Here is a 70950-nt window from a genome sequence, read left to right as displayed (position 1 = left end):
ACCAGAACAGAGAATCCCCAAGACGGCTCGCAATTATGGCTGGTCGTAAGTGTGAGCCGTCGTAAAACAGGTAGGTTTCTAAATGAGGACCACCTGTAAATGTATAATATATTTATTTTATTAATTTGTTTTTACTTTTTAGGCCCTGAAGGGCCCGGGATGCCGGAGCTGCTGCAGGGGGACTGCTGGGGTCTCCGGCAGTCCCCCGACCGTGATCGCCGGTCCAGGTAAGTCCAGGGCTCCTATTTGACTCGGTCGTACCAGGTACATCCGCGGCCCATAACAACCATTTTTTGGCGGACGTACCTAGTACATCCACGGTCAACAAGGGGATATACATAGATATTTATATAATTTTCAATTTAAAGTTGTGAATACTAACTTAACCATCTGCACTATCCCTGTTGCTTTCTTGTGTCTCCTATGTGTATATACCACACTAGAGCTTGTGAAGGGGATTAACAAGAAGGTTACTGTTGCTACTTTAAAGGCACAGCAAGCGCATACGTTCAGAGCCATAGCGTTGAAAAGGCTCTCGACTTGTGAGCATTGATTTTCTTACTTTTCACTGTATATACGAGTTCCTAACAACGATGTTGTACCATTATGTATTTCTTTGCATTTTGTCTTTTTGGTCACATATGAGAAACGCCCCATTTTTTTATTGTATGGGTAAGCCTGTTTAGCGCTGCACTATACAGGGAGTGCAGAATTATTAGGCAAATGAGTATTTTGACCACATCATCCTCTTTATGCATGTTGTCTTACTCCAAGCTGTATAGGCTCGAAAGCCTACTACCAATTAAGCATATTAGGTGATGTGCATCTCTGTAATGAGAAGGGGTGTGGTCTAATGACATCAACACCCTATATCAGGTGTGCATAATTATTAGGCAACTTCCTTTCCTTTGGCAAAATGGGTCAAAAGAAGGACTTGACAGGCTCAGAAAAGTCAAAAATAGTGAGATATCTTGCAGAGGGATGCAGCACTCTTAAAATTGCAAAGCTTCTGAAGCGTGATCATCGAACAATCAAGCGTTTCATTCCAAATAGTCAACAGGGTCGCAAGAAGCGTGTGGAGAAACCAAGGCGCAAAATAACTGCCCATGAACTGAGAAAAGTCAAGCGTGCAGCTGCCAAGATGCCACTTGCCACCAGTTTGGCCATATTTCAGAGCTGCAACATCACTGGAGTGCCCATAAGCACAAGGTGTGCAATACTCAGAGACATGGCCAAGGTAAGAAAGGCTGAAAGACGACCACCACTGAACAAGACACACAAGCTGAAACGTCAAGACTGGGCCAAGAAATATCTCAAGACTGATTTTTCTAAGGTTTTATGGACTGATGAAATGAGAGTGAGTCTTGATGGGCCAGATGGATGGGCCCGTGGCTGGATTGGTAAAGGGCAGAGAGCTCCAGTCCGACTCAGACGCCAGCAAGGTGGAGGTGGAATACTGGTTTTGGCTGGTATCATCAAAGATGAGCTTGTGGGGCCTTTTCGGGTTGAGGATGGAGTCAAGCTCAACTCCCAGTCCTACTGCCAGTTTCTGGAAGACACCTTCTTCAAGCAGTGGTACAGGAAGAAGTCTGCATCCTTCAAGAAAAACATGATTTTCATGCAGGACAATGCTCCATCACATGCATCCATGTACTCCACAGCGTGGCTGGCAAGAAAGGGTATAAAAGAAGAAAATCTAATGACATGGCCTCCTTGTTCACCTGATCTGAACCCCATTGAGAACCTGTGGTCCATCATCAAATGTGAGATTTACAAGGAGGGAAAACAGTACACCTCTCTGAACAGTGTCTGGGAGGCTGTGGTTGCTGCTGCACGCAATGTTGATGGTGAACAGATCAAAACACGGACAGAATCCATGGATGGCAGGCTTTTAATTTTCATTGCAAAGAAAGGTGGCTATATTGGTCACTGATTTGTTTTTGTTATGTTTTTGAATGTCAGAAATGTATATTTGTGAATGTTGAGATGTTATATTGGTTTCACTGGTAAAAATAAATAATTGAAATGGGTATATATTTGTTTTTTGTTAAGTTGCCTAATAATTATGCACAGTAATAGTCACCTGCACACACAGATATCCCCCTAAAATAGCTATAACTAAAAACAAACTAAAAACTAAAAAACAAAATTATTAGGCAAGTTGTATTTTTGAGGATTAATTTTATTATTGAACAACAACCATGTTCTCAATGAACCCAAAAAACTCATTAATATCAAAGCTGAATATTTTTGGAAGTAGTTTTTAGTTTGTTTTTAGTTATAGCTATTTTAGGGGGATATCTGTGTGTGCAGGTGACTATTACTGTGCATAATTATTAGGCAACTTAACAAAAAACAAATATATACCCATTTCAATTATTTATTTTTACCAGTGAAACCAATATAACATCTCAACATTCACAAATATACATTTCTGACATTCAAAAACATAACAAAAACAAATCAGTGACCAATATAGCCACCTTTCTTTGCAAAGACACTCAAAAGCCTGCCATCCATGGATTCTGTCAGTGTTTTGATCTGTTCACCATCAACATTGCGTGCAGCAGCAACCACAGCCTCCCAGACACTGTTCAGAGAGGTGTACTGTTTTCCCTTCTTGTAAATCTCACATTTGATGATGGACCACAGGTTCTTAATGGGGTTCAGATCAGGTGAACAAGGAGGCCATGTCATTAGATTTTCTTCTTTTATACCCTTTCTTGCCAGCCACGCTGTGGAGTACTTGGACGCGTGTGATGGAGCATTGTCCTGCATGAAAATCATGTTTTTCTTGAAGGATGCAGACTTCTTCCTGTACCACTGCTTGAAGAAGGTGTCTTCCAGAAACTGGCAGTAGGACTGGGAGTTGAGCTTGACTCCATCCTCAACCCGAAAAGGCCCCACAAGCTCATCTTTGATGATACCAGCCCAAACCAGTACTCCACCTCCACCTTGCTGGCGTCTGAGTCGGACTGGAGCTCTCTGCCCTTTACCAATCCAGCCACGGGCCCATCCATCTGGCCCATCAAGACTCACTCTCATTTCATCAGTCCATAAAACCTTAGAAAAATCAGTCTTGAGATATTTCTTGGCCCAGTCTTGACGTTTCAGCTTGTGTGTCTTGTTCAGTGGTGGTCGTCTTTCAGCCTTTCTTACCTTGGCCATGTCTCTGAGTATTGCACACCTTGTGCTTTTGGGCACTCCAGTGATGTTGCAGCTCTGAAATATGGCCAAACTGGTGGCAAGTGGCATCTTGGCAGCTGCACGCTTGACTTTTCTCAGTTCATGGGCAGTTATTTTGCGCCTTGGTTTCTCCACACACTTCTTGCGACCCTGTTGACTATTTTGAATGAAACGCTTGATTGATCGATGATCACGCTTCAGAAGCTTTGCAATTTTAAGAGTGCTGCATCCCTCTGCAAGATATCTCACTATTTTTGACTTTTCTGAGCCTGTCTAGTCCTTCTTTTGACCCATTTTGCCAAAGGAAAGGAAGTTGCCTAATAATTATGCACACCTGATATAGGGTGTTGATGTCATTAGACCACACCCCTTCTCATTACAGAGATGCACATCACCTAATATGCTTAATTGGTAGTAGGCTTTCGAGCCTATACAGCTTGGAGTAAGACAACATGCATAAAGAGGATGATGTGGTCAAAATACTCATTTGCCTAATAATTCTGCACTCCCTGTATATACATATTATATATAATATAAGTATATACATATATATCATATATATATATATATATATATATATATTAATTTATAAACTTTATTTAATATTTACTGGCAGCACTGTGGACACCTACTGCGGCCATGTGACCGCTCTTTTAGAGCGGTCACATGGCCCCTGGTGGTCCTAAATCGGAGAGGGGGGTCTGTCTAGGCTGAGCCCAGACAGTGCCCCTCAGAAAAAGACCGATCGTCGGCGGGGGAACGGCGGTGATCGGTAAGTACATGGTAGGGATTCATTTTTCAAAATTTATTTATTTTTATTTTAATTGAGTGCCTCGGGGAGAGCAATCACTCGGGTGCCCGGCAGTGAGAGGGGTATTCCACGATGCCTCGACATCAAGGCATCGTGTAATACCCATAGAGAAGCTGGAAGCGATCATGATCGTTTCCAGCTTTAAATTTACAGCGGACGTATTAGGTACCCTTTTTTGTCGGACGTACCTCATACGTCCCCGGTCCTTAAGGGGTGGTGGCTAGTTACACCTCTAATGGCAGTCCCTCAAATGGTCACTAGAGATGCTTCCTTGCTCAGTACTGCACAGTGTGCACCACCTTTGTTCAGCGTCTCCACGCTCTGAATGTTCCCCATTGAGATGCATTGATTTGCAACGTGGCGTTTTGTTCTGAATGCACATTAGTCTCCAATAGCTTTCCTATGGGAGGTCATTAAAATGGTTGATCTCAGGCACGGAGACGGGGCTAATCGAGGCAAAACCAGCGTGGTGTGGGAGAGGGGGGCCAGGGACCTAATATTGCATTCTAGCACTATAGTGTCAGCAATACAAGTTTGTGTTCCTGACACTATAGTATTCCTTTAATGCTACCCTCTATTTCCTATTGCTCTCTCCTAATTTCGTCCACGCTGCCTCCTTCACTATTGCTCTCCCTGATTCTCTCTTGTGCTTTCTTTTCAACTTTTCTATTGCATTCATATTCTTTAATTCCTTCTCACATTGCCATATTTTCATTTCCTCCACTGTCCTCTTACTTCTCTTGCTTCATCTGACCTCTGGCTTGATCCTCATTGGCCGGATGCATCACATGACTCTATTGAGGACAGATGAGACATTCCTGTGACTTTTATGCTCACAAACTCCAAAAGCTTAGCCAGCTGTTCATGTATTTGTGCACACTTCCTTTCAGTCCCGCCGGAAACCGGAACCTGAAATTGAAGTTCCAGTACCGCGGTGCGCACTGTGAAGCCGGCCCACGCTACAAGACAGGTAAGTAATTATGGGACGAGGGGAGAGGGGGTGGACAAGGGGAGGGGAGAGGGGAACACTATAGGAGGAGGGGGGAACACTGTGGGAGGAGGGGAGGGGGGGAACACTGTAGAAGGGGTGGAGGGGGCAACACTAGGGGAGGAGGGGAGGGGGAACACTATGGGATGAGGGGGGGAGAACACTGTGGGAGGAGGGGAGGGGGAGAACACTATGGGAGGAGAGGAGGGGGGAACACTATGGGATGAGGGGAGAGAACACTATGGGAGGGGGAGAACACTATTAGAGGGGGAGAACTATGGGAGTGGGGAGAACACTATTTGAGGAGGGGAGGGGGGAACACTATGGGATGAGGGGGAGAACACTATGGGAGGAGGGGAGGGGGGGACACTATGGGATGAGGGGGAGAACACTATGGGAGGAGGGGAGGGGGGAACACTATGGGATGAGGGGGAGAACACTATGGGATGAGGGGAGGGGGGAACACTATGGGATGAGGGGGAGAACTATGGGATGAGGGGGAGAACTATGGGATGAGGGGGAGAACACTATAGGAGATGGGGAGGGGGGAACACTATGGGATGAGGGGGAGAAGGGGCACACTATGGGAGGAGGGGAGGGGGAGCACTATGGGATGAGAACACTATTGGACAAGGGGAGGAGGGGGTTAAAGAACACTTGTACAAGGGGATGGGGGTTAAAGAACACTATGGGACAGGGGAGGAGGGGTGAAAAATCACTATGGGACAGAGGAAGGGGGGGTTAAAAATCACTATGGGATAGGGGAGGGGGGTTAAATATCATTATGGGACAGGAGAGGGGAGTGGGTGGTAAGGAACACTATTGGACAGGGGAGAAAATAAAATATTCTGAAAAAACTTTCCCATAGTAAAAAACACTATGGGATAGTTTGTTCAAAATATTTTTTTTCTGGGTTTCCTCATCTAAAAACTAGGTGCGTCTTATGGAGCGAAAAATACGGTAACTCTATAAAAAATGGCATATTTCAAAGTCATCATTCAGTCCATAAGGTTGCATCGTGCTCAAATTAAAAATCCATTTCATCTCTGTTTGTCCTATGTTCTTAGTTAAATCACCAGATATTTCTCTCACCACTATACCGATCATATTGCACCATATTTTATATATTTCATTTTTAGGATTTTCCAACCTATTGCCTATATCTCCTGAGAATTCCAGGAGTAAGTGTTTGTTTATTTGTTAAAGCGCTACACACTTTTCACTATTTGGCATTTATTTGTACAATAGCGTTTTTTTTAACACATTGGATTTCTAGTAGGTTGGAGAGTTCCTGTGGAAGCTGCTATCACTTTTTCTTGTACTGTATTGTATTTTATTTTACCATAAGCGCCTTTTATCACAGAATATTCACCCTATTTTACCTGTGATAATTAGATTGCCAGGTGAGCCCAATTTATGGAAAAACTACTAAAGGAGGGTGTTCCACATTATTAAGCAGAGCACCATTTTCATGCAATATGGGGAAGAAAAAGGATCTCTCTGCCGAAAAGAGTGAAATAGTTCAATGCCTTGGACGAGGTATGAAAAGAGATATTTCTCGAAAACTTAAGCGTGGTCACTGCACTATTAAGAGATTTGTGGCTGATTCAGAGCACAGACGGGTTCATGCAGATAAAGGCACATTGAGGAAGATTTCTGCCAGATCCATGCATCGGCTCAAGAGAGCAGCTGCTAAAATACCATTACATAGCAGCAAAAATATATTTGAAGCTGCTGGTGCCTCTGGAGTCCCACGGACATCAAGGTGTAGAGTCCTCCAGAGTCTTGCAACTGTGCATAAACCTTCTATTCGGCCACCACTAACCAATGCTCACAAGCAGAAACAGCTGCATTGGGCAGAAAAATACATGAAGACTAATTTTCAAACAGTCCTGTTCACTGATGAGTGCCATGCAACCCTGGGTGGTCCAGATGGATAGAGTAGTGGCTGGTTGGTGGGCGGCCACCCTGTTCCAACAAGGCTGCGACATCAGCAAGGCAGTGGTGGAGTCATGCTTTGGGCTGGAATCATGGGAAGAGAGCTGGTCGGCCCCTTTAGGGTCCCCGAAGGTGTAAAGATGACCTCTGCAAAGTATGTGGAGTTTCTGACTGACCACTTTCTTCCCTGGTACAGAAGGAAGAACTATGCTTTCCGTAATAAAATCATCTTCATGCATGACAATGCACCATCTCCTGCTGCAAAGAATACTTCTGCATCAATGGCTGCTATGGGGATAAAAGGAATGAAAGTAATGGTCATCCTCCCCTGACCTCAGTCCTATTGAGAACCTTTGGAGCATCCTCAAGCAAAAGATCTATGAGGGTGGGAGGCAGTTTACATCCAAACAGCCGCTCTGGGAGGCTATACTGACATCTTGCAAACAAATTCAAGCAGAAACTGTCCAAAAACTCACAAGTTCAATGGATGCAAGACTTGTGAAGCTGCTATCAAATCAGGGGTCCTATGTTAAAATGTAACGTGACCTGTTAAAATGTTTAAAAAGTTAAAATGTTGTTAAAATTTTGATTGAAATAGCTTTTGATTACAGTAAATATGCTGCAAACACAACAAATGACAATTTTCAGTTCTTTACAACCTATAAAGTGTATTAAAACTTACTGTGCGTAATAATTTGGAACAGTGCATTGTAAGTTTTTTATGTTTTAAAAAAATACTGTTATCATTAGGAGGTTTGTTCAATAAAATTTGAATTGTACTCTTAATAGTTGATAACATGAGAATTATGCTGACTGTTATTTACATCAATTATTTAGGTAAATGAGAAAAATATAATTTGCATAATAATTTGGAACAGCGTGTATATATTTAAAATATATTATTATTATTTGTTTCACAGTAAATTAAGTAGGTTTAGCAGGTCTATGCACAATCTCTTCTTGTTGATCTTTTTCTATTTCTATATAATTTTAGGAGGTTGCACCCTACCATATGTACCGTAAGTTGTTGTTTTCAACCGATAGCTTGCAACTATAACGTATCATAAAATACAAAACTAGAGATGATGCCAAATTCTTCTCCAAATAGACAGACAGACAGAGAATGAGACTAAATCTGATATGCTGCCACACTCTTCCTCCTAACCCCATAATACTTTCAAGAGACAATTTATATGAAATCTGAAGGTAACCTAAGGTTTCTGCTGTTTTACATTATGTCAAAATATGTTGTGCAGCAAAAGAGAGAAAAATGTAGATGAGTAACTGCCTTTTTGTGGGGAAAAAATGAGACTATGTAGGAGTTGGCAATATGCTGTTTTCCTGATAACATGAACATTACAATAGAAAAGTGAGCTCTGGATGTATTGCATGTAGCGTTATCAGAGAAGCCCACAATTAATTCCTATTTATTTACTAAAATGTGGTCTGGACTGGCATTGCAGGTTTTCAAATTTTTCTACCTTGCCAACATTGATGGCTTGAAGCAATACTTTTGAGGTCCCTGCCTCCGCTAATCCCACGCCTCTTTTGTAGTTAAGGAGAATTGCAGACTGTATGTGTCCTTGTCGTTCAGCATCCTAACTGGTTGTTGCTATGGAAACAAAGCAGGACTGAGTACTAGAGGGATGAATGCAATGATGTATATGTCAAGATAAAGTAGCACTGTGATGGGTGGGTAAACTTTAAAGGGCTTTACATTCCTGTTTTTTGGTTTTTTTGTTAACTTCAGTGCAGAAACCCTAATGATTGAATTAATAAGCATGTATGCAGCTACAAATGTTAAAACCCTGTATAATAGTTTTTTTTTGTAAAAACATACATTTACACCTTTCAATTACAAAGGGACAATAAAGTGTTTGCTATGTTTTTCTTTGAAACCCATTTTACAGTGTGTTCATTCTTTGAGTTATAATACAGGTCAGCATGGAAATAAGGGGGCCACCTTCTCGAACCTGACCGGGTACACTCCTTTGGCCACCCACCAAGTAGAAACCCCAGGACAGCTCCCGTTACGCCAGCCTCCTTACCGAATCCCTGAGTCAATTATAGAATACTTGAGGAAGGAGATGTAGGATGCTCCAACTGGGGGTCACTGAGCCGTCTGATAGTCCCTGGGCATCCCCAGTAGTGCTTGTACGAAGCAGGACGGCACAACCCGCTTCTGTGTAGACTGCCGGAGGTTGAATGACAAAACCGTGTCAGACGCCTACCCCATGCCCAGGATAGACGAGCTCCTAGAAAAGATGGCCAGGGGCCACTCTCACTACAATTGACCTTTGTAAGGAGTACTGGCAGATTCCTCTAGCCGAAGATGCCATACCTAAGTCAACGTTTGTCACCCCGTTTGGCTTGTACCAGTTTCAGGTCATGCCTTTCGGGATGAAAAACGCTCTGGCTACATTTCAGAGGATGGTAAATCGGCTATTGGGGTTCCAAGATTATGCTTGTGCATACTTGGATGATATTGCCATATAGAGTAACACCTGGCAAGTAACACTTGACAAGTACACATAGGGGTGGCATTAGACCGAGGGTACAGTACCTTGGTTACAGAGTAGGTAGTGGACAGCAGAAGCCAGAACCTGCGAAAATAGAAGCTGTAGTACAGCGGCCTACCCTCCTACTAAGACCCATGGGGGTTCTGGCTTTCTTAGGGACAGCTACTACTGAAAATTTACTGAAAATTTGTACCCAACTACAGTGCCCTAGCCAAACCTCTCACTGATCTGACCCGTAAGAACCTTCCTAGGCAGGTAGTTTGGGCCCCAGAGTGTGAGCAGGCATTTCAGTGACTGAAAGGGGCATTAGTAAATGCACCTATACAAGCTGCTCCCAATCCAACTAAATGTTTTCTTGTACACACAGACGCTTCTATGTTTGGATTGGGAGCAGTACTGAGCCAAGTCGGAGCTGATTTACTTAAGCAGAAAACTGGCAGCTAAGAGGTCCTTCAAAATGGTGGTGGCCACAAATTTGCCAGGGCTCTGCAAATGTTAGAGGTTGCCCTAAGAATTACTATGGAAACCAAAGAAATTTTCTTGCTGAACCATTAATTTTTGTTTTAGTTTTTTACCCCTTCAGAAATGCTTTTTATACAAAGTGTAATATATTTATTGAAAATATCTGTGGCAACGGGGTAAGCAAAATCCTTTTCAGCTGCAATGAACAAATCAAATGATTGTTAATCTATGCCAAAAACCATCGATCTGTCCAGGACTTATGTGACAGACTGATTCGTTTGGGTGTAGGCTAACAGGAATTAGATTCGTTTTCACAACTGAAAAGGATATGTGTGCAAGTCTAGTTAGCAAAGTTCAGGACTGTAACAAGGTATAAAAGAAATATACAGAAGTAGAGATCGGGGCAAATGTCAGGACCATAGTTACATTAGTCAGAGGACAATTAGAAAATACAGAAGGTTTGGTATTACTGGGGACTCCTATTGGCAGTAGGAGGTGTCTGTTGGCTTGTGAGTGCCTTCCACTGAGCGTACGTGATATAAAATCATTATGCTTAATTAACATCTTAAGGCTCATGCTCCATAATGTGTTTTGTTACTCCTTGTGTGTTTTATGGTTCACCCTGCCTTTCCTGTTTAATCCTACTACAAAGATTTCCCATTAATTCAAATCCATTGCGGGTAGTACGTAATAAATTATGATCCAATAGTGCCATCCAGTGACAACACAGTATACTGCAGTTTAATATATTCATAACTTCTACACTGTGTGGTGCAGGAGAACAAACTGCATGCAGCATTTCTGTGACAGCATTGCTAGGCCTTTGTAGATCTGTTTTGGCACCAAAATTGTACTGGTTAAGGTGATGAAGATTAGACATTTTAGCTTACAATTCATGCTAAAATACTAGTGCTGTTATTTGTATTACATTGCAGTCCTGGCACTGGGAGAGGGAGGTAGTACTAGTGACTAGGGAAAAGGAAAGCAGAGGGGTGTGTCTGCCAGGGTGCGTGCAATGCAGGTGGTGTAAAGGGGAGCAGGATGGTTCCCACAGATGGTTCTCCTGCTCTTTCCTGTCACTCAGTTGTCAGCAAAACCCCACCACATCAGTGCTTCACAACCAATTTTTGACCAAGGCACAATTCAATGAGAGAAACATTTCTGATGCATACCTTTTTTTTTACATTCTTTATATTTAGTGCAAAGAAGAAAGTAAGGAGATATTTGCAGTGCGACAATACACAAAATTCAACAACGGAGTGATTTCAAGGCATGATGCAAGTTAACTATAGAATGGGCAAGGTAGTCATAGCGAAATGTGAGGGATATGACACAAATAACTGCCAAATAATAGGCTAAGAATTAAGGTGCAAGTTAATGCTAGGGTTAGTGAGGCGAACTATATAGGTCAGGGGTTCTCAACCCAGTCCTCAAGGACCCCCTACCAGTCCAGGATTTAGTGATTACCTGGGTGTGTCTAAGGTGTTTTTTCTTTCTTTTTCTAAAGACCTTAGACACACCCAAGTAATCCCTAAATCCTGGACTGGTAGGGGGTCCTTGAGCACTGGGGTGAGAACCCCTGATTAGATGGTACGTTAGGGAGTAGTGACTAGAGTAGGAAAATAATAAACAAACATGGACTAGGCAGGATCGCTAGGCATAGTAGCCATGGAAAGTACTGCTTGGTGGACACTAGGGAAGTTGGAGCAAGGCCGAACTTAATCTGTTAGTGCATACCTTTATTACGTGTTTATTAAGAATGTCAAGTAACATTGCATTCGGCTGCAAATCATATAGCAAGGTACAAGACAGAGAAGGCCATCAGTTGATATAAATAAGTGACATTCTTATGTTGTTTTCCACAATAAAAACATAAAATATAATACCAACAAAAGCATAGCGTAGTCTCCTGGCTGTCTCTTAAAGTGTATAATTAGAGATCAGTGAGGTAGTCATCGTGGATGTCCGCAGGAATTTTTCCAAGGGGGTGGTGGGGGGGCATAATTGTAATGACATCCATGCTTGGCCCCTTTTTAACAGTGTCATGAAGGGGAGGGGCATAGTCATTATCACATAAAGCCAGGGTGACCAGATTTTGGAGGAAAAAAACCAGGACACCCATTGGGGTGGGGGAGGATACATAAATAGCGTTTTCACAACTATGGTCTCAGGAACACATGTTTGGCAAATTAAAGGAACATTCTGGTTACCATAACAACTTCATCTAAATTAAAATGCTATGATGCCAGGAGGCTCCTGGGCGCTCTCTTTCCTTTAAGGGATTAAGCCGCTCTCACATGGTTTAAACCCAAAAGCTCCAGATTTCCAGGTTGCTCAGTGGTATTCGGCTTCTGAAACGGAGTGTCAGGAAGTGCAGATTAACGTCAGGCATGGGTGCTGCTGATTGGCTAGAGTGGTCAGCTGAAGCTCTAAGCCAATCGCTGGTTCCCAGTTCATAAAATGTTTTAACTTTTTTATGAATGGGGATCTAGTGATTGGCTTAGAGTGCCAGCTGACAAATCTGCGGCATCCCTACCAGCGGCACTCTCTGCTTCCTGACACTCAGTGAATAAAAGTGAACACATTAACACTAAGATTTCTTTTACCTGGGGAGATGAGAGGGCCCAAAGTTTCCCTGCCAGGCCCAGGGACAAAAGTCTTATGATGTGGTGTCCAGAATGAAGTCGAGGGATCACTTCACTTGTCCTTCCTGCTCCAATCTTCTTTTCTTCTCCCTCATTTGGCACAGTCTTATTTTTATTCTGACACTATCTTCGCGTCTCCTTGGCTCCTTTATCTTTCAGCTTATTTTGCGCCCTTCTGCTTCTTTCTCTTTCTGATCCCTTTCTGCTACTTTTGCTCCCTTCTGACCCTTCCTGCTACATTCTGATCCTTTCTGCTCCTTCTCCTACATTACCTTTGTGCTCTTTCTGTCCCTTTACGCTCCTTACTTCCCCTTCCTGCTCCTTGCTGACCCTTCCTGCTCCCTGCTGACCCTTCCTGCTCCTTGATGTCCCTTCTTGCTCATTTCTGTTCCTATCTGCTCCTTCTCCTACTTTACCATTGTGCAACTTCTGATTCTTTCTGCTTCTTCTGTCCTTTCCTGCTTCTTGCTTCCCCTTGCTGCTCCTTCCCCTACGTTACCTTTGTGCAGCTTCTGATTCTTTCTGCTCCTTTACCTTTGTTCTTCTTCTCTCCCTTCCTGCTCCTTGCTGACCCTTTCCGCTCCTTCTCCTACGTTACCTTTGCACTTCTTCTGATTATTTCTGCTCTTTTTTCTTTGTGCTCCTTCTGTCCCTTCCTGCTCCTTGCTGACCCTTCCTGCTCCTTGCTGACCCTTCCTGTTCATTTATGCTCCTTTCTTCTCCTTCTCCTACTTTACCTCTGTGCTCCTTCTGTCTCTTCCAGCTCATTGCTGACCCTTTCTGCGCCTTGGTGTTCCTTCTTGCTAATTTCTGTTCCTTCTCCTTTCTGCTCCTTCTCCTACTTTACCTTTGTGCTCCTTGCTGCCCCTTATCCTACTTTACCATTGTGCTTCTACTGATTATGTCTGCTCCTTTACCTTTGTGCTCCTTGCTGCCCCTTTCTGCTCCTTGCAGACCATTCCTTCTCATTTCTGTTACTTTCTGCTCTTTCTCCTACTTTACCTTTGTGCTTTTTGCAGACCCTTTCTGCTCCTTAAAGGGACACCAGAACAACGTACAGTTTAATGTAGTTGTTCTGGTGAGTATAATAGCTGGCATTATACTCAGAGAAAAGAGAAAAGGCAGTGTTTACATTGCCCCTAGGGAAACCTCCAAGTGGCCACTCCTCAGATGGCCACTGGAGGTGCCTCCTGGCTCAGTGCTGCACAGTAGACAGCAGTGTTGTTCAGCATCTCCACGCTCTGCATGGGGATGCTGAATTTTCCTCATAGAGATGCATTGATTAAAATGCGGGGCAGGGCCAGATTGGGCCAGTGCCGGCAGACCTGCGCTGGAAATAAGGTGAGTTTTATTAACTTTTAAGGGGGCTGAGAGGAAGGGGTGTGGGCAAGCCACCTAAATAATGGGTTTTGCACTAAAGGGTCCAAATTACATTTTTGTTTTCCTTACCCTATAGTGTTCTTTTAGTGTCCATTCCTGCTCCTTCTCCTTTCTGCTCCTTCTTCTACTTACCTTCCTGCTCCTTTCTGACCCTTCCTGTAAGATACCCCCCATGCCTAACTTACCTGATCTGTAAGCTGCCCTCCCATGCCTCATTTACCTAATCTGTAGGCTGCCCCTCCATCCTTCACTTACCTGATCTGTAGTCTGCCCCCCCAATCCCTCACTTACCTGATCTGTAGGCTGCCCCTCCCCCCTATGCCTCACTTACCTGATCTGTAAGCTGCCCCCCCTACATGCCTCACTTACCTGATCTGTAAGCTGCCCCCCCTACGTGCCTCACTTACCTGATCTGTAGGCTGCCTCCCATAGCTCACTTACCTGATCTGTACGCTACCCCCATCCCTCACTTACCTGATCTGTAGGCTGCCTCTGCAGTCTGGGAGTTGCTGGCTGCACTCTGTGCGGCTCCCCTGCGGATTCAGTTAGGAGAGAGAAGCAGGGATGTAGCTTCATATCCTGCCTTTCTCCATACACAGCCGGTATTGCAGTGCATTCTGAATCTCAAAAGAAAAATATTGGCACAAGCTAAAAAGTCCAGGGGATGCCCATGGTAGTAATACCACATTCTCACAGCTGGGTCAGTGTGGATTCACCGAGGAGAAGGCCATAAGGAATGGCATACCTACTTTTTAAAACATTTTTAAACTTGCATTAGCGACTAATAACTGTTAAGACGGTTAACGGTAGATATATGCATACTTCTAGCCATACTGATATGTTAGTTTTTACTTGTTGCCTGATGGTAATCTTAATGTTAATGCCAATACTTATTTAAAATCATATATATATATATATATATATATATATATTTACAAAAACTTACCTTTAGTATATAACAGGTTACTTCAGCCAAATATATATATAGATATAATTATTATATTAAAATATTATATTAGTTATAAGGTGACAGTACCGAAAATAATAGGTCCCTGCGTTTATAGTGACTTATGTTTCAGATTTTCCATACATAAATATAATGCTGATAACCCTTTACTTACCTTTTTTCCAGTGCCGTGCCAAAGTCGTTGCAGAAGCCCAATCCTTTTTTGTCGTCATCAAACATGATGATATCTTGCTGACTTTTCATCCACTCAAATGCTTTACATAGTAAAGCATGGTGGGTGAAAGGTGCATGAGTGGCAAGTGCTGTGCTCAGTAAATCATGTTTCTCATAGAGAAGCACTGAATCTAATGCTCCTCAATGAGAAGCATTGGAGCTGCAGGCATAGTGCAGACAGGACATTTGACACCCTCTTGCTGTGCATGAGAATAATGTACGCCAAGTACCAAGTCTGACTAGGCTGTAAGTGCTGAAGCACCATCTAGTTACTGTCAGGGAGACAGCCCCTGGGGGTATATTTAGCCCTGCAATGTAAATGGTGCCAATGCTGCCATGGGTGCTCTTTTTTTTTTTATTATTTTGAATAGGTTACTGATGTTTTCAAAGGGTTAATTGCCATTGGGCCACTGATTTTCACATGGATTTACACAGACTAAAATACCCACTGTTTTTGATTCCCAATTGATCATTGCACCAGGCTAAAGACAAGTGTGTTTAATAGAGAGTGTCCTGTGTAAATCCATGTGAAAATCAGTGGCCCAACGGCAATTAACCCATTAAAACATCAGTTAATTATTGCAAATTTATTTTGGTTTATTAAGATCATGTTTTAATGGCCAAAATGTTAAAATCACAATTATTATAATAAATACTTGTATGCCTGGATGCCCCCTGCATGCTGTTATTATTTAACCCCTTAAGGACACATAACATGTTTTACATGTCATGATTCCCTTTTATGCCAGAAGTTTGGTCCTTAAGGGGTTAAATGTGGGTTGTATTGCAATGCAACATATAATTTTAATTTAAATTAGAGGTAGGAGAGCTGTTTATTCTGGTGATATATATTTTAACGATTCAGTGATTTGGGGGAACATTATGTGAAAGCTGATAACTCTACATATTAAAATAATCAAATGAATAAACACAAAGTCCAATCACAGCCATGAGAATTAGAAAGAACCAATGTTACTCTGCTCCGGCCAATCAGCCCGTGCGCCGCCCTCTCTCCTGCTCTGTCCCGTGTGGCAGAATAACTCCCGCGATAGCAAGTTCAGCGTTCGGGTGTTTGTGGGCGGGCTTCGATCTCCATGGTTACTCGAATACTGTGTAGCAGCTGTGCAGCTTGTCCGGTGTACGGTTCATCATGGAGTTCGATCTGCGAGAGTATTTCCGGGCGGCCTTTGAGGACAAGTTGCTGGTGTGAGGGCATTATCACTACGATCGTTTAACCATTTGTAGTTCGGATCATGTGTTTACTGCTGATATTGGTGTTATACACAGATATCGCGTGTTGTCTATTTATTGATCGCTATGCAGCTCATCGTCTATCTTCCTTCTCCATAACCTACAATGAGTCGCCGTGGTTTGGGTTTAGTTTTTTTTTAACTTTTGAAGTGCCGAGAGACCGTGCATTCAGATGGGTCACACTGCTCTGTGCATTCAAGAGTTAACCATCACTCATTCAGCGGATACTAATAACAGATTTCACCTCACAAATTTCTACATTCTCTTTGCATTCTTACTTTTGTGAATAACTCTACAAGTAAAGGAACTCTATAACCATGCAGCCAGAAATATTGCTGAAATGGTGGAGTGAATCTTCACTATTTCAGTCAGATGGTCTCATCTGACTGCCACAGCATTGCATTTTGCCATGCATGCTCACTAGCCTCCTAATGCTTTCTTAGGGCATTTAACCCTGACAGCAGAGGCCTGGTCACCTTAATGGTGAATAGGGCACAATAGCGTTAGGAATTCACATTTGTATTGCTAGTGCTATAGTGTTTCTTTAACCCCTTAAGGACCAAACTTCTGGAATAAAAGGGAATCATGACATGTCACACATGTCATGTGTCCTTAAGGGGTTAAAAGAACAGTCAACACCTAATGTACATAAGGTTACTGGACTGTTTGTAGTGTTCCTCTTTCTTCAAAAGTGCATATTTCAATGGAAATTGGCACTTTTATATATTCTAACCTTGTCATGTTACTTCCTGGTTAGTTAGCTCACTGGAACTAAACTCAAGAAGAGGGAATTGCTCAGAGCACCTGCTTTGCAAAGGCTCATTAGGAAGACTGTGATTGGACAGCACCAGGGAATCTGGACTGGGTTAGAAGAGTAGGGCTTGCAAAGGTAGGAGATTAAATCTGCGAGTCTTGTAGATACCCCCAATTGATGCATAGAGTTAAATTATGCGTTTTCACATTCTAATCTGGCTATTTTGGTCTGTACTTTGCCATTCACACGACAATTCTCCACAATTGGTTAGGGCATAAACCCCTTACGACTGAAAGATGTGATGATTCTATTATTTGTTGACAACATCACAGGGATATCCAGAATATTTTAGTATATTTGGCATATTAGAGGTCTGATCACTGAGTAAGAATGCATGCTATTTGAGTATCTCTTCTGGCAATTTAACGTGTGGACTATTTACAGGCCAAGTTGTTATTTTTATGATGAAATAAACCATCATTGTGCCCAGATCTGTCAATCCGCCCTCCCATAGGTATGTCCCACCAAAACCCCCACTGCTGCCAGTTTTTCTCTTTCTCTTTGAAAATATGCATTGTTAAAAAAAAACCTAACAAAAACCACAAAGATTTGCAGAGTGATGAAGGATGGAGCTTTAGTCGTGCTCCACAGCCTTTGTCATTTGTGTTCACCTTCTTCCATCTTCACGTCTCTTCTGGGAGTGGTGTGTCATGGATCCTCTGAATTGATTCTGTTATGATTGAAAGAACAAACACAGGTCATTGGAAGCCTAGGGCATCAGTGTCATTTGACGCACATGCCTTAGGAAGGGCAGAACATGAGGTTTCTGTCCCCTGCTATCTGAGAAACACAAAGATGGTGGTGCCCTGAAAGAAGACTTAGAGGGGCCTGAACAACGTTGGAAAAGGTGATTGTACTGGTCCTGGAGCCAGAAAAGGTTGTGGAGGCTATGCGTGGGTGGATTTAGGGAGGTATCCTTGGACTAGGGGTCAGGCACTAAATCTGTTCAATTATTAAGATAATAAATATCTCCCACTAAGATGAAGCCCCTGTTTATTGCAGGGTTCTACTGAAATCTTACACAAGCACGCACCAGATGGTAGTCTGCCACTCTGCTCTTCTCTGTTCTGTTAATTCTTAGGTTTGCAAATGGAGGCTAATCACAGATTTCTACAGGAGGCAAAGAAGATAAAAGGGGCTTTTTTAAAATAAAGAGAGAACTAAGAGCTTTATGAATATTTGCTTGAGCAGGATGCCAAAGTTGTTGTTTAAGTTGTTTTTCTTTAATAAGAGTTGCTTGGTTGACAATGTTTTCTTAAATTGTTTTAAGATAAAGAGCAGAAAGATATTGCTGACTAGACTTATTGTGTACTAACCCCATCCTGTCTAATGCAGGAAGATGCCAGAACGGGAGGATGATTTCCTGACCCCAGCCACTCGGCTCCTGGAGAAAAGGCGAGAAATGGTGGAAGTAGAGCAAGCTCTTAATAGCCAAAAAGAGGTGAAATTTCACACATGTTCGTTTATTTGAATATATTATATATATATATATATATATATATATAATTTTTTATTTATTTTTAACAGTACAGGGTTATTCACTATCCTTCAAATTGCAGTGAACTAAAAGCTGAATGGCAAAATTGAGGCCAAAATATAAGATCTCAATTTTTTATTTTTATTTTTTAAATCTCTGTTGAAGTTCCTAAAACGCAAGCTCTCCAAGACAAACTAACTCATTGTCTTTTCTGCCTCTAAAGCTGCATCTGTTTATTAAAGTTAACAGAGCTATCATAACCTCTGCCCCAGAATCCGGGTGATTTTGTGTGATCCTGACTCTGACTTTTCCTTCACCACTTACATAAAATCTATTGCCAAATCCTGTCTCTTTCACCTTTAAAAATTTTTTTTGCATTTGGCCCCCCTTTCACTCAGGATGTAACTAAGATGCTTGTCCATCTTTTTGTTTCCTGCCTTCAAGGGACACTGTAGTCTCCAGAAATACTACAGCCTAATGTATTGGTGCTGGAGTCTATAGCCTGAAAACTGCCCAGACTGCTCTTCTACAGTCCATAATGAACACCTCTGCCAGACTCCTACCTTATGTCCAGCAACACTCACACTGCACTTCTCTGTCAGTCTCTACTCTTGTTTCTGGTTTCATTTAGGATTTCGTTCACAATTCTCGACCTGTTCCTATACCATACTGCAGGACCTCTGCAGTGTTGTGCCCTCCTTACGGAATGCCCTCCACCGGCACATTTGACTCTGCCAGTCTCTGCAGTCCTTCAAAAAATTCCTCAAATGCATTTCTTTAGAGAAGCCTATCAGCTCACACCTTAACTTCTCATCCCTTAATACCATTGCTATGCTCCCTCTACCCAAATACTGCCACACCAATACTTCAGGATGATTCCCTCACTTTCCTTGTATTTGTCCCTCATCCATTTAAATTGAGCTCGTTTATGAAGGGCCCTCATTGCTTACTGTTCCCATATGTCAAACATGTTTTGTGAGAATTAAATGTTTGTATTGTTTACCTGTTGTACTGCAGAATATGTTGACGATATAAAAGTAATTGTAATTATAATTATATTTGCAGTTTGGCTAGATTTAACTTAAATTTTGCATTCTGAATTGTCTTTTTTATTGCAATTTGAACTTTCATGAATAACCACATGAGTCTTATTAATGGTTTTTAATTTAACCCACCCAAAATAAATGCTTTTATTATTGTTGCTGTATGGTGCCTGTTTAATATTAAGTGAAAGTTCTTTTTGGTGCAAGGAGTGTGTTGTAAACTAAGATATCTCTATTAAAGGAGTTCCAGATGAAGACAGAGAGTCTACAGCAGCGTAGTACTGAGTTGGAGCACAAAGAAGAGAAGCTCAAAGATTCGTTGTTCAAATTTGATAAGTTCCTAAAGGTATAATATGCAGCAGAATATCGGGGTTCTTCACTGTAATCTGAATGAAGCAGAAACCATCCACTTCTATACAGTCATTTTGCGATTAAAGCCAGCCAGCCTCCTGCCCACAGTCTATAGGCTTGGTCCCAAGAGCGTCTAAAAGGGGCTATAGTTCCAGTGGAGAGGGGTATGGGGATGCTTACTGTGCTTTTCAGCAGGAACTGAGGACCTCTGAGGATCATTTGGATTTGTTTTACACATCAAGCGCCTGACTGGAGATACCTTGAAAAACTCTGTGATTGTGCCACAGTCCAGCCAATCTTTAAGTGGGTATTGCTTAGTCCGCCAACCTCGAAATAGAGCGCTTAGAGGCAAGCAGGGCATTGGAGGATACCTGGGGTTTGAGAGCACTCCCCTCCCAGAGGTCCGGTAGCACCTTTTCGGAGACCAGGACAAAGCCATCCCAGGATTGGAACTCCTCACCATATCTGAGAATAGCCGCAACATAATAAAACTTTAACATGCTGTAACTTGGGTATGGATTCTTCGATCAGTGTGATATTTAGACAACAAGGGCATTTCGTGATGAGCTTTCCAGGGATATATATTGTGTGGTGCCACGGTCCACAGAAAGGTTTTTCTGGCAGACATTTTGTGTGGTGTGCCTCTAGGACTGTGAGGGCAAAGCAGGCATCTAATTGTGTTAGCAGGGAATAATATAATCAATTCCCCAGACAGTGCCAACAATGCTATGTAGTAATAGCTGTGTTCTGTACAATAAAGGTCATTCTACCCCTACATTTAGACTCTGTCTAACGTGTGGGGTAAAAGCTATAACAAGACTATTGCCTCTACTTTACAGGAGAAAAGGTCTTCTGAAGTATAATCACTGCAGCATGGAAGAGGTTCTCAGAGACTCCAGTCAAACACTGCGACTGGGTCTAAAGTGCTCCAAAGTCCCTGGTGACAGCTAGGAAGCTCACCTGGTGGAGGTACTCAGTCGGAGTACAGGAGCTCCATCAAAAGCTTGAAATGTGTCAAGATTTCAGCCTGTTTTAATGCTGTCAAACAGCTGAAATCCGGGTCTGGTTGCTTAAATACACTACATACAGCAAATAGTATAAAAAGAAAATAGCCTTCACACCGTGGAGGCTTTTTAAGTATGTGGCAGCTGGCTTTCAGTGGCTACATTCAATTTTTTTTTTTTTTTTTGATAGGAGGGCCTGACATTGGTTTTCCCCATACTGCCACCCTTGGGCACTGAGTGGAGGCTAAGCTTAAACAATGGTGGGTGGACTCGCATTGCCAACCCTGTTCCCACTGGCATTTAGGCTAAAAATGGGTGCCATACCTTCATTTTCCTTTCTGCCACTGGCTTTGCTATTATTATATACCCTTACTGACCATACAATCAACCAATTAATTCCATAATATTTGGTGTTTTCTCACAAAGGACTTGTTTGACACTGACGTTTGAAATAATTGTGTCTGCAGGCAGCAGCACTGCTTTTGTGAGGACATGTATATCCTGAGATTTATTGTTTTACTGTTGCCCCAAATTATATATATTTCCATACAACACGTATTGATTGAAATTCTGAAGACTGACTTTGCTTTACTTATGTTGTGTCTGTTCTCCTGCTCTAATGTAGGAGAATGATTCAAAGCGAAAGCGTGCAATGCGCAAGGCAGCTGAGGAACGGCAACTGGCAATACAAAAAGAGAGAGAATTCCTGCGATTGCAGACTGAGAATGCGCAGCTGAAATGCAGAAAGGAGGCTTTACTGCACCGTCAGGAAAAGAACAGCATTTACCAACGCTACTTGCAAAGAGTACTGGAGGGGACTGATGAGGTATGGAAGTTTAGAACCTAGCTGGGAGCCAACAGGTGTTGGGCGCTATAGCGCCCTCCAATTATTCCCCTTTGACTTTTACCCTTCAGCTGATACACATATAGTAAGAGCAGCTCAGTATAATAGCAGCATACTCAGAATCAAGAGACCAGAGAAAAAATAGTCCACGGTCAGGTTACAGAGATATATAGACAGATATAGAGGATGACAAGAGGAATAAAACAGGAACAAGGCAATGCAATGCAATACAAAGAAGCTCAGACCAAGGGATCAGCAAGTTTAAAGGGACCCATGCGAAATGCAGACACACACAAATGCGCCGCATTGGAAACTCATGATACTATCTCGTCTTTGTCGGTTTAATGCATGTTCTAATTTTGCTTCCGAAAATGTGAGCGATCAGAAATGTCTGGTTTTGTCTTAATCACCATGAAGCCGTAGGAATAAAATTAAAAAAAATCACCGTATATAAATGTCTGTTACTATCTGACTGACATGTGATTTAGGTGTTCTTTAGATTATGTGCTACTATGACATAAGATTTTATCCTTTGTCTCCAGTTCCAAGAAGTGCAGGAAATGATAGACCGGTTCAACACGCTGATGGTGACCCAAGAAAAGCTCTTGCAACGAGAGGTGAAGAACCAGGAGAAGATTGAGAAGGAGAAAGCTCAGCTGCTACACTACCAGGAGGAGACCCGCAGCCAGATCCTAGAGCAGAATAATCAGCTGGCAGATTTGCAGGGAAGTCTGGAGAAAGCAAGAGCGGAGGTTCTTCAATGGGTATGATTGATTCCTTATATATTCTATTTAACACGAGGCTAGATATGTGTTGCTTTTTACAATTTTTGTTTCCCCTGACATTCATTGCTCTATGTTTGTGATGAGCATGTACTAAGAGAACAAAGCATACACTTAACTTATTGCATGTTTAAAGACACATAACAAATACAGAAGTGAGAGTTGCTAGCACAGAGAAAGGAATGACACAAGTGTTAAGCAAAAATCCAAATAAGCATAATCACAGCCTGTTGAAAAACAGAAGATGATGCTTGTTGCACCAGCCAAGGCAAATTACCATTTTAGATGACACTCATTATACTTGCAAAGATAGTCTGCAAATAATCATTGGCAGGAAGCATTATTGTTGTGAACATAAGATGATTGAAATAATGAAGAATTGTCTGAAATGCTAGACGACGATATGGTGCCTCCATTCCCCATTTCAGTAAGTGCCATTTAGAACAGAGAAAGCACAGCTATAGGCATAGGAGTCTCGTGAAAAGGAGCTATGCCATAGGTAAATGCACTATCCATCCAAAGGGTCAAAATCTTTCTTACTGGCAGTGGCGGCCTAAAGAAAGCTGGTTCAAGATCTTTATGGCCTGTGAATTTTTAAGAAAATGAAGGCCGGAATGGCTCAAACCTCTCCTTAGCAGGTTTTGAGTTGCATCTTGATGCAGTAGCAGACTTAGGAGTTCATTTAGCCCAGAAATTGATACATAACTCGTCCAGCTTATCTAGTTCAGAGGATTAGGTGTAGGATAAGGACTAGGTAGAAAAGGCACGTTGTCCAACTAAAAGAGAAGCAGCCTCTCCTGCCAAAAACTACAAGATCGGCTCTGTATCTGCTCCATCCCTGTAAAGCACCAGAACAGGCAAATAACGCTAGGTGTTGCTCATTTTTGAAACTCAAAAGGTTATGTGATAGTAGGAAACAACAAGGCCGAACCAAGAAAAACTGCTAGGAGTTTTCATACTAAAGTTCTGTATATACAGTGCTTTACACTTTGGAGAGAAGTGGGGCAAACATAAGAACTAGCTTGCATATTAGAGCTGGTTCAAATTACTAATTGGAGAAGTAGCAAACCCTAAACTCTGATGCATTTATGTTTTGGGTTACCAGGAGTCACGTTGGGCACAAATACAGAACACTGCTGCAGAGAATACACTGCGGCTGGGGCGCGTCAGAATGGCAACACTGAATCTTTTCCAGATCATCACCAAACACATGCACATTAAAACTGATATTTCACTGGAGGATACGGAGGAACAGCTTGAAAAAGTAAGTGGATCATATTTATTTAGAAATTCCAAAATCAGTGTTGACAGGCTGCTTAAAAGGACATTCTAGACACCAAAACAACATAATCTAAATGAAGTTGGTATGATGCTAGGAGACTCGGGAGGGATTGGGGAGGGGCATGCTTACCTCAAGGGATTTAACCATTCGAGAACTGTTTAACCCTTAAGTTGCCTCCAGCACAGCATCCAGCTTCTGAAATTCCACTTTCAGAAGGCGTTGAGTGCTGCCGGGCAGGGGCGCCGCTGTTTTATTTAACAAAACTAAAACCAAAATGAAGAAGCCATGTGTGGAAAATTAAGTACACTCTTACTGCTTCCATAAGAATTACGAGGCTATGTAGCAGACAAGTGCTGCTTATCACATGCTTGATTCATCATCAGCAAGTGTTACCACCTCTATAAAAGCCAAAGTTTAAGTTTGCTAGTCTGGAGCATCGGTGTGTGTTAAAATAATGCCAAGGAGGAAAGACATCAGCATTGATGTTAGAGAAGCAATTATGCTGCCTATTAAACTGGTAATGGTTATAAAGCAATTTCAAACAATTTAAAGTCCATCGTTCTACAGTGAGAGAGATTATTCAAAAGTGGAGAAAATTCAAGACAGCTGCAAATCATCCAGGAGTGGACATCCCACCAAATTCACCCCAAGATCAAACCATGCAATTCTCAGAAAAATTGCAAAAAATCCAAGAGTTACATCTAAGTGTCATGTTAACAACATTATGGGCCCCGGGAAAAGCAGTGCAATGGGGCCCTGCCTATACAACAACTCACAGGAATAAAAACGTAAATTATAGATACAACTAAGCTTATATTTATTAGTACCTCCAACAAATGCAATACATACATACAATTCATACAAAGAGACTGCTGAATACATTCACACACCGACTGCTGAGCACACACAGAGAGTGCTGAATACAAACACGCGCACACACACACAGACTGCTGAATACATACACACACACTGCTAAATACACACAAAAACTGCTGTATACGCAAACAGACTGCTGTATACGCAAACAGACTGCTAAATACACATACAGAGACTGCTGAATACATGCAGACTGCTAAATGCACACATACTGCAGTGTATGTTCTTGTGTGTCTGGAGTGCGGCAACACTTCACACAGCCTGCTCGTGGGAGGAGCGATCTGCCTTACGGCTTGGCCTCTCCTGAAGCCCTGGGTCCTAAATCCCTCTCTGCTCAATCGAAAGGTCCCTGGGCCGGTAAGAGAGATCTCTGATCTCCTCACCGGCCCGAGGTGACCCATGGCCAGAAAACAAGGCCGCCTCTCCGTTGGCCGGCAGGGGCGATCAAAGGATCTCCCGTCAGCTGGGCAGTGCAGCGGGGCCTCCATGCCTATGTAGCCCCCGGGAAACTGCCCAGCGTGCCCATGGAAAAAGACTCTACAAGCCTAAGTTAGCATGTTATAATTCATTCATGTTATAATTCATGACTACTATTAGAAAAAGACTGTACAGGTATGGTTTACTTGGAAGGGTTGCTTTTAAAAAAATAAATAAAATATATGGCTGCACAGTTTGTCATTTGGAAAAAATACCAGCAAACTTTAATGAGCTGAAGCAATGTTGTAAAGAAAAGTGGGCCATAATTCCTCCACAATGATGTGAGAGACTGATAAAAATTACTTCAAGTTATTGCTGCTAAAGGTGGTTCTCCAATCACAAGGTGTACTTTTTTCACACATGGCTTCTCCATTTTGACTTTTTTTTTTTAAATTGTTCATCTAAGGGTGTATTTGCCTAATTTTAAGACCTGCTAAGGAACAGATGAATAATATAACAAGAATGGTTTCTGCAACATCAATGATCTACCTATTGGGCACCTTTGATCTATGATTGATTTTTTATTTATTTTTATTTGGTGCTGAAACTTTTTTTTTTTTTTTTTAAAGCTTGGTTTGAAAGCAGCTACTTTTCTTATGATACATACTAAGAGTTCACTGTATAGATAGCATGTTCAATACACAGTATTAGAAAACTCTTAACATGTCACTATAAAACCAGGGGCAGGCAAACTTGATTAAATTGATTTGAAAAAACAGAAGCTACTACTGCTGCTGTATAGACAAGATGAGACTGCCAGGCAAAGACCAGTGGACTCCTGTATTTCTTTCAAGCCAATTTATATTCTTGATATCTTCTAATGTCATATTGTTGCTCCCACAGGTTAAGATTTGCTTTATGGATCTTGAAGCCATTTATAAAGATTTAAAAAAGACTGACCAATTGTCTCCATCCTCTGCAATACTTACAACCAACTAATGGACACTTTGAAAAACATATTTTTGGACTTTTGAATTAGTGCGGAACTCTCCTCCCTTCTAAAGCTGTAGTTTTTATTGCCTTTGTTTACTTTCTTGGATACTTAGTTAAAGCCCCAAATATTCAATACTGATGTACATCTGGCATCCTCTGCTGAAAAAGATGGAGACTGGTGATTTGTGCATAACTATGAACTGCAAAAAAGATCACGAGAAGGAACAAGTTACTGGTGATACTGAATTAAATTCCCAAGGGTAACAATATTTTTGCACTAAACAAGGAAGATATATTGTTTAGAAACATCTAAAGAATGATGAATATGTTCTTAATATTTGAAACCACTCCTAAGAATTTGTGATTTCTGTGTCCACAAGTCAGAACATTTTTTTTGTTTGTACATTTGAGTAATCAATGTTGTCTAGATAATTTAGGGATTCCCTTTTAAATTAATTTTTAAAAAATAATCTAAATATTTTAAACAAATGTTTTGAAGTATGCTCTTCATAGGTATTCCCTTATCCCACATCACCTGGTACCTGCATTAAATGAGAAATTCAATGCAGAAAGCTTTGAATACATCTTTATATTCCTAACACTAAAGTGGTTAATTTGATTGACAGTTATAATGAAGTGCCAAGAGAATTGTCCCTTGATATGTGAAGTCTCAAAGGAAAATATCTTGCAAATAGGGATCTTAATTGCAGGTGCGTTATTGACAAAACCATCATGAGTACTAAATGTTTCCAGAATGCAGTCTTAAGACTGAATGCTAATCATGGACATAATTCAACTTGCAACAGTGGTTACAAGTTGAAGCTCACCAACAGGATTACACTGACACTTCAAAAAAAATATTGAATGTTAAAAATAAAACTAAATACCAAAGATGAAATGCTGCCAACATTAGCATTCTTAGGACTGAAACCTTTCAAGGCAAATGGTGACCCCTCCCTACTCCATTTTAGATGCTTGAAACTAAGATTTCCTGATCATTATACATGGCAGCATTAACATATTGGTTACCTCCTCCCCTCAGAGCAGCAAGGACAAGAACTAGCACTGTGAAATTGGTCTAAATGGATCCACCTCCATCCCATCAGGCAGTCTCTTTTTCTTGTCCTTCACAGCAGTTTGGTCTGCTCTAGCATGTTTAGAGATTTATTTTATGCTCAAAAGGCCAACATTTTTGTAGGACCACCAGAGTTCAGTCTCTAATCCTTGGAGACCCAGCAAACAGCACATTTGTAAGAGTTTTCTTTCTGGGTACCCCCTTTAGTGACCAGGGGGGGGCTGACCTAATTCTCTCCCAGAGTAGATGACAAGGATACATACTGCCAATCCAAGGCTCAGCCTGATTCTATGAAGACTCGGTAAACAGCACAAACATAATGAGGGGAGGGGAGGGCAGGTCAGCCCTCCCCCCCCCAAAAAAAGTTTTCGAGTGGCTTGGCGTCGCTAGCAAGGAGTGCTGCTGAAATGCTCCCTGCATGGTTTTAGTGCCTGCTGCACAGGGTTTTTGCATCTAATGATGTGTTGTGCTGCCAGGGGACAGTTTCCTGGTGTCCCCAGATGCAGGACACCAAGAAACTAAAGCAGTACAGTGTAACAGCATGTTAAAATCAGGACACCTCCTGAGGCATGCTGCCTGGGTGTAACATTTTTATGTATACCACAATATGCAGGGTCTGGAATTCGTTTTCCCCCAGAGCTGATGAAAAATGGCATATAGCAGGGCTAGGCACTCCAGATATTGTGTACTACCATAATACTGGCAAAGCATCAGGGGAGATGTAGTCCACAATATCTGTAGTGCCTACCCCATGCAGTTTAAGCTGTCAGTTGTACAAATCACCATTTTCTGTTGAAATAGGCCTGCAGCAGTCCATCTGTCTTTAAGGACTGTATTTTGTTTTTTTATTAAAGCTCAGGTAAGTACATCAGTAGTTTAGATTTCCAACTAGTATAGATACCTGTTTTTCTGTTCTTTCATGTGCTTACTTTACGGCTGTCTTCTTACAAATAGGTCACATTTAGTTTATAGTTCAATCTTCGCATGTAATAAAAGAGTGCTGCCAATAGATTTACTTGTATCAAGTTTTGCCTGAATACAACATTCCTAAAGACAGAGAAGAGGCCAATACCCACGGTAAGTGACAATATGGGTTGGACTATTTGTTCAGTAATTGCCTGGCCAACATCTTCATTTTTTTTTTTAATTCTTTATTTTGGTTGTGCACTGATTGAACAAACAGCCGGCCTGTGCCACAACAGCGACATCCGGTAGAGTAGGTAAACATTGGCATAATATGTTATGGCATTAGATATACAGGCACATTTTTTTTTTTATATTGTTTGAAAACAGTAGTTCAGGATCACGTTTGTTTTTAACTATGGTAATATACTACGCTTGACATGAAGAAAGCTAGATGAGTATATTGCTGATAAACGATAGGTACTAATTGTAGACATGTTTTGATGAGGGCAGTATGATAAGACAGGTTTGCCATGCCACCACAGTGAATGCAGACATTTCAAGAAGCAGGAGACTGTGGCATGTACTGCACATTTTTAAAAAGGATAAACTGGTTAATGCATATTATGTCACTTAACAAGAGAACAGTAAGCCTGGTTATGACATACTATATGGAGTGACCTTAACTCAGTCGAGTGTAGTTTGATCATATTTAAGTCACACATTTTGCACGTAACAGGCATAGTTAAGCAGGTATGTCATCTAATCAAGTTAAGTAGTCAATATGTAACGCTGCTTGATTGGTTAAGCTCGTGTATCTGTAATAGGCTATGCGGTATTTTTTGGCAGCCAGAATATGAGACAAGTCGATTGAGAACCCTGAAATACAGTTCTAACATTAGTGTGGGCTATATTAACAACAATTATGCAGTGTTTGCTGCCATGTAAGAGTGTGTGAGTTTAGCTGAGGGCACAGGTTTGGTATTGCCAAAACATGAAAGATGCCTATCAATATGCTGGAGTGTCTGCTCTAAACACAAAACATTCTTATAAGCAAGATTATGACTAGTTCAGCTGAAGTGAGGAGACGAGAAATTGGAGTCTTAATGTGAGAGCCACGCTGCTGAAGACAGTGTGTTTTCAGGCTTGCCGGATCCCCTGGATCCCGAACTGTCCTGCCGCCGACCTGTGAGTAATGTGAGCCGGATCGTGATGGGAGGGTGAGTCCCGTATCTGTGGGGCGTCGTGTGTCTCTGCCCGGAGGATGAGGGAAGCGCCGGGACCCCGCTGAAGGCCTCTGTGCTTTCAATCTCGATGGAGGTGGGTTGTTTGATGAGGTCCGAGGGTGCATGCGGATGGCTGTAGTTAGGAGCTGTGCCGTTATTGTCAACGGTCTGCCCTGGTTTCTGCCGGTACGGGTGTGCAGCTTGTTTGGGCTTTGGTTTTGGCGCCATTTCGTATGGCCTCCGCCATCTTGAATTTGGTAGCTGGATTGCGGGTCTCGGCGGCCCTGTTACTTCATCTGGATTGCTGTGCGGTGGTCTGGTTCTGAGGGTGGGGACCGGGATCACCCCCCCGGTCCAAAGGGGGGGGTACGGAGCCGGTTCCCCGCGGGCTGACATGTGACTCAGCGCTGTTTGACAGGACAGCGGGGCAGCGGCCGTCCGCCCCGTTCACTGCCAGTGTAGGCCTCGGGAATGTCAGCGAGGAGTCCTCCTCCAGGGGACTGAAGCCCTTAGAGCCAGCCTCACCCTGGATCCAGAGCCCTCTACCCACTGAGGGCCACCATTGCCGGTCGGTTTTATATAATTAATCATGTTTTTTCATGCTTATCTGGGCTTAGGTAGCAGGAGCTGGTCCCGCTTGCGACCATCCAGCTCGGCGGTCCGGCCCCGCCCCCCATCTTCATTTTTTTATAACTACATTTCTTTCTCCATCATTACCTTATCTCTGTAGCAGAAATAATGTTTGGTTTGGTTGAGCGCTCATGTCTCTCACAGAGACATTATGCTTATATGACTGCAACCCAATAAATTTTGTCTGAATGGTATAATTTCTTTGAAAAAGAAAGAAGAATCAAAAATATTGTTTTACAAAGATTTTTTTAACTCATTAGATAATAAAGAAAAACAAGATAGCGAACATTGTATTTAATAAGATTAATATACATTATCTAGAGTCCACGGCCTTGGGGGTTAAAGATCTTCATGTATCCAAGGATGCCACTGGTGATACATAGCTGATGCGTTTGCCTGTGTTATTCGTAATGTCTTACAGGGTTGATATCAATTTCACAAAAATGAACAGGTCCATCTGGTCAGTAAAGGGTTAAATCACACTAACAGCCTTCTGTAAGCTTCAGCTTTGCTTTTTATACTGAAGGGCATGGCTGTGATGCATCATTTAGATGGGGTGTTCATGAACGTAAAAGAGCATATGGTTGAGATGCCTCCCCCTATACTGTTAAATTACCCATTCAAAAATGGGATGCATGCTGGGTTTTGCCAACAATGTCATTTCATTTGCACATTCTACACCATTACATATTTTTCCTCATCTTTCCTTTCTTAAACCCGCTGCTCTTCCCCCTGCCAAATGCAGTTCTCTTCATATCATGAACACCCTGTTTTGTTCTTTTCTTGAGTTGCTTCATACCACCCTTCTGCAGGAACCGCTGCTTTTCCTGGATCTTTCTCTGCTTAAGAATTTGTTGTTTGCTGCGCAACTCAGAACGAGGCTTTCCATGAGGTCCAGGGGTTTCATTACGAGGTCCTCCTCGAGATTTACTGTGTCCACCTTGAAAAAGAGTGTTGACAATGTAAGCCATAATGGTTTAAAACTATTATCATTGTTCTTCGTGATATTCCATTTGCTACCAAGAATGTAAAATCTAGTTTTAACAATGCTACTACAGCTCTTCTGACCCAATGATGCGATAAATTTAACATTTCGAAAGCCAAATCTTTACCACAGGATGCAGAACACCTTTGCCTTGAAGACCACATGATACACTAAGGATCTTAGAATATGAAAAACAATGTTAACACGGTTTAATATGTTAATTTAGAGAATCCAAGCAATGAGGAATGTGGCTCAGATAGGACTGAATTTAGCATCTTTGCTTTGAAGAGAAAACCCTGGTCCATATATAGTGATCCCTGATAATGAATTTCTTGTTTACTAAAGAAGAAACACAAGGTATCACCAGTCTTTTTGCACCTTAACAGGACAGTGATGTTTTCTTCTAAAACACCTCAAACTCTGATTTAACACCCACAATGCTTCCAAGTTTCCATCTCCAGTGTACAACATAAATGCAAAAAATAAATATTTAAAATTCACAGGAACCCGTATTCTCCAGTCATGAAAAAATAAGCCCATTTGACATTATGCCTATATTTTTAGACAACTGTAGGTCTCCAAAACAAATTAGTTTCTCTATGAGAAGCATTTGACTGGATAAACACAGTGCTTGCCGAGCATGTGCTTCTCATCCTCGATACTTCTCTATAAGAAGCACTGGATTAGACGAGAAGACAAAAAGAAACAGCCTCCATGAAGCCATAATGAATGAGTTTTGGCACTGGTTAAAAGGGTAAATAAAACCCTTTTGAGTCATTAGCCTTTACGTTTCTTCTCCTACATGTTGTTACAGAATTATTCACTTAAAATCTGACTTGACTTGTAGGATACCACGCCTATGCAAAACTTGCTGGGACTGATAACTCAATTTGGTTATGTTGGACTTATGTTGACTGGTCCTCTCCCTTGTTTTGTGAAGTTCCACACCTATAAATCCAGCCACATGGGCGATGTGAAGGTGTATAAAACCAGATCTTCTAATTATTGAATCACAATTTCTACAACTTCTGTGGATCTGTTACACTTTTTTTTTTTTCTTTCTTTAAGCTTCTTGAATCTTACCAAGTATACCCTTGTCATTTGACCATTCATATTTAGTATATCTTTTCTGCATTGTACTGGATCTCAATACCTGGGTGCAGCCATTTTGCTTTAATCTGCCCATCATGTCTGATGTTTGGTCTTTTGTGGGATGTCTTTTACTTATGGATAAGTTTGACTGGTAATTGAAACAGAACTTTGCTTTAAGCTGCACTCATTGTCAACGTGACTCCTATACATCCTTTTTTATGACAATTAGAGCTCTCAGAAAAAAGCAAGCTAAAGTGTTTCATATGTTTAGTGTTTTCCTTCAAACAGGGAAATGCCACTATTGGCTTCACCATTTAAAAAAAGAAATGTAATTTAATTCTTCTAGTACCAAAGTGCTCCCCAATTCCTGTGATTTCTTTTTTTTTTTAAACTCCTTTAAAAGATAACAATGAGGGAATGTTTATATTATTCAACTCCTTGTTCAAAGGTTGGTTGGTTGTTTCCTTTTTAACAAATGCCAGTGTGCAATATTCCTTAGTGGCAGTATTAAACTCGGTCACCAAGTAAATTTAGTCAATTTTTCTGTCTATGTTTAAACACAGTTAGGCTATTCCTTTGCATATTTCATAGTTCTTTTTCTTTATTTAGAAAGTCATCTAGGTACTGTCTCTTAGAATTTGAGACATCTCAAATAACACAATGATCACTTATGCTTCATCCAAGACTAATCTAATCCCTTGAATTTATTGGATGTTTGGCAAAAAGCAAGTATTTTAGGGTGGAAACTTTTGCATTGTAGGAAATTATTATTGTTCTATGTGTTTTACAAATTACTAGCCAGACTGTGCCCTTCTTTATAGGTAAGAATATCTTTAAAAAATATATTCTCCCCAAGTTGAAATGCAATGTGAATGTAGTAACAATTTTCTCAAATATGTGAACAAAATCAAGCAGTTTCCTTGTTTACCTCTTCCCTTTCTGTGGGTCACACCACCCTGTCTTTCATCATCTTCAGAATCCTGATCATCAATTTTATATTTCTTCTTCCAATCCTCGTAACTATAGACAGTGATGTAAGGTAAAAACTGGAAACGGACACTGCGAGCAAGGAGCTCTAGAGATCAAAGCATGCCCATCTCCTACAAAACGTATGCTAGCAATGTCATCTTTAACACTCTTTCTTTAAACTTTAGATTATTAATACTTAAAGTGTACATCACGGTACACACCTCTTCGACTAACTTTCAAGACCGCCACATTTCATCAACATATTGTGCTAAAAGGCTAGCAAGTGTACAGATTTTTATTTAATGCTTTATAAATGTTTAGCCTCTCCCACACCTGTCAATCAATTCTCAGCATTAAAGGGACTCTCCAGGCAGAGAATTTTACTCACCTGGTTCCAGCGCCAGGAGCCTCGTGAAGACGCGCCCCCTATTTCGTCAAAATTACGAAATAGGCGGGCGCGAGCAATCAGACACTTCCATTTGGAAGAGTCATTGCTCCCTTGTGCGCATGCGCGACTTTACCGCACATACTTCATAGGGCGGCATTCATGCCGTCCTCTGAAGTCCTGAGCGCATTACGGCACTTTGCCCGCCCCCTCTCCTCTGCTGACAGTCAAGAGAGAGAATGCGCGCACACAGTGCCTTCTCTCTCCTGCACACGTCAGACGTATTTTAATATGTCTGACATGTACAAGGCCTTTAGGGCCCTACATGATAGGAAGTCCCTCTGGTGGCCGTCTGAGTGACGGCCACTGGAGGTATTCCTATCAATCAATGTAAACACTGTATTTTCTCTGAAAATACAGTGTTTACATTAGATTGCCTGCAGGGAGCTATAGATCTCGCCTGAACAAATACATTAAGCTGTAGTTGTTCAGGTGACTATAGTGTCCCTTTAAATTTGTATGAAGGTATCATGCTGGTCCAAGGTGAGGACTGGGTGACAGGGTGAGTGGGCTAAACAGGTGGTTCTCCTGCTGTATAAATAAATAAAGCCATTACGTCAACAATGCCAGTTGAAACAAAGAGGTGGTGGAGGGTAATAATCACTGAAAATGGCAGCGATTAAGAAATAGGCAGCAAATATGTATATTATGTACACGGTATATTTATATGCTTCAGGAGCGGTTATTTCATTTATCACTATGATAAATTATATATGAACTGCATTGGGAGATGTGAAATGTTACATGGTAAGTGGATCTTTAACTTGACAAACTCACTTTAAAAGAAAGCTAGTTTAAATTTAAAGAATAATTAGTGCTGAAGACTCTAAACCTAGGACCAAAACCTGCATACAGAACTACAACTGTGACACATTTATGGGAATACAAGTTATTCAGGGAGAGATAATCTAGATTGATCTCTTACCAGGTGGAATGAATACACATTTGCTGTGTACCAGGGTAGTAACATGTCACACAGCTTACAGGTCTGGCTCCCAAACACATGCTATCTATTCAAGGCCACTTCTAGCAGTATAATGAAAAGTACTTGAGTATACAGATCATCATGTAATACTGTAAGCTTTTAAAATGTGAGTGACTTAAAGGATACATATTTTTCTTATATGAGCTGCTGATGAGCCGACCACTCTCAGTCTTGATTTTCTTCTTATCACTTTGTCCACCTGTTCCAACAAACTTCTTCTTCTTACGATCCCTAAAAGTAAAAATGTTTGCATCATAATTATTCTTTAAAACTGGCATATTAGTTCATCAAATTGAATAGGCTCTTTAAGTAAAAAAAATACCCCTACCAATAATTTTGCTATCCATGTCACAAAGTGATAATCTGACAGGTTTTCTATATTCAAAACCTAATTTATATAGCATTTACTAAAGCCTTTATGTAGCAACAAGAGACAAATATATCATGTGATGGTATATATAAGATTTTTTTTCAGACTTGCATAATATCTGTAATTGTCTAACTTAATTTTAAATAATTTCTCATTCAATCTCGGTGAAAATGAAGCCTAGAACTACAGAACCAGGAAAGTCTAAACTATTTCTTGTATTCTTAACAACAACAACAACAACAAAAAAAAAAAGAAATAATAAAATAACAGATTTTTAGTTAGGACCAAATGAGGAAATATTGTAGTATATGCTCTGTCTTTCAGAACAGGAATATTGTAGAATTGCCAAGTTTCATACAGCCATTGAAATAAGTGATAAATGAAGCCAACAATTTGTTCTCCCTACTCCCCCTTTTCCACTAGAACAGGTGACCGAAAACAAAATAAATCAATTTGTATTGACTCCAGAGTAAAGAGGTGCTAAAGAGGTGCTTTAACTCCAAAGGGGATGTGTTTTCTAGAATAGTTACTAGCACTTCTTTAAAACAGGTTTATGAAAAGGTCACTTTGCTTTCACAATAACTTACCATTTCAATATCTGCTTGTTCTTATTTAGATCCTCTGTCTGGTCTCCCATTAAATCAAGCACCGCCCCTGCTGCCGCTTTCTCAAAGCTGTTGTTTGTGATGCTGAGCCTGGGGAGACAGAGGGAAATACTTACTTTATTAACAGACATGCCATGAAATATTCACAAACTTCTCTAATGTCTACAAATAATCTTTCATCCTTGTAGAAAACAAGATATTAAGGATCCTTTAAGAAGGAGACAAAAATCTCCAGGTTATTCGGACAACGGAACACTTGATTCTCACATTTTTCAGCTAGAACATGTGATATATTAACAGTCCTCTTTTCTCAGTACCTGATGGACATTTCCCTGCTTCTGAACATGTGCGGTCTGTCAAAATAGTATCCAGACAGAACAACTACTAAAATAGCAACCAGTCGGACTAAGTCAATGCTTCAGTGTGGAAAGAGACACTCGGAGCTGCTTTAAAGGCCTGAAGACTGGGCAAATGTCTAATTGGTTTGGGAAAGACATTCTATTAGAACAGTGCAACCATAGCCAAGCCTTGCACGTGAGCATTGAAGGTGTGAATGCAATCACACAATTGATGCAATTATTCACTAAAGATGAAGGGCAGGATAGGGTCATTTTATCAGTAAGAATATGCAGACTAGGGCACTCTTTTGTAGACATTTGAATTTTAAATTTGAACCTTAAAGCAAATGGGGAGCCAGTGAAACTGGCTGTAGTATTCAATATGAATTATATACAAGTGGTCAATATGGGCATGAGTAAGATCAATGAGGATCATTTTGCGGTAGTTAGGAAGAGAGATAATCAGAGCGTGGACAAGCATTAGGACTGCACTAGGTGTCAAGGGGCAGGTACCAGTATTCAGTTTTGAGATGAAAGTAGTGAATGTGAAGATTGACAGAATGTGGAGACTTCCTGAGAAGTCAGCGTAAAAGAGGATGCCAAGTGACAGAGAACTTTTAAAGATTTACTGAACTGCAGAGTAGCAGAATTTGGACCCTGTTTTCATTACAGTATTTGCAAAATCGATGGTTATATTGATTGATATATATGCCAACAATATGATGTCTACATTTGAACATGTTAACATCCTTTGCTTCCAATAGCATGTTCTAGATCACTTTAAATGTGTCTGTATTATATTGCAGCACATTGGAGGTGGAGGAAAGAAAATATACACATGTTGCTGAAAGCACCAGATTTCCAAGTTTCCAGCTAAACCATCAGGGTAAAGATCACACACACTGTCTATTTTACACATGTTTGCAGAGTTCTAATTGACTCAGATACAACTGTAGCCTTGTTTGCACGTTAGCTATGCTAGAAAACTCATGCACATTCTTACCCGCGTTCACTATCAAAGTCCTTTGGTTTGTAAGGAATGTAGAAGTCAGACTCTTGGGAACTTGAACCTTTTACTTTCTTGCGACCTTCAGGATCATCGGTGTCCTTCCTCTTCCTTTTCCCAACCACTTGTGAGAAGACACCCTGAATTCAGAAACCAAAATTAGTATCATAGGGTCACAAAGAAGAAAAGACAAAGAAAATTAACAGACACAGCTTTGAAATTTTCATACCTCAAAATTTTCTTCATCACTCTCCTTCATGGATGGGACACTTTGTCTCCTGCTGGTTGACGCCTGTACTTTTTCACTTGATTTTTCATCTTGCAGACGCTGAAACTTGGCAATGACACCCTTGTCCTGACTGCGTTTAGCTCTCATCACCTCGCTGGCTGTGGTCTTATTGGTGGCATTAATTTCAAAGATGGTCTGGAGAGAGAAAGGAAGAGGTTTGTTATTTTATGCTCAGATAGACCAGAATGCACGGTGAAATGCAACATCACTCACCGCTTTAGATTTATAGGCTTTTATGCTGTCAACAAACTTTAGTCTGTGCAGCTCTTCTGAACCAAGAAGAGACCCTGAGAAAGGAAGAGAAGCAAAGCAATTACTAAAACAAAGATTAAATGCAATCCAGAGGATATTAGAATTACTGGCCTGCAAAACAGTAATGGCCAAGAACAAAAAAAAAATAAAAAAAATTCACAGAGTATGTAAATGTCCATTCAATCAGGAAATAGAGAGAGAGAAAAGTGGGTAACTGCAAAAGGCATAAGATGACACTTACAGAAGATGGGATGGATACCCAGCTGGGCATAATTAGCATCCTTCACCCGTTTAATAGATTCAGAAGCTGGGGCTGGTCTAGATTTGCAGTAATGTTTGTATGCATTCTCAACTACATGATTGAGGTTCTGAAGATCTAGAGATCGCTCCCGGTCAGTAACAAGCAAAGCGTCTTCATCATCAATCACACATTGAGGTACTCGCCCCAACATTCCATCAGTGTCTGCATCTAGAGGTGGAAGGCAAAATTTAAATCTTCTGCATAAAGAATGATAGATGTATTAGTAATATAAAAAAATGTAATATTTACCTGTGTCTGTTCCCAGATCTCCTGCTAGTTTCAGGGGTCGCCCCAGGAAAAGATGAAGGTCATAAACATATGGAGTTTCATCGATAGCAACAAGAGAGTACGCGGTACCACTTCGTCCGGCTCTAGCCACACGTCCTTTTTTGTATGAGAAATAGCAAAGTGTAAACAAAACAAATATGAATTGTTTATAAAGTAACACCAATCTTTACTCCCCACTTTAAAGCGTTCATTCCTTACCGACACGGTGCAAAAAAAGTTTTGGTTTCGGGGGGAAGTTGTAGTTGATGACATTGTCTAACATAGGGATGTCAATACCACGGGCAGCCACATCGGTAACTAACAGTGCTCGGACTTTCCCATGCAGGAACAAGCCCAGGTTGATCTTCCTAGCAGTCTGATCCAGAGAGCTGTAGATGTGCGAGCAAGGAATTCCTTGCATGTCCAGCATCTGAGAAGGTGAAACACAGAAAGGTGGAGATATAAGGTTAACAAAACAGGAGACTGCTTGAAATATTAAGAATAATTACAGGCTAATCATTTTCTTTTAAGGACTTTTTAACAAGGGCAGAGGGGGTTGATAACAGATGTTTTGATACGACATAGGCTTACAAGAAACTACATATCTTGCAAGGAACCTTCCTTTTTTTTTTTTTATTGCTTTAGTGCCAAGGAATTAATAAATAAATAAAAATACATTCTCAAAGACACATATTTCTACCAAACTGAGAATCATTCTGACCAATCTATGAATGCTTCCTGCCAGCACAGTGACTAACTGCAAGGATCACTGTAGAGAAGTCTGTAATTTGACACACTGTGCAACACAACAAACACAAAGAACAAAGTGAGATTCACTAAAGACACTTTGTTATGGTTTCATATACATATGTTAAAATGTTGCAAGGATTTCCACATCTTTCTCAGTGACACCAGCTCATTACATACAGTTCTGGTACACTGTTTTATACAGCACTTTTCCCTTACTTAATCAAAGGGACACTATACCAGCCTTGCACTAATGAACATGGTGTGAAATAAAAAGATGGAACAAGACAGGAAAGGTACTAACCAAGACAGAACTGGCAATATCACTTTTCACATGATCAATTAGTAGCGTACATTTAAATAAGCCTTTATTTACACCAGTAACACCAATCTGCCCGCTTACCAGTCTCAGATATTCAGCATGGTGTTTGGTAGCAACAAAGATCACAGTTTGTTCCTGAGGCTTCACCACGCAGCGCAGAAGATGTAAAAGTACTGCAGGTTTATCCTCTGCACGCACATGAAGAAATGATAACTTTAAAGGGTTTGAGAAAATAAATAAAATATTAGTTTTAGGTCTGCTAGGGTATACATGGATTCTGTTTCTCATTATTATAATACCTTACCTTCAGCTGGTCACTTAATTTTGAGTCAACATCTAGACGGATTAGCACGGGCTCAGTAAGACCTACAGGAGTCAACACAAGAATAATCAGTTGTAGAAATTAGACCCAGGCAAAGTACATTATTTAGAGACACTGTATTGCACCATAGAGCAAAAATTCAACCCTAAACCCAGTGGTATCTAGCAGTGTAAAGCAAAACAAATATGACACAAATATTTCCATATACAGGAAGTACGGTACTCACCAGCCCGCGCAAACTCAAGCAGCATCTTAGGAAGGGTGGCAGAGAAAAGCAAACTTTGACGCATTTCTGGGAGTCGAGATATAATTTCCTGCAGCTGCTCTGCAAAGCCCATCTCAAAAAGTCTGAAACAGGAAAACCAGAGAGTAAGAATGAGATGATGGCTTCCATTGTTTGTGCGATGGCAGGACAAACACTGAATGTCACTGACCTGTCAGCTTCATCAAACACCACATATTCTACACTGCGTAGTTTCAAGTTCATTTCCACAGCGACATGCATAAGACGACCTGGTGTGGCAATAATACTGTAGACACAACAATGTAGAAATCATGATGAACTTTGGAAGACTCAAAGAAGCAGCATTAAAACAAAATCAAATATAATGTCTGATTTCACATTTTATAGCATCCGCACACAAATTAGGGGCGTCCACCCAATTATTGAAGTATATAAATACACGCACACCATCTCTAGATCTGGTGACAAAATAAAAATAAAAGCAACTCATACTCACATATCAGGATTCTCATGTAGAGCAGCAAATTGATCTTCCATTCTATCAGGAGAAAAAAAGACATGCATATTAGAGCAACACACTAACAATCCGTATTTGAATGCCATAGCCACAAATCCCTCTATGGCTCCTGGAGATAGTTTGTTCTGTCCTAATTCATCTTCATTCAAATACCTTTATGGTATTGTTCTTATTTTGCATCTTCTAAGCTGCCTAAGGATGGAATTCTACACAAACATGTATTCCTGACCCTATAGTGTTAGAAACACTACTTAGACCCTCTTTAATATTGCTAAAGGTCACCTTACTTCCAGCGCCGCGGAAGTGTGCCGGCGCTGGCCCCGCCTCCTTGGCTGACATCATCAAAATGGATGATCTCAGCCAATCCAATGCTGAGGTTGTCCATTTTGATCATCTCAGCCAAGGAGGTGCGGCGGAGTCAAATGCTGCACTGGCCAATCAGCATCTCGTCATTGAAATTAAATCAATACATATCTATATGGAAAGTTCAGTGCATCAATGCAGAGTGTGGAGATGCTGAATGTTAGTGCAACCCAGGAAGCACCTTTAATGGTTGTCTGAGTGACTGTCACTGGAGTTGTCCGTAGACAGCACTGTAAACATTGCCTTTCTTTGAAAAGGCAGTGTTGAAAGCAAAAAGCCTGCAGGGATCGACTAGACTTACCAGAACAACTACATTAAGCTGTAGTTGTTCTGGCGACTATAGTATCCCTTTATGGATTTAAACAAACATTCTCAATTCTTTATATAAATGCATCAGAAAAAGACATCACCCAAAAATAATATCATTGCTTTTAAAAAAATATATATATATTTTAATGCATTAAGTGGTGAAGATTTTGCTTTTGAAACTCTAGTGTTACAGTACCAACCACATTCCTAGTACCAAACCTAAATTTGTACATCACTATAATGAATGCACATGCGCTATGCAAATGCTAAAAAAAAAAAAAAAAATGACAATGGCTAGACCAAGTGGAATTGGAAGACAACAAGCTACGAAGAAGTGTGGAGAGAATGTAAAGCTCTCTTACATAAACCTATATGGGGGAGAAGGATTGGCTAAGAGAGATGTATTTCCTAGTTTAGATGTATCAAAGCCCACAAATTTGGAACAAACAAGGCCCCTTTGGTTAGTTAGTTTTTATTTAATAGACAATTTTTGTCTATTTCTCACGTTGGGGTTAAGCCCCTGGAGTCTCCTTGCGGTACTGAAGACTAGGGGTTACACCCAGCACTATTACCTTAGGGTAGAGTGCGTGGGTTTGTACTCACTGTCTTCTATCCTTTTCTGTCCTAGTTTTTATTTAATGCATTATCTCCTCCCAGGGAGTGTCCCTTTGAAAGAGCATGAACATTAATTACCAATAAGTAATTACCAATAGTAGTTGCACAAAAATGGCATTGGTTAAAAAGGGTTACTGAAAAACATATAGAATTTCCATAATAAGCAGTCACTCGGCTTACTTGTCTCCTCCTAAGATAAGGGCTGTTTTCAGACCAGTAAATTTTCCGAGCTGCAAGAGAAGAATGAAAAATACTTTAAAAGGAATCTACCTGCTGAGATGGGAAGCACCAAATTCGTTGTGTTAACACAGTATGTGAGGGAGAAGGAAGTGGTGCTTAGGGAGCAGCAGAAAAAAATTGTCTAGGATGTAAAGGAGAGTAAAGTGGTTTGTTTTTTTACAGCAATACATCCTAATTGAGCAACTGCATTGTATCCGTGCAATAAAAATAAAATGTCCAAGGTGGAGCCAGGTGACATGAACAATAAATAGAATCAATAGCAACTAGAAGAGGTAGTTGTGAGGGAGCAGCATTTTAAGACTAGAGAAAGGTGCAATAAGGAGTATGTGTATTGAAATTAACAGCGCAATAATGGTAAGAAGAGTAGCAGAACACAGGGAGCAGTGCAGTAATGGTGAAAATGGAACAGCAAGATACATTTCTGACTAAAGTTCCCATTACCTCTTTACAGAATTTGAGGGTCTGTAGGGCAAGTTCTCGAGTGGGTGACAATACCAGAGCACGGACTCCGGTCTGGGCACTGTGAGCCTTTAGCTTCTCGAACATAGGGATGAGGAAACAAGCCGTCTTACCACTGCCAGTCCTAGCCATCGCTACCACGTCTTTTCCATCCAAAATTACGGGTATCACCTGATTTATGGCGGTAAGAGTTTGTTATACGGGAAGAAATACACACACACACACTACAGAAAACACTAAAACAAGTTAAAATATAATGTGTTGCAGGTATGAGGTGAGGCTTTCTGCTTGTTTAATGTTACAGTGAAGTATTTAGCAGTTTTGAAAATATGTTATATGAAATCTATTTCTCATTCTGTACGTTATCTGACCTCGTCTTTAAACATATATAAAGACAAGATATGAAACTAAAATAACTAATCAACTTTTAGGAAAGAACAAATAGTTAGCACATTGCTAGATTAATTATGCCCAGACACTGCCCTGGACAGTAAACTGCACCGTTCCACCAACAATTCCTATTCTAGATCGCAGGACAGACAAAAACAGAGGGGAGGAATTTATAGTATCAGCCGGTGGGAATTGGTACCTGTCCATCTTCTAAGGCAAATACTGCTGGTCAGTACTGCCGCTATAACAAGAAAACAAGTGATCAATAAAAAATTTTAAATAAATAAAAAGTACTGATATTTAATTGTTTCATGTGTATTTATGTATCTTCTTGATATGTTGGTGTCTTTAAAAAAAATTGTGTAAAAGCTAAAGCGACTAATTTAAATATTTTTTGCTTTAAAAGCTACACCCATAGGGTGGAGTTGGGATTAGTCTCTCATCGCCTTGCTGGCTACACTCATGTGCTAGAATGGATGTCTCAAATCTTACCTTTCTTTGAATCGGTGTTGGAACTTTGTACCCTTTCTTCATCACTCCCTTAAAAACAGGATAACTAAGACCTGCAGAGCAAAAAGTAACCCATAGTCAACAGTCTCTTGTCCTCTACCAGCCATATATAATATGTATCATGGAGTAAGCTGCTACTCCTGTTGTCTAGATAAGACTTCATATAGATAATAAATAAGATCATCTCTAGGAATCAAACATGGCAGCCTTTTAATATGATGGGCATAGTGGCGATCAGATTTGGATCACAAATTTCTTACTTCACATGATACACTATAAAGTCCTGTAATTACGTGTTAAAGACATACCTGTCAAGAAAATGAGTGACAGAACATAATTTTGCTGTGTTAATGAGACCAGAGTAGACATTAAAAAGATTTTACATCACGTACCCATGGATTGAAACCCTCCAGACTTCTTTTTCTTCTTGTTCTGTGCTCGAACCATTTGTCGTGTTGTGTCAAGTTCTATATCAGAGTCAGCATCAGCTGTGGGGAAGGCTGGAAGGCGCTGCATGAAAAACATGTGGTAGCCAAGATGATTAGGTATCACAAACATATTTGAATTATGTTTAGGTTTATTTTTAGTTAATGCAAAATAGTTTCAAACAAAGCATATATTCTGGTGATAATGAGCCCTTGCAACATCGGGCAAATCTAAGCCAAGTGGCCGCAAACATTCTATGAATAAGCTTATTAGCTGAAGGGGTGAGGTTGCAGTGTGATTAGGGACTGTTCAAATAAGCCATCTGTGGATTGAGGTTCTCTAAAGGCAGTGCAAAGTTTTTGGAAGACCTGTCTCCACAGGAGATGAATGAGGGGCAGGCTGCTTAATCTGCAGCTCCTAAAACAAAGAGGGGAATGTGATGAACACATGTGTAATAACATGGATGGTAAGATTTGTCTTTTTGTTGATGACACAAAAATTTGCAGTAGGTTTGATGTTCCAGGAGGGATAAGTCAAATTGCAAAGGATGTAAGTAAACTAAAAAATGGTCAGTACTGTGGCAACTGACATTTAAAGTGGATAAATGCATCTTGGACGTAAAAACCCAAGGACAAAGTACAGAATATTTGATAGAGTCCTAACCTCAACATCTGAGGAAAGGGATTTAGGGGTGATTATTTCTGATGACTTAAAAGGTAGGCAGACAATGTAATAGAGCAGCAGGAAATGCTAGCAGAATGCTTGCTTGTATAGGGTGAGGTATTAGCAGTAGAAAGAGGGAAGTGCTCATGCCATTGTACAGAATACTGGTGAGACCTCACTTGGAGTATTGTACGCAGTACTGGAGACCGTATCTTCAGAAGGATATTGATACTTTGGAAAGAGTTCAGAGAAGGGCTACTAAACTGGTTCATGGATTGCAGGATAAAACTTACAAGGAAAGATTAAAGGATCTTAACATGTATAGCTTGGAGGAAAGACGAGGCAGGGGGGATATGATAGAAACATTTAAATATATAAGGGAATCATCACAGTAAAGGAAGAGAGTATACGTAAAAGAAGAAAAACTACCATAACAAGAGGGCATAGTCTTAAAATAGAGCTGCAAAGGTTTACAAATAATATCAGGAAGTGTTATTATACTGAGAGGGTAGTAGATGCATGGAATAGACTTCCAGCTGAAGTGGTAGAGGTTAACACAGTAAGGGAGTTTAACCCCTTAAGGACACATGACATGTGTGACATGTCATGATTCCCTTTTATTCCAGAAGTTTGGTCCTTAAGGGGTTAAAGCTGCACTGTCATGCCGAATCCCGTTTTTTTTTAACCCCCCTCCCGCCTCCACTACATCCAATTGACCCCCTAGTCACCCCCAAATACCCCTAAGCCCCCCAGATTACCTCTTTTTAAATCTTTATCTTCTGCCCCGATCTATATTCAGGGCGCCGCCATCTTTGTGTGGGTAGGTGAAATCCCTGTGGGACACGTCATCTGCCCACACTAGAAAGCCTGTGAGATTCCCGCACATGCCCAGTTAAACACCTGGACATGCAAACATGAATTTAATCTATTCATTCATTCATTCATCAGACAGACGAATGAATGAATAGAAAAATCAGACGAACAAACTAACACTGAGTATCAGTGTTCATTTGCTCGTTCGGTTTATTACAAGGAGGGAGCTACCGGCACGCAGATCCCTCCTTGTAATATGTAAAGATAGAAGCGGCAGGGAGCAGTGCTCCCCACCACTTCATAAGCCCCCCCGGTCCCCCCTCACTCTATGGGGGTCAATATGACCCCCATAATAGCACAAGGGTAATTAGCATCTCCCCAATGCCCCTACCCGCTATACCGCAAGTAGGGGCATGTCTACTAAACAGTGAGTAGCCTGTGGCTGCTCATGGTAGAACAAAATTACATAGATTACAATAAGGGGGCGGCGGACCTATTGTCCTCCCCCCCTCCCCCACCCTGAGCGGCGGGTGGGGGCCATGAAGATAATGAGGGGGGGGGGGGGAGACGGACCTACTGTCCTCCCTCCCAGGCCCCCACCCACCCCTGGGCGGTGGGTGGGGGCCCTAAATAAAGAGAGGGGGGGACCTACTGTCCTACCCGAGCCCCCACCCCTGAGCGGTGGGTGGGGGCCCTAGATAAGAATGGTGGGGGGGGACGGGGACCTACTGTCCTCCCCCCCGGCCCCCACCCCTGAGCAGAGGGTGGGGGCCCTAAAAAAACAATAAGGGGGGGGGGAGACCTACTGTGCTCCCCCCCTTGCCCCCACCCCTGAGCGGTGGGTGGGGGCCCTAAATAAAGAGAGGGGGGGGACCTACTGTCCTCCCCCAGCCCCCACCCCTGAGCGGTGGGTGGGGGCCTAAAAAACAATAAGGGGGGACCTACAGTCCACCCCCCCGGATGAATAGGATCGGAGTTTCATTCATTAGAATGAAATTGCGATCCGAACAAAGTGCCAAATCTAAAAGAAACGAACATACTGTTCTCATTCAGTTAGAACGCAATTCGTCAGTTTCGTCTAAAATGACAGGAAGCATCGTGGGAACAGGGAGGAAAGGTAAGGATCATGGGAAAATTGCTCTGACCAGCGGAAATGAAGCACACTTTGCTCCTCCGCTGGTCAAGCGGAGGAATCTTCCATAAGGCAAAGAGTCCCTACTTTTTCTTATGATTTTAAAGAAAACTAAAGAAGACAGGAAGAAAAGAATAACCGATCCTGAGAGAGGGGGAGAAGAGGAAGAGATTGAGGAAAGGTAAGTTCGGCATGACAGTGCCGCTTTAAGCATGCGTGGGATAGGCACAACGCTATCCTGGATATAGGATACTTATGAAAGTATTTAGAAAATTGGGCAGACAAGATGGGCCGAATTCATGCATGTATTCAATGGGGTGTATCTACTAAACAGTGATTTTATTTAGATTTTTTTTTTGGCAGTGGAGTGTTCCTTTAAGTCACAGGCAATTCTTACATAAGCAAAGTGATCATGTTATCTTCATATAACACTACCCTCACCCTTGCTACACAATCCTACTTTTCATCTCGTTAGTTCATGCTCACGCAACCCGAGGCGTCTCTTTAACCCCTTAAGGACCAAACTTCTGGAATAAAAGGGAATTATGACGTGTCAGACATGTCATGTGTCCTTAAGGGGTTAATACTTTCAACTCTCTCCTTCGCCCACCTCAAGCCACCCTTCAAACTGACCTTTCGTCAGATAGCCTTGCATGCTACTTTACCGAGAAGATCGAACAATTAAGGAAAGAATTTCCCCCCTTTCGCAACCCTACAGGCCTTCTCCCCAGCTACAGAACACATTTTAAGCTGCAGCACAGGTTCATGTTCTAGTAATCTCTCGCATGGACTACTGTAATTCTCTCCTAATTGGTCTCCCAGAAGCCATACTGCCCCCCTACAATCTGTGATGAATGCTGCTGCCAAGCTGATCTTTCTCTCCAGTCGCTCCTCTCATACCTCACCCCTCTTTGGATCCTTACACTGGTCTCCTGTACTCTACAGGTGTCAATTTAAAATACTAACCCTTACCTATAAAGCTCTAACCAACTCTAGCCCCTCTTACAATTCTTCACTGATTCATAGGTATGCCCCCTCTCGGTCTCTCCGCTCTACTCCTGTCTGCTGCTTGCACCCTTACTACAAAGTCACACCTGCAAGAATTCTCACAGGCGGCTCCTTTCCTTTGGAACAGCTTGACTACCCCTGTCAAACTCTTCCCCAATCACTTAAGAAGTCCCTCAAAACCCATCTTTTCAGGATTGCTTATGGCCTCCAAAAGTAACTTCTATCTCTCAAATCTTCCTCTCACGCTCTCTTAAAGAGCCACACTCACCTCCATTTCTGCTACTTTCCCACCATGTCTATTTGCTGTCCCCTTTAATACCCTTCCTATTGTGTTTTTATACCCCACCTCCTCTAGATTGTAATCTCGTTTAAGCAGGGTCCTCCACTACCTATTGTTCCTGTTACATTTTGTTATTGTCTCATTTGGTAAATTCCCCTCTTATTGTAAAGCGCTAAGGAATTAGCTGGCGCTATATAAATACCAATACAATTTAATCCCTGGCAGGTCATTATTGTAGTTTATAAAAATCATGCTCAGGGTTAAGGGTGATGGGAGTTTGCACCCAGACCACTTCAATGAGCTAAAGTGGTCTGGGTGCATACAGTGTCCCTTTAAATTTGCTGTATTTCTGTACATCTACCCTGAATTTATACAGCTTAGTCTCCAACATAAGATAATGCAAACACAAGTTGACGCAATGACCTAAAATATAGCCAGTTTCAGAGCAGTTCTTTATGCCGTAATTAGTGGACCATTTATTTACCACTTCATCTTGTTCTGACATCCCAACTTGGACATCAAACTCCCCTGTGTCACTGTCATCGCCATCTTGGTTTTTAGGAGGTTTTCTTCCCCGGGATCCTTTGCGCTTCTTGAATGCCATTTCTATTTGGAGATAGACATTTTTTATTAGTGTGAGGGAAAAAAAAAGTCACCATAATGCCACAATCATTATAGTTTGCCACCTAGAAGGCCCCATATAACACAGTTCACCAGGAAACACTCCAATTAACCATTAAGTCAAAGAAAACATTAAGGTCTTGCCCTTCGCCCATGTAGTAATCTGCCAATAGACATCCTAATACAACTTCTGGTGCTTTTAATCCGCAGCATAATGATACTTTGGGGCTGCAGACCACGACTGTAGTTGCTTAGTGGCCCCAGGGTGACTTGCTTCATTACTAGCCCTCCGCTGTGGTCACTATGTGCAGTGTTCCATACAAAACCTGCATTATGCCCTATGTGCTCCACAGCCCAATCTGTGTGTTGCCGGAAATCTGCGTAAGGCTGTGTGTAGCTGCGTGTGATAGGAGTTAAAATGCAGCCTGTGTATCCTATTGTGGGTCCTTCTTTTAGTAACTTTCCTCTCTTCCTTCTACGCTGTTTGCGCTCAGTATTTAGATTTAGTCTAAGTACAGCACAGTCCCTACCGCCCGCATTTAATAACTAACAGGATAATCCCCCTTAACCGAACTTCCACTAACCTCCTGCCTCTATGGCACACACACGTGTCGCCTGTACACCCGGAAGTGATAGAACGTGGCTTCCTGGAGGATACCATTCGCACTTTCTCTATGGGGGAGTACTATACCCCGATTCTCTTTCCGTATTTCGATTTTAAGCCGTTTTCGCATTGTTTGACAGGCTGCGCTCACAGACAGTGGAGTGTGGATCGTTTTTATTAGTGGAATGTCTAAGCTGTTGTGATACAAAAACACAGAAATGGACAATAGAGCCCCCTCTCGCAGTGGGTAGATGGACGAGCACCGCTTGCTGTTTGTGCTATTACCATGGGAGCTGAGCCTGGACACACAGCAGCCAGTGAGTTATTATCATTATTATCATTTCATACACTTTTATTGTGTAAGAAATCAGGTACGATGCAAGCCATGGTTTATTAAGCGTTAATTATAATGTCCCTTTAAACTCAGTAAATGTGGTGTCAATCATTAGCAATGTGCTAACTGTCTGTCACAGTGGGATATATTGTAACATTATCATGTGTCATTCTAAGAGAATTGTGTTCTTAGGTGTATTAATATGTATTAAGCTGCAGTATATTTTGCAGCGTTCTACAATGTTCCTAGGTAGTTCAGACCTTTTAGTGGGAGCTCACCTTTTAGTTTTAAACATTGGAAAATCTCTTTTTCTGTTTTCATCACAATACCTTCAACTGGTATTTGTCAGATGTCATTTTATATTATTGGCTGTTCCTGCACACATTGGGAGATAAGCACTGAAATAACTAATCGTTTAACTGCAAAATAAATGGGATTGGCAACACTTCGTTGATTTGTAGAAACGATCCAAAACTGTTATGGTTTAAAGGGACACTATAGTCACCTGAACAACTTTAGCTTAAAGGACCACTATAGTGCCAGGAAAACATACTCGTTTTCCTGGCACTATAGTGCCCTGAGGGTGCCCCCACCCTCAGGGTCCCCCTCCCGGCTCTGGAAAGGGGAAAATGGGTAAAACTTACCTTTTTCCAGCGCTAGGCGGGGAGGTCTCTGCCTCTGATCCTCCTCCGTTCCGCCCCGTCAGCTGAATGCACACGCGCGGCAAGAGCTGCGCGCGCATTCAGCCGGTCGCATAGGAAAGCATTATCAATGGTTTCCTATGGACGCTTGCGTGCTCTCACTGTGATTTTCACAGTGTGAATCACGCGCCTCTAGCGGCTGTCAATGAGACAGCCGCTAGAGGCTTTGGGGGAAGGCTTAACCCATTTATAAACATAGCAGTTTCTCTGAAACTGCTATGTTTATTAAAAAAATGGGTTAACCCTAGCTGGATCTGGCACCCAGATCACTTAATTAAGCTGAAGTGGTCTGGGTGCCTAGAGTGGTCCTTTAATGAAGCAGTTTTGGTGTATAGGACATGCCCCTGCAGTCTCACTGCTCAATCCTCTGCCATTTAGGAGTTAAATCCCTTTGTTTATGAACCCTAGTCACACCTCCCTGCATGTGACTTGCACAGCCTTCCATAAACACTTCCTGTAAAGAGAGCCCTATTTAGGCTTTCTTTATTGCAAGCTCTGTTTAATTAAGATGTTCTTATCCCCTGCTATGTTAATAGCTTGCTAGACCCTGCAAAAGTCTCCTGTATGTGATTAAAGTTCAATTTAGAGATTGAGATACAATTATTTAAGGTAAATGACATCTGTTTGAAAGTGAAACCAGTTTTTTTTTTCATGCAGGCTCTGTCAATCATAGCCAGGGGAGGTGTGGCTAGGGCTGCATAAACAGAAACAAAGTGATTTAACGTCTAAATGACAGTGGATTGAGCAGTGAAATTGCAGGGGAATGATATATACACTAAAACTGCTTTATTTAGCTAAAGTAATTTAGGTGACTATAGTGTTTCTTTAATGAAATGATTAAAGGGAAACTATAGTACAAGGAAAACGAACCCGTTTTCCATGCGCTAGCGCTTCCCCTTCTGTCAAGGCCCCCTCCCGCGGCACTGAAGGGGTTAATAACCCCTTCAGTCACTTACCTGGGTCCAGCTCCAATGTACCTCGATCCAGCGCCGGCTGCTGGGGGGGGGGAGACCTAATGCCATTGCCACGCACGTGCATTAGACCTTTCCTATGGGGATTCTGCAGAGCGTGGGGACGTTGAACGTCATTTAAAACACTTTTGGTGCTGTTAGAATCCGGAAGCACCATCTAGCGGCTGTCTGAGAGACAGCAACTAGAGGTTGGATTAGCCCTGTAATCAAAACACTGCGGTTTCTCCAAAACCGCAGTGTTTTGACTAACAGGACTAAGGGGAGAGGGGCAAGGCACCCAGACCACTCCAATGGGCAGAAGTGGTCTGGGTGCCTATTTATAATGCGCCAACAAATTCTGCAGCACTGTACAATAGGAAATAAAGGATAGTGCTGCACTCAGGCGTAAAGGCAATTATTTGCAGTCCACAGATACAGAACCAGAACATACCATAACCGCACACAGTTCCAAATAGTATATTATGGATACGTGATGTAAGACACATTGCACATGTTGCAAACTGCTTAATGAAAAAGTTAGAAATATATATGTACAGCACACTAGCCTAAAGTTTGCAGTTCAGATTTATTTTACTACAGTTTATAATTATTAACAATTAATAATTGTGGGGTTCTAAAAGACCCTCTATCATCCACTGTCCCCTATTAAAACAACCCTGGGGATTCGTATTTTGCATTTTTAGGTGGCATTTTTGGGTCTCAAAAAAAGAAATCAAATACCCAGTTCATTAAAATGTGAAATTTACTTTGAATTCTCACTTTAGTAAACAACCCTGTGAATCAGGGTTATATTTTTGAAAATAACACCTACATATGCAAAATACAAATCCCCAGGGATGTTTTTAAGAGGGAACAGTGGGTGTGTGATGCTCCCTCCTTATTTTAGAACCCCACAATAATTTATAAATCCTTCACCCACCTTACCTGGAGAAAGGAATTTTTAACCCCTCTCTGGACCCTCATCACGTCTGGCAAACAATTGAGGTTGAATCATTAAAGGACCACTATAGTGCCAGGAAAACAAACTCGTTTTCCTGACTCTATAGGGTTTTGGGCTCCCCCCCCACCCTCAGGGTCCCACTTCCGCCTGGCTGAAGGGGGAGTAAGAGGTTAAACACTTACCTTTCTCCAGCGCCGGCGCTGGGGACTCTCCTCCCTCTTCAGATGTCAGCCGCCGAATGCGCATGCGCGGCAAGAGCCTCGTGCGCATTCAATCCGTCCATAGGAAAGCATTTCTCAATGCTTTCCTATAGACGGCAGCGTCTTCTCACTGTGATTTTCCTGAAAAAGTCTATAGGACGAAACGCGTCGAGCGATCAGAAAGCCTGCCAGTATCCCTACATTGTTTGGATCATATCCAGCCTTGAAGTCCAGCTGACAAACGACCAACCATCTCTTGGAGTCTCTGGAACTGGGATCCACCTGCAAAAGGGATTTTAGCCCAGGAAGGGGCTGACAAGCTTTTTTTTTAGCACAATTGAGAGATAAGTCCTTTTTGTACAACTACATTTGTGAGTGTATTTGTTTTTTTTTTATTCTGTTTATTGTGTTATTAAATACTTCACTATATATTCTATTGTTTTTATCTCTTTACATGACTAGTCATGTCTACAATATGGTAAATATATTCACATGCTTGTGATTGTGGCGCCCCTGGTGATATATGTTGTCTAACTATACTACATATCTGTTTGCATTGGGATTGGGAGTGATCCCTATTTTAGGGTGACTAGCCTGCACTATAATTTGCACTTTTATTCCCACTTACTGCCCTTTCTCTAGATCACAGTGAGAAGCGCCTCTAGCGGCTGTCAATGAGACAGCCACAAGAGGCTTGATTAACCCTAATGTAAACATAGCAGTTTCTCTGAAAACTGCTATGTTTACAGCTTCAGGGTTAATCCTAGATGGACCTGGCACCCAGACCACTTCATTGAGCTGAAGTGGTCTGGGTGCCTATAGTGGTCCTTTAACCCCTTAAGGACACATGACGTGTCTGACACGTCATGATTCCCTTTTATTCCAGAAGTTTGGTCCTTAAGGGGTTAAGCATCATAAGGACCCTCAGATTTATATCTTATCCCACAGCACCAGCACTGATAGTTGAACAGGTTTTTGGCGACCTATCCAGTGGAATGATTAATCCCCCTGTAACAGCATGCACACGTCTGGGAAAACATATATTACTCAATGAGGCCTACCTTGTTATTGATCAGTGATTCCCTCCTGGCAGGGCCGGTGCTTCCTATAAGGCGAACTAGGCAGCTGCTTAGGGCGCCATATAGGAGGGGGCGCCCTGCGCCCTCATTGCCAGCACTAATGCTGCAGCCGCTTGAGTGCTCTATAGAGAGCCTCAGGTGGCTGCGGTGCTGACTCTCTCCTCACCTCCCCTTCCCTGTGTAGCGTGGCCAAGCTCCTCTCCGCAGTACAGGAACATGCGGGGGGGGGGGGGGGAGAGAAGTGAGGAGAATACCGGGAGGGGGGGAGTGAGGAGAACACAGGGAGAGGGGAAGTGAGGAGAACACAGGGAGGGGGGGAGTGAGGAGAACACAGGGAGGGGGGGGGGAGTGAGGAGAACACAGGGAGGGGGGGAGTGAGGAGAACACAGGGAGGGGGATTTTCCTTTAATCTCTTCTTATGTAATTTCTCCAATCCAAACGGGTAAATGAGAAATATACACACAAAAAAGGATAGAATTTTTTTTTTTTTTAGAATAATACCCTTTTAATACTGTTGGAGATATTGTGAATGGAATGAGAATACAACATAGTTGAGACCAGTGATGGCGATCATTTTTAAGCCTGAGTGTCCAAACCGCAAAACAAACCAACTTTTTTTTCCTCAAAGTGCCAACACGGCAATAAAACCTGAATACTCAATTACCCCGTTGCCTCCCCATCCCCCACCCCCTCAGCTCGTATAGACTGTATATTATTATTATTAATATTATTATTATTTATATAGCGCCGACAAAATCCGCAGTGCTGTACAAAGGGGTGACTAACAAACACTTAATTGTAACCAGACGAGTTGGATGAACAGGAACAGAGGGGTTGAGGGCTCAATGAGCGGAAGGGTAGAAGTAGAAAAGTAGGTTGGTAGAATAGTATTCGCTGGAAATTTAGTGTTTTGATGACCGTTGTAGGAGAGGAATCAAGGTGTGTGTGTGTGGGTGAGGGGGGGTGGTATTAACAGTTTAACTGATACGCTTTCCTTAAGAAGTGATTTTTTGGAATGAGTGGAGACTGGGTGTATGTCTAACAGAGAAGGGAAGGGAGTTCCACAGGAACGGTGCAGCCCTAGAGAAGTCTTTTTAAGGTGAGCATCAGAGGTGGGAGTACGAACAGAGGATAGACATAGGTCTTCGGCAGAGTGTAGGTGCCTAGACATCCTTGTGCATAGTATACAAATATAAAAACCACTTTATTCACTCACTTATAAAATTATCAAATTGGCATATCTCATGAAGATATGTTTAGTTACCATTCCTGGCTGGAGGTGTTTATAACATCTCCAACCAGGACAGTGTCCATTATATCACAATAAAGGCACATATTACCGTATATACTCGAGTATAAGCCGAGTTTTTCAGCACATTTTTTGTGCTGAAAAACCCCAACTCTGCCTATACTCGAGTCACTGTCTGTATTATGGCAATTTACATTGCCATAATACAGACAGGGGGCTGTGGGGGCTGCAGAGCATTTACTTACCTCTCCTGCAGCTCCTGTCAGCTCCCTTCTCCTCCGCGCCGGTCCGTTCAGCACCTCTGTCAGCTCCCAGTGTAAGTCTCGCGAGAGCCGCGGGGTCATAGTGCGGTTCTTGCGAGACTTACAGTGTGAGCTGACAGGGGAGCTGACCGGACCGGCGCGGAGGAGAAGGGAGCTGACAGGAGCTGCAGGAGAGGTAAGTAACAGCTCTGCCAGCCCCCTCCCCCCCCCACTGAACTGCCAATGCCACTGGACCACCAGGGAAGGAGAGCCCCACTCCCTGCCATGTATCAAGCAGGGAGGGGGGGGACGAAAAAAAATAAAAAAATAATAATTAAATAAAATATAATAATAAAAAAAAAAAAAAATAATAATAATAATAAAATTGCCCACCCCCCACCAAGGCTCTGCAACACACACACACACACACACTGCACTCATACACACACACACACTGCACTCATACACACACACACACTGCATTCATATACACACACTGCACTCATACACACACACACACTGCATTCATACACACACGCTGCACTCATACACACACGCTGCACTCATACACACACGCTGCACTCATACACACACGCTGCACTCATACACACACGCTGCACTCATACACACACGCTGCACTCATACACACACGCTGCACTCATACACACACGCTGCATTCATACATACACACGCTGCACTCATACACACACGCTGCATTCATACATACACACACTGCACTCATACACACTGCATTCATACACACACACTGCATTCATTATACACACACTGTAAATAAATATTCAATTAATATATTTTTTTTAGGATCTAATTTTATTTAGAAATTTACCAGTAGCTACTGCATTTCCCACCCTAGACTTATACTCGAGTCAATACGTTTTCCCAGTTTTTTGGGGTAAAATTAGGGACCTCGGCTTATATTTGGGTTGGCTTATACTCGAGTATATACGGTATATTTTTGCAGATTTTCAATAATTGCTTTCCAATAGAGGAAATTAGAGAGATTGAATGTATCCTTCGATATATTTGCAAATTAAATCCTCCACTATAATGAATACATATCAGTCTAGCTCTGTTAGACAAGTCTACACAGTTTACACCGGAACATGACCTTGCTTTGTTAGTTACAGTATGTTGGAATGATAAACTTTGTTTGACTAGTTGTTTTCTGTCCTCCAGGCCTAATGCTCTGACTACTGCAAACATGTCTCTAGATCTCTCCATTACTGGTCGTCAAACCTCATTTCCTCCGCGCAAAGGGCGCAGCGCGTACCGTGTCAAAGCTGCAAATTCATATGTTGATGAGACTCTGTTTAGTAGCACTCCAGGAAGAGCAGACCCAGTCCTACAGTGGAGTCCAGGACCACCAAGTGAGGTCCCACATGTGTGGAGTCAAAGTGAAACTATAGAGACCAAAGGTAGCACCAGCTCTAGGACTAACCGTACCCCAACTGGAAGCCCCAGGAAGAAAACACAATATAGGTATGATTTGTAGTAAAATGGCAAATGCATCTGATATAGTACTGCTAGGGAGAGGTTTCAAGACAGGACTCTGGCGGTACAGAAGAGTTTATCTGTGTTTAATATAGTGCAGTGCAAGCTTGCAATTTCAAAAGGAAAAGACTTGGTTAAACAGTCCACTGATGGTAATTGAGCCACTTGTTATTACAGCGGCATTGTCAACCTCTCCAACCCTCCCCTTCAAAATGAGTATTTCATAAAGATAGAATCTCTGAAATTCCATTCCAGTCAATAGATATACTGAGATAAAGTAGGGACTACTATTTCTCAGAACTCTTCCTATGCCTGACACTTCTTGACACTAGGCAGAGCTACCGCTGTCAAAAAGTATTAATTCCCCCAGCCGTTGCCAGTAACAGCTCCAGGGAAATTAGCTCTGTCTATGGAGGGTCTCGCGGAATGCTCCATAAACCTCCCTGCTGTAAATAAAGCAGTTATGTTGGCTCCTGGTTGCTGAAGCCAGAGGAGCAGAAGTGGATCCGCCAGAAGTAGATGGCGGCACCCGTGAGGGACAGGTTCAGGTAAGTAGAGTTACATGCTCCCCACCGGCCACCTGAGCCTTTAGCGGCAATGTCACTGTCGGGGGTCTTTAGAAATTATGCAAAGACCCCAGACGGTACCAGTGTTGCTTTAACCCCTTAAGGACACATGACGTGTGTGACATGTCATGATTCCATTTTATTCCAGAAGTTTGGTCCTTAAGGGGTTAAAGTGTGCAACTCTTGTCAAATGTAGATAAATTATATCATGATTGATAATATAAAGGCATTGTCGATGTTACTTTTGACCCAGGATTTTTAATACATTATATAGATAATACTTTCAGATATGGGCAGAACCATTACATGGTCAACTAAACATGGGGCCAGTAACCTAAAACATGTACCCTAACACCATAGTGATCCTTTAACGTAGAAGATTAGGCTGTAGTGGTTATGATACTAGGAGTAACCCTTTAACTTAGCATTTCCCCACTGAATCACCATGCCTGTCTGCATCTGCAAAATTGTTAGCAGCATTACTGCAACTGCTATCAGTTCACTGTTTACCATCTCCCTGTTTAGCATCTCATGGGAAGAGAAAGACAGCTTTACAATGGGCATACAAATACATTATTTAAATGAATCCTTGCAGAAAGTAGTGGGGCAGCCAAACAGGAAAATTAAAAAGAAAAATAAAGTACTTGCTTGTGTGCACACCATAATTCCTCTCCTGAGAGTCAGTAGAAAAGCCATCATATAAGTAAATCACTGCTGCTTTGTACAATTACATGCAGTCTGCAGCTGGATGTCTGCATTGACCACAGTGGCACTTGTTTGGACCTGGTATGAAGTGAATATACAACCTTCTGTAGGGAGCATGGGATATTGTGTCTTGTACCAAGAATAGCAAGTTAAGAGCTCAATTTAATATATTAGAATAAGTGTTTCAAACTATTTAATATTTTTGGATAAACATTTACATTTATTTAATATTCTAAAAAATATTTTAATATTTTGATTTGTTAATATATCTTTTAAATATCATTTTAATATTTTGAGTAAATAATTTTAAAAGTTTATACAAAATTACTATCATTTGTGAAGCTTATCCAAAAATAGTGAATCAAGAGGTCTAACTAGGAAATGTTATTATGCTGGTCAATACTTTCTAATGTCACTTTAATAACAGTGAGGTTTTGATGACTTCTTCTTCTCTACAACTTTCTATTTAGGGTGAAGAGTCGAACTCCTTCTTACTGTGATGAGACTCTGTTTGGTCAGGGGATAGACGATTGTGGTTGGGAGGCACCATGGGTGAAGAAAGAAGATTCCATAAGACTACGTCCTCTCCTTTGGTGTCCTACCCCAGTGTTACGTCCACAAATCTCCAAACCAGTTACAAATAAATTTCCTGTCCGAGCTGTACATCCCCCAGAAGGATCAGAAAGTATTTTGGGGACTTACAAGGGGAAAGGAGAGTTCTGGAAAGTCCCAGACAATGACTCTGATTGTGGTGGTTCTCCTTCTGTAACAGGACCCTCAATTAGTGCCAGATCTCACAGGCGTTCTTCAAGCAGAGACACAGCCCGTTCAGCAAGCTGGTCAGGTAGAGGGTCAATTAGGAAAGAATCGGGTACAATGCCGCAAAGGCCTCCATGGAAGTGAAGTAACAGAGAGAGCAATGTGTGTTCTTCATGTAAATTGACAGTGTAGGACCTTAAATGTGTTTCCATTTTGAAACAATGTTTTAAAACATAATGGGAAACAAACGGGATTAGAGTCAATACATTAACAAATGTACGGGTTTATTCATTTAACAAGCCTCTGCTACATTTTCTAAATGTAGACCAAAATAGCTAACTTGGAAAATTCTGACATTAAGGCATTGATTTAACAAACTTTCCAAATGAGGGAATTCTATTAGAAAAACTTTTTAAATTATTTATCTACAGACATAACCATTAAAATAAAACTTTAGACACCAAGACCACTTCATCTCCATGAAGTGGTTTTGGTGCAGTGTCCCTGTGCCCTTAACCTTGCAATGCAAAACGCATCCTCTAGTGGCTGTCATACTGACACTGACATAGTAAAACTTGATCATGTGTTCCGGAAGTCCCGCAGGAAAGCATTGGTTCAGTGCAGCACTTGCCGCACCTGTGCCTAAGGCCCACAATGCTCCTCTATAAGGAGCATTGGATAGAACCCTCTCGGAGGAGGCAGGTGACGTCAGTGGGGGAATGAGGCACTGAGGGAGCCTTGATGCTCAAAACAGGTAAGTAAAATATGTTATTTTATTTTTGTGCATGTAGGGTCAAGAACACCATAGAAATATCAATGTGTATTCCTAATGTGTGTGTAAAAAGTTTATAGGAATATTTGTAGATAAATAATTTGGAAATATTTTATAACATGAATGAATCATTTGGAAAGCCTATTAAATAGAGGATTATATTTCCATCTTGACTATGCTACCATAATTTACTTAAATTGGTTTTAGATTGACTAAAACTCACTATTTAGTCAGTAAACCAATAGTAGGTGTCAAAGGATTGAAAAATAGGTGTCCGTAACATGTGGATGATTTGCTTTTTCACAATGTAAGTATTAAAACCTAATTATCTGCTTGTTTTGACAGTGGTGATACTGAGCTGCTCCAAATGGCCTGGGGCCTTTAGTTGCATCATGTCACAAACTGTCTTGTCAGATTGTAAGTAGAGTGCTCTCCCAGGTCAATAGATGCCTACTGAACCTGTCACATTCCTGCCTACATTTTAGATGAAATGTGCATACTTCTCATATAAACATCCTAGAGAGCACAATTCACACATTGTTCACATTGTCGATGACATTGGAACACTCAGGAAGAGGAAAATGGAGACAATCAAATACATGTATGGTTTGGAAATTCAGAAATGAGCAAAAGCCAAATATATTATCTATTCAACAATTATGAAACCGTGCATTATAGCAGAATACGTTTTTCTTTCTAACATCTTGCATAGGGCCATGTAAAAAAAGGAGAAAATCAAGACAGGCCTGTAAATACATATAGCTAAATAACTATTTTTAGTGCATTTCCTGGCTTACCTTTGGCTCATGGGGCAGCCATTTTTATTGTTTCTAGGTCATACGAAACACGCTAGAAACAAGGACTGCTTATTTAATATTTATATCATTTTTACTCAAACTACCGCAACATGCCTCCCAATATTGCAAATGGCCAAAGAGGCACTCTTACTATATAGGGTAGAGATAGTCTGGCCAGGGATATTCTTGGAGATTTTAGGCAAACATATGACTTACTGATAATCATTTATGTAACTGAAGAGTAATTAAAGAAAAAAACAATGGTATTTCTATTAATAAAATTAAGAGTACATGTCATTTAGCCTCTGTGTATTAGTTTATAATACATTCATACGTAAATGCTTGCTTTATTGCATCTCCTGGTCTTCCTTTACTCCAATGCAGCCATCTTTAGATGCTTTTGGTTAGAAGCATCACTTATCTGACAGATTATCCTGAGCAATGAATAGGTGAAACAGGCAGAGTCCATTTGAGAAGTCTGGCGCTTCTGAGTGATATCAAAATTTGTCACTTCTCACTACCTTTAGGTTACCAGTGTGGTGTATGTGTGAATAAGTGTTTTTTATGACCTATACAAAATAAAAAGGGCTGCCCCATGAGCCAAAGGTAAGCCAGGAAATGCACTAAAAATAGCTATTTCGCTATATGTATTTATTACAAAATAGTATATACAGAGGCTATAATTCATACAATATTTTATATAATATACAAATTATGACAAAACTAAATTATTTTATTTGCACAGACTAATTTCAACACATGTATTGTAATTTAAAGATAGGTTTTTGTGAAGCTATATAACCGATTCATGCATATATAATATAGGGCTCCCAGAAGAACGGGATAGTCAGATTTGGGAAACTATTCCACTTTAAGGGCACACCTATAACTGACTAAAATAGTAAGACAGTGATTTATTTTCCATAGTGACCTTATATATTTCTATTTTTATGAGAAAACTGCAAGTGACCACATACAAAAGGCACATCATGCACTTCATAAAAGTGATGGCTAACATATTTATATTTTATCAATGAGCTTGTTTTACTTGTTTTTCTAATCGGATATAGTCAGACCTTTGTCTATGACTATTTTCTGAGATGAAAACATCCGGTACTTATTTTGTCAAGGTGAATTAAAATGTTTGGCTAATAACAGGAACTATAAATAGTATTCTATGAAAATTACCATTGTTAGAGCATTGTTTGATTTTACTGAGGCCTTTCAATCCCCCGGAGGCATAATCTACGAGCAGGCCATATTTAATCATTTATGTTATATAGTAGAACAGTCGGATTTTCTAGAAAACCTGAGTGATGTACAAAAATGCCACACTGTGTCGTGAACTGCAAGAAGTACTGCAGCTTTTCCTTCATTGTTTTCTTTGTAGAAGATTTATTGCCAAAGCGTCTAATTTCAATATTTATAACCATCTCCTTTGCTGTGATCCCAGTACTGCTTTTCAGGCAGTCTTGTTGCTGAGAGTCTTAGTGATGTGCGTATAGGACTAGAAAACCATAATGAGCTGCGGCACGCTCAGTTATAAATTATCCCCAGACTTCCCACTGCTGGGGGTTATTTGATGTGCATGTGGCTGCCAAACCCACATAATGCTTCAGGCTCATAAGGAAGATTCATGAAAGACTTTGTAGCCAGACCGTTGCTTTCTGGATATCAACTAACACTAGCAGCTGAGTGCACCTATCCTGTTTCAGTTCTTGTGATCCCAAGTTCCTGAAACCTTCTTATCTACTCCTGCTTAACTGTCTTGTGTTGCTGTTCACTTGGTGATGCTACCTATTGGTCCTACTTTAATCTCTTCAAATAGTACAAGCTCAATGTCCTCTGTCTTCAGTATATCAATAATAATTTAAAGAAATAATACAGCTCTATACTACTAGCTTTAATCAGGTCCTGTTCCCAGCGTTCAAGCCAACCTCCACCTCTTTGCAGTATATGCTGTGTCCTTGAGGTTAATGAGTGGGTCATCCATTCCATTCTAAGTCCTGTGGCTGGAAGAGCTCAACCTACCAGCATAGACAAAGGATTGTATGATGGACAACTGTGCTTTATGGTTTAAGGTGCCATATACTGGTATCTGCATTGCCAGGTCGTTACACTTCATTTGGAGTTCTACTGCCCAAAATACAAACTGATTTCCATCCTGCTTATCCGTATGTGAGTGCATTTAACACTATTATAATTCTCTGTTCAGTTGTGTGTAAGTGCCTATAATATACTCAGTTTGAGTGCGTCCTCATGGCATACCAACAGTCCAGGTTTTGTCAGTATCTCTAGGAGCAGAACTGGTAAATGACTAAATCCAGAACTGTTGGTGTACCTTGAGCACCGGGCTGGGAACCACTGCTCCTATTTAGGAGTGAGTGAATGCCTTTGAGATAAGGAGAATACACTATATGGTATGTGTGAGAGCCCCCAGTGTTTACGTGTCTTCAATATGATCATATGATCCATTTCAGGGATGTCTAACTGCAGCCCTCCAGATGTTGCGTAACCATATTTGCCATGAATATCACCCTATAGAGATTTATGGAATAAAAATAGGGCAAAGTGTGTTGGCGCTTCTTACAAGAGGAAAAAGTGCAAGGTGAATTATTAGGTGTGTCCCCTTATACACCTATATAATAGGTACAAATTGATAAAAAAGATGCAATGTCCTTTTAGCTATCTGTACCTATAGAGATTTATATCATTGGTTTACTCTAATCTGTGTGCATTTTTCTGGTGATTGTCCTAGATTTCTGTTTAATGTTATTTTGTCCTGTCTTCCTCTGCATCTGTACTTTTCCTCTAAAACACCGCACATTTTTCAGAAACAGCATAGATCCATGCATTTTACGTAATTTAATTATGTAGGTATTATTTTAAGAACTTTTCCCAAGCTATAAAATGATATATACAGAATCTTACATTGGCTTGAGTATTCTACAAGATAAGAGTGCGTTTTTTTATTGATTACAACACACAAAGCACTAGCATGGCATACTTATACAAATGTCAAAGCCACTGTGCTAAAGTATTAGAATATTACAGGTTTTTCACTAAAGGAGAATTCCAAATAAATTTCAAATTTAAGGTCAAAATTGTTGAAGTGAAAAAATGATCCAAGTTATTGGAGCATTTGATTTCAGTTCCGCTACTATGCCCTTAAATCTGGAATTCATGCTGAATTCTCACTATATATTAAAGAACCCTGGTATTTTTTTATTTTTTTAAATCTTTGTAACTGCTACGCCCCTTTTTCCATTTAGTGGGGGTTAGCTTATGTGTTAAACGCGTCAATATTTAATTTACCTTCTTGGCTGGCTGTAGTTTTGAAGGCAGATGGCCACCAGAAATTCCTGTTGGCTATACTGACTATAACTGCATCATTACTACAACAGAAATGGCCAGTCACTAGGGAAGGGGAATTTATGGGAAGCAATATAGAATATAATGATCACACTTTTATGTGTATATATTTATTTCCAGTTGTGACACTTATGATAGGAGCACTCGGGGCTGTGACTCCCAAGTTTGGGGAGTGGATTCAACAGATTCCAGGTGGGACATCTGAGATCGCTGTCCAGAAGAGTGCAGTTCTTAGAACAGCTAAAATACTGCGCAGAACCCTCAAACTCCCAGGCCTCTGGTAGAGGACTCGAGAATGAGAAATAAACATACCACCCAGGAGGGGTGAGAAAATATTTATATAACCTTTATATGTGCCAGCGATTAAACCACACTCTTTCTCACTCAGAAAATAGCCACTTGCATGTATGTTTTCTTTTACTTAATACATGTATTTTTTTACAGCTTTTTGCAGCTGGTACATAAATAATCAACTACATGCTGTATCTGGTGCATCTGGCAAATTCATTTTATACTGTATTTTATGACTGTCCATTTATTACCAATAATAATCATTTGTATTCTGTGCCCTTGTTTTGTGATAAAACCTACTTAAAAATGTCATGCACTTTGCGTTTCTCATTCGCCATTCTATTTATCTGTACATAATTATTGTGTTGTGCTTTGTTTCCTGTTTTGAGCTGTATGATAATTTGACTGTGTTTACTGCTAATGTCTTTGTATAAACTGTGTGAGAATCTATGGTAGGCAGTTTTTGCCAGTTCATTATTTAAACTTATTTTTATTCACATAAATAAATTGATTCTTTTCAGTCAATGTATATGATTAAATATTAATGAAATAATATGGAATTACCATGTTTGCTGCATTAAATATAGAAAATACTTGACTTGTTATTCCTTTTGGGTAATAAAGTTGACTTACAGTGTTGTGAAGGGCAAATTTATTGCATCTCAAGGAACGTATAAATTACATCTTTATTTATTGTGTTGCATATTTAGCTAATGAATAAATAAAGAGTTGCCAGAATATCCCTCATTTGCTGCATGTTTATCAGACAATTCTCCCTGGCCCCTGCACCTGACTTACAAAGACTTCTCATTGAGCAGCATTGGGAAGTCTGTGATTGGACAGCCACAGAAAGTGTGGGTGGGGTTAGAATGAGAGCGATCGCAAAGGCTGCAGACAAGAGAACTGCAGGTGTTGCAAGCTGATTTTAGATATATCCCCAATGAAAAAATACATAATTAAATGCATGCATGTTTTCATCTGGGGTATATCTACTAAACAGTGATTATTTACTTTGTATTTAGACAGTGGAGTGTCCCTTTAAGTGTCCTCATATATTTTTTTCATGTAATATTCCGTATGTATACCTATTGCAACATTACGTGTGAATAAAATTGTGTTTTTTCACACGTGTAATAATTTTTACACAGTGTAACTAAATAAAAAGTACTCAACATAGATTCATACACTGATCAGACACAACATTAAAGCCACTGACAGGTGAATTGAATAACATTGATTATATCCTTACAATGGCACCTGTCAAGAAGTGGGATATATTAGGCAGCAAGTAAACAGTCAGTTCTTGAATTTCATGTGTTGGATGTGGGAAAAATGAGTAAGCAAAGACATCTGAGTGACTTTGACAAGTGACAAAGAGTGATGGTTAGAACATCTCCAAAACGGCAAGTCATGTGCGGTGTTCCCATCATGCAACGGTTAGTACCTACCAAAAGTGGTGCAAGGAAGGACAACCAGTAAACTGGATCAGGGTCATGGGTGGCCAAGCCTCATTGAGGCGTATTGGGCTGCGACTGGTTGGAGTTCCCATGATGACCTGTGTCCACCATCAAAGGTGCCTACAATAGGGATGTGAGCCTCAGAACTGGATAATGGAGCAATGGAAGAAAGTTGTCTGGTCTGGTGAATCACGTTTTTGTTTACATCAGGTGGCCGGATGTGTCATTTACTTGGGGAAGAGATGACAACATAATGCTCTATGGGAGGTAAGTAGGCTGGTGTTATGGTTTGGTCAATGTTCTGCTGAAAAACTTGGGTCCTGTGGATGTTACATTGACACGTTCCACCTACCTAGAGATTGTTGCAAACCATGTACACTCCTTCATGGCAATGGTGCTCCCTGATGGCAGTGGCCTCTTTCAGCAGGATAATGCACTCTGCCACACTGCAAAAATTGTTCAGAAATTGTTTGAGGAACATAAAGATTTCAAGGTGTTGCCTTGACCTTCAAATTCCCCAGCTAGTCCCGCACTTAGAGACGCCATTTAATGACTACATGAATGGAGGCACCCCTAACTCTGACATGGCATTGGCAAACACAGTGTGAGATGAATCACAGGTGACTAATTACAGACCCATTTCTTGAATCAACTTTGAACTGCAGATACCCACAGATAGACTAAACCCAAACCTTACCATTTTGGTCCATCTTGACAATGTAAGATTTATTCTGGGGAGACAACTCTACAAAACCTGATCTGGCGGTTAGTGGAAACTGGAGAGGCTTCTCTGCTTGGATACGGAGAAGGCCTTACATAGGATTAAGTGTCCATTCCTATTTGATCTACTGACTCAATGGGGATTCCCAGGGGCATATATTGCACACAATTCGCAATCACCCAGGCATGACAGGTACCAACATAGCTGGAAGTTCCTTTACTGTTTCAGCCTATGTGGGTGACCTACTTTTCATTATCACCAATCTGCTAACCTCCAGGTGTCCCTTTAGCTCGGTGCTCAAGAATTACGTTTCTTTTATTCTGTTTCTTTACAACAAGTTCCAGTTTTCCACCACTAGTGGCCTCCCTAACCACTAGGACTGATCTTCCTTCTCTCTACCTCACCTGCCTGGACTGATTACTTATCCTACCAAAAGGCTACACCCTGCTCAATACAGGGCTTTTGCATTGAAGTTGATGGTCTACCTGAAAGACTTCTGTTCCTGGCTCCTACAATCTTGCCTACTTTGTTACCAGCCTATTGAATACCAACCTGATCAACACTACTAATCTACTTTAGCTTCCCAAGTTGCTTGATACCTACCTGATCTACGTTATCAACCTACTTTATGTTACCAACCTACTTTATTCCAACCTGATCTACACCACCAACCTGCTTTATATTACCAATCTGCATTATACCAACCTGAACTATGCTACTAACCAGTATTGCAAAGACTGTTACCTGCATTATCAGTGCTCCTTCCAAACAAGGGGGGTGATTCCCTAAAGTATATTTTACTTGCAATTCTGAAACCTTACTGTTCTGTTTTACTTGTCTCTCTAATTAACCTATACTTTAACCCCTTAAGGACACATGACATGTGACATGTCATGATTCCCTTTGATTCCAGAAGTTTGGTCCTTAAGGGGTTAAACTATAGGTTTTCTTACTATCTAATTATATCTTGGTAATAACCTGTCTGGGGCATATTGCCTAACTCTCTATTTTATTATCACTCCTTATACTACTAACCTATAATTTCGCTTATAGGTTCTCCTATCTATTGCCTGTAATTCCATTTATATGTTTTCCTTATACCATTGCCTATAATTTCGTTTATAGGTTCTCCTATTTTCCTTATGCCTATAAACTCACTTACAGGATTTTCTTTTACTTTACTATGTCTAAACTTACCAATAAAGAACCAAACATTAACCTTTGACAAAGTCTTTTATCTGACCTGCTTAAGACCATGACACTTTTGGCGAACTTTCAGGTTACAAGGTAAACCTCACAAAATCTATCGCCATGCCTCTAAATCTACTGGCTGCGGACAGGGCACTCATTGGCTTGTCATACCTTATTCGGTTCATTAAGGACTCACTCAAATATTTGGTTATTAATGTAACAGCTAACCCTAATGCGCTATACAAATGGAATTACAACCCCCTTTTTTATCACTATTGAAAACCTAGAGGCTTGGGTCGAGAAACCAATCTCTTAGAATGTATTCACATGGTGAAAATCAATATTCTCCCTAGGTTAACATTCTTTTTCCAGATACTGACAATCCTCTTCACCAGAAAAGACTTAGCCCATCTACAGGTAGCTATTGACACTTTCTTCTGGAAGAATAAATTACATAGGGTAGCCCAAGGAGTACTTTATTGGCCAAGAACAGGCAGAGAGCCCCACCTTTACTTATATTATCTATCAGCCCAAGCTGGCCCAGGCCGTCACATGGCACTCCCCTAAAGACCAAAGACAGTTGGTCAATTTGGACTCATTGCCCACGGTGCTCCCTCAATTTCACATGTGAGTCACTAGGGGCCACAGACCAAACCTACACACCACTTGCCCAGCAATTTTAAATTTACTACAAATTTGGGATTCTACAGTGGCCAAAAGACTTTGCTAACTGAGGAGACCCGAAACAAGCAGCCCATACTGCATTATCAAAGTTCGAAAGGCTACACACATATTAAGCTCCTCAAAAAGAGTTGATCTACATGGGTTTTATAAGTTCCAAGCCACGCCACGCCACTAGAGTTACAGTTGTGAGGTATAGTACAGGCAAAAGAAGCAACCCTCTTGGTCTATGCCTCACTTTTCTTTGTGTGCCACACACTGGTACCTTGAAGTTCATTTTGCATTATCTTTTTTATGGGAAGGAAAGCATGCAGGCAGTGTTTTTGGCTGGTGATGCATTAGATCTAAATCTGGCTATTGTAGTGTTTGTGTAACATGGTATAATCAATTTTTCCCCTCAAAAGCGATCTTGTTATTGTAGGACACTGATAGGGTTAATTTCTGCTCGACAGAATCATAAGAATAACAACCTTGCAGGGGCAGGGCCTGACCGCCGAGCCGGATGGACATGGGGCACCTCGGCTCCGCTATGAAACTATCACAATCAGGCAAAAATTACCTTTTTTTCCCCGACACTAACGATCAGCCGCCACAAGAAGGCAAAGGGGACACAAGTAACCACCCTCGATGTCAATATCAGCCCCCGTCCTGCCGGAAATGCTGACTTCTGGGCAGCTGGGATTGAGGCCTGTCGTGAGGCTCTGGTGGGAGAAACGGCTGATCTCCTGTGCTTAGTCCGGCAGGACCTCTCGCACGCCTACTGAGGGCCCCGTTCTCCCCACCCTGTGGGCCGGGGGGTTATCCCCGACCCCACCGGAGAGGCAGCGACCGCTTCTACCATCTGAGTGTCGAAATGATTAAACAAAGACCGCATGGCAAAATTCAAGATTGCCGCCGTGCCCATTACAAGCCAGAGATCGAGCTCCCATCTACATAATCGGAAGCTACAACTCCCTGTGTTACCGGCGTACCTAAGGGGACTTTACCAGGACTCTCACTCTGCCCACACAAAGAGAAGCAGCGGACACAGCATGCAGGCTTTATTTTGCACCCAAGCCTGATGCTGGCAGAAGCACAAAAGCGCACACACCCCTGGCCAGCAGGCACAAAGCACTCAAGCAACCAGCGGGAAACACAAGGGACCTGTTGATGGCCAGGACGCCAGCCGACCCAGAGCAGCTGCAGGAGTAACTAAGCGGCTGCTAACCACGTATAATTCTTTAGTTTAGCATTGTCCTTTTAATATCATTTATGATTTTAAAACAGCTGAATTTATCACTGCAGTACTGCATAGAAATCATTTCAAAATGTCTAAGCCTAAATATATGCTTTATCCGGCAAGCTCAGTGACTCGCTGCCCCCTGGTGGTTAATTTAAAGCAGTGTGGAGAAATCTACACCAGACGTTATTTTACATAGTCTGTAACTAATCGTATAAACGTATAATAACTACTCAACTAAGCATGTATAGCTCAACTATAAAAGTTTTATCAAAAGTTTTATATCTATCAAAATAAAATTAAATGCGCAGGTTATTCTGCCATGACATTGTATGACATTGAATAACTTGTACACGCCGTTGTGGCGCTGCAAGCATGTTGTAATTACAAGCACAAGAAAAAAAAAGAATAAAAAAAAAAGAATAACAGCCTTGCACCTGATCATGCCAGAACGTCACATATGTAGTCTTGGCACATGATCATCTTTGTTCTCTCCTATTTTAAGAACATCCTACCCTACAGCCTCCTCTTCTAAGAGGACCCCCCACCTAGTAATGCCTCTACTTGCCAGCATGCCTGAGCGCTTGTTAATTCTGGGTGGCCTCCAATGGCGGTGTAGCTCTGTGTACGCGGCGACGTCATGTGTGTCAAAGTGCGACCCATCTGGAGGCTCCATGCATTCCACAATGCGTTTCATTTCCCAGTTGGCACTTTACAGGCTGATTTTATTATCAATGTCCCCAGTGTGGTACACGGGTACCTCCGTTGAAGGATGCTCCTAGCGCTTCCTGAGGACTCCAAGCACTGCAGCAGGCACCACAACCACCGAACCGGAGAAGCATATGAATGCCGTAAACAGCTGAGCCGGAACCATACGAATGCTGCAAACAGCCAAATAGGAAAAACCATACAAATAGGTTTACACTCCTAGCAGTCAAACTGGAACAGCATACAGTAAATCCCCCCAAGAACGAGACAAAGCTCCGTGTTGAGGGTCAAGCAGGGAACAGACAGAGCTGTGGGTTTATTGTTCTTATATACACATTAGTACCACCCACAGGGTTTTGGAAAACAACCAATAAACACGTACAATACACTCAGAAACTCCCACACAAAATCCTCTCAATGGGTAATGTAATTATCACAGGCAGAGAAATACAGTTTTTCCACATTATTCATAACTTTAAAAGTATGCATCACATTCACATAAAACTTACATATTCATCAGCATACTCCAAATACGAACATATGTCAAAATCATCCACATTGGTCCATTGGTTCAAAAGATAGATCGAAGTCCTTTGTGACCAAAGGAAGCATGGCTCTTCTGCCCAAAACCAGTTCCACAGAATCTTCTATCCTGGAGATAATTGGGAAGTAATCCAATTATCTCCAAGGACAGAGGCAAAACTCCATTAAGCACATGGCAGTAAAAAAACTGTAAAATACAATAAAATACACAAGGTTACATTTATTACATAAAATACAGACATGCAACATATGCCCAAATAGCTTAGGTCTGAGCGCATATTATTACTGAATTGCGCTCAGACCACACACATACAGTTCAATTGCCATGGAGCCAAAGTATTTTATTACACAAATAGGCTCCATGGCATAGCTATCTGGGTTAAATGAGTTCAGTCAGTAAATCCGAGAATCTACCGAACGCCTGGGCAGAAATACATAATTAGACCTTTCTGCATTTAAATGCCGGTCCATAGTCAAAAGGCAGCAGGCAGGCAACCAGGCTCCTCCAATGCACAGTGGCAAGATTGGTCTCGTCACAAACCCCTTAAGGACACAACGTCTAGAATAAAAGGGAATCATGATGGAATATTTCCATCATGTGTCCTTAAGGGGTTAAGGAAACAGAGGTGTGGGAATAAAACAATATTAAACATTAGATCAAAACACAAACAATTTATTTAAACAATTAATTCCTAAAAATATAAAAGTGCAATCTTAGTCAAGGTGATCCTTTCTCAGATACAGTGTTAAATAATGTGAAATAGTGTGATTTATTTCCCAAATACAATGTTTGATCATGTAAATGCACCCTTCTAATAAAGGTTTTAAAAATAATAAAAAATTATATTTATTTTGCATTTTTCTCTTTCATAATATATGGTCCATTAAAGAGTGAACATGGATTTGGAATACAGGAAGGCAGTTTCATTCATTAGCGTATTATTCAGAATGCTTGATTTTGGCATAAATAGTGTGGGTGGCCAATTGGAAAAGTATGTCAGTTTCAATCTATCTTCTGCTCTTCTTGTTTCCTTTAGCAGAATTACCCATATGTGTTTACATGTAAACCATTTTAAGCAGTTTAACATTAAATAAGGGTTCTTGCCACCCAAGTCCCTACTAGATGTATGGCTAAGTCAAAGATTACACACTTCCTTTAAGTCATACAAAATCATACAAGCAACTGGTGCTTTGATAAGCTGAAGGCTCGAGCAAACCAAAGTTGTCAATTGCTGAACGGGCTAATGCTTAGCCCAAGAAGCATAAATTGGATGGGCTGCTGAGGACTCTCCTTTATTATTAAAATATTAACTTTGGTTCAGCACTGAATGGAATGATGGTGCCAGCGGACTCTAGAGACTATACCCTGTTCAG

The 70950-nt window shown here is 41.2% G+C and overlaps 3 protein-coding genes across 5 annotated transcripts; 2 read left to right on the top strand and 1 right to left on the bottom strand.

The window, feature by feature from the left end:
• Positions 1-16225: 16225 nt before the first annotated feature.
• On the top strand, positions 16226-26360 carry CFAP73 (cilia and flagella associated protein 73). Its single transcript, XM_063457090.1, has 7 exons — positions 16226-16315; positions 18510-18615; positions 19936-20040; positions 21675-21875; positions 22436-22657; positions 23781-23939; positions 26154-26360. The coding sequence occupies exons 1-7, from the start codon at positions 16260-16262 to the stop codon at positions 26247-26249; spliced, it is 945 nt and encodes a 314-aa protein (XP_063313160.1). The 5' UTR covers positions 16226-16259; the 3' UTR covers positions 26250-26360.
• Positions 26361-30356: 3996 nt separating this feature from the next.
• On the bottom strand, positions 30357-48584 carry DDX54 (DEAD-box helicase 54). 2 transcript variants are annotated; one of them, XM_063454716.1, is made up of 21 exons: positions 48547-48584; positions 47826-47947; positions 43412-43529; positions 43002-43072; positions 42102-42290; positions 41601-41650; positions 40113-40154; positions 39807-39902; positions 39599-39720; positions 39355-39416; positions 39132-39263; positions 38201-38411; positions 37964-38098; positions 37655-37882; positions 37375-37448; positions 37102-37296; positions 36870-37012; positions 35511-35618; positions 34680-34784; positions 33083-33174; positions 30357-31017 (listed from the first exon to the last, which is right to left on the bottom strand). In XM_063454716.1, the coding sequence occupies exons 2-21, from the start codon at positions 47943-47945 to the stop codon at positions 30761-30763; spliced, it is 2550 nt and encodes an 849-aa protein (XP_063310786.1). In that variant the 5' UTR covers positions 47946-47947; positions 48547-48584; the 3' UTR covers positions 30357-30760. The 2 variants fall into 2 exon arrangements, with proteins under 2 accessions (XP_063310786.1, XP_063310785.1); XM_063454715.1 differs by lacking the exon at positions 48547-48584 and adding an exon at positions 48289-48309.
• Positions 48585-48851: 267 nt separating this feature from the next.
• RITA1 (RBPJ interacting and tubulin associated 1) lies at positions 48852-61555 on the top strand. Of its 2 annotated transcripts, none has more exons than XM_063454717.1 (3): positions 48852-48883; positions 55480-55782; positions 57536-61555. In XM_063454717.1, exons 2-3 carry the CDS (start codon positions 55505-55507, stop codon positions 57966-57968), a joined length of 711 nt encoding a protein of 236 aa, XP_063310787.1. In that variant the 5' UTR covers positions 48852-48883; positions 55480-55504; the 3' UTR covers positions 57969-61555. The 2 variants fall into 2 exon arrangements, with proteins under 2 accessions (XP_063310787.1, XP_063310788.1); XM_063454718.1 differs by lacking the exon at positions 48852-48883 and adding an exon at positions 48916-48937.
• The last annotated feature ends 9395 nt before the right edge of the window (positions 61556-70950 follow it).

Source organism: Pelobates fuscus, chromosome 5 (genome assembly GCF_036172605.1).
Source record: "Pelobates fuscus isolate aPelFus1 chromosome 5, aPelFus1.pri, whole genome shotgun sequence".
Classification (NCBI taxonomy): domain Eukaryota; kingdom Metazoa; phylum Chordata; class Amphibia; order Anura; family Pelobatidae; genus Pelobates; species Pelobates fuscus.
The sequence above is the reverse complement of the archived record's forward strand: the minus strand, read 5'-3'. Positions and strand labels throughout refer to the sequence as shown.

What these genes read in the sequence shown, in the direction of transcription:
- CFAP73 (XM_063457090.1), top strand. Translation starts at nt 16,260, where the DNA reads ATGGAGTTCGATCTGCGAGAGTATTTCCGGGCGGCCTTTGAGGACAAG. An exon ending in AATTTGATAAGTTCCTAAAG is followed by an intron (nt 20,041 to 21,674) that starts GTATAATATGCA and finishes GCTCTAATGTAG; the next exon opens with GAGAATGATTCAAAGCGAAA. An exon ending in GAGCGGAGGTTCTTCAATGG is followed by an intron (nt 22,658 to 23,780) that starts GTATGATTGATT and finishes TTGGGTTACCAG; the next exon opens with GAGTCACGTTGGGCACAAAT.
- DDX54 (XM_063454716.1), bottom strand. Translation starts at nt 47,945, where the DNA reads ATGGCATTCAAGAAGCGCAAAGGATCCCGGGGAAGAAAACCTCCTAAA. An exon ending in GTGTTTGATGAAGCTGACAG is followed by an intron (nt 39,721 to 39,806) that starts GTCAGTGACATT and finishes TTCCTGTTTCAG; the next exon opens with ACTTTTTGAGATGGGCTTTG. An exon ending in AGCTCATATAAGAAAAATAT is followed by an intron (nt 33,175 to 34,679) that starts GTATCCTTTAAG and finishes CACTGTCTATAG; the next exon opens with TTACGAGGATTGGAAGAAGA.
- RITA1 (XM_063454717.1), top strand. Translation starts at nt 55,505, where the DNA reads ATGTCTCTAGATCTCTCCATTACTGGTCGTCAAACCTCATTTCCTCCG. An exon ending in AGGAAGAAAACACAATATAG is followed by an intron (nt 55,783 to 57,535) that starts GTATGATTTGTA and finishes CTTTCTATTTAG; the next exon opens with GGTGAAGAGTCGAACTCCTT.